General features: G+C 45.5%; 1 long non-coding RNA gene across 2 annotated transcripts; it reads right to left on the minus strand.

The window, feature by feature from the left end:
- Positions 1-23,955: 23,955 nt before the first annotated feature.
- On the minus strand, positions 23,956-56,659 carry LOC139077061 (uncharacterized). Of its 2 annotated transcripts, none has more exons than XR_011529262.1 (3): positions 56,578-56,659; positions 25,160-25,231; positions 23,956-24,068 (listed from the first exon to the last, which is right to left on the minus strand). It is a non-coding gene; the product is annotated as an uncharacterized lncRNA (long non-coding RNA). The 2 variants fall into 2 exon arrangements; XR_011529261.1 differs by having other exon boundaries at positions 23,971-24,099.
- Positions 56,660-72,089: the final 15,430 nt, after the last annotated feature.

Genomic DNA, 72,089 nt, shown 5'->3' on the forward strand with positions numbered 1-72,089 from the left:
AAGTTCCATCTGTAGGGTCTGCTATGCCAGGTATTAATGTGGGTACATCCCTGTTTCAGTTAGTCCTCACAGTAATCCGCTTGAGGACACAGAGGCTCAGAAAAGTTAAGCAATTTTCCCAAGGTCACACTGTTTCAGAGCCAGAATTGCAATTCAGGTCTGTGTCACTTCAAAGCCCTGTTTCCACTGTGACATCCACATGGCCTGGCCTGGCATCCAAGAGGCACAAAGTCCCCCGAGGAAGCCCAGCAGCGAGCAGCGAGCTGAGCAGGCCGAGTGCCCTCTGGTCTGTTTCACTACTGGTTGAGCAGGGACTCTGGACCCACCGTGGTGATTGCAATCAGACAGCTCCTAGAAGCTGCAGTGAACAAATCCGCCCTTCAGGGAACCTGGGACAGAAGAGATGGAATTTCCTCCCAAAGCTGAAGGGAAAAGACAAAATGAAGGGAAGCCAGCACTGCCCCTGCCTTGGAGAACAGTTCCTGTCAGTGACTTTATGTTGGCGGCTGCTGTAGACGTGGGGCCCTGCCATGTGGGGCGGCTGCCCTCCTCGCCGACAGGTCCCCTGAGGGCAGAGCCCCGTGAGAGACAGGACAAGTGTGTGTCACCATCAGAAGCCAGCTCATGCTGCTCTGTGATCAGACACAGCCCCATCTCCCCCGTGCCGTGCCTACTCCTACCGCGCACTGCTTTCCCGCTCTCCACCTCCTCTTCATCTGTCCCCTTCTGTGCCTTCCCCTGCTTCTTCTGTTTTCAGTTTAGTGATGTGAAGTGTTTTAAGTGTGAAATAATATGCATCATATCGAGGATCTTCAGGAGAATAGAAATATCCATACCATCGCTCTGTGTGCATGTGTGTGTGCGTGTGTGTGCGAGATGGTGCAGGAGCTGTAGTAATAACATTTGCACTAAGACAGATGAGACCTGTAGTCAGTGTGCACCGGGTGAGTCAAGGTGTTAGTGAAAACATCCAGCATGTCTCCAGGCACTCAGGCTGCTCTTCTTTGGACCTTGATACCCACTGCCATTCACATATCACTGCAAAGGCAACTGCAAGCAGCCCTGGCCATTCTCCTGGCTTAGAAACGCGAGGGTTTCGGGGAAGGTCTAGAGAGGAGATTCCATTGGGCAGATGGTGACGCAGAAGCTGGAGTCTGGGCAGAACGACAAGGTGTCGAGGTCTGCCTGGCTCTGGAGTGTCTTAATTACAGTAGCACGGCCACAGAGCACCCACCTAGGTACCAGCAGGGGTCGGAAAGAACAGGGACAAGTTAGAGCATTACACATTTCAACGCGAGAGAGCCTCTGAGCACAGGGCAGAGGACAGCACACTCCCAATAGAGGTCCCAAGCTCAGCAATGGTTCCTCTGCAAGAGCAACCCTTAGAAACTGGCGACCTCTGAGACACGCTCGTGGGACAGTGGTGTCTGGGCTAACACAAATCCCCTGACTCAAAGTTTCAAGTATGGACACAGTCAGGACAACAGGTGCTGTCCTTGGTACAAGGTCAGCGGAAGTAGTAGCTGAGGAAAATGAGACAGTGGCGATTTTTTCAAGCAGATCACTTCCAGGCCTGGGTGACCAAGGCGCATTCTGGGCACTGCAGAAGGGCTGGTCGTCTGGGGCTGGAGAGCAGGGGGTGCTGCTGGGTTTGATCTTGTTTTCTTCCAAGGGAAATTGGAACATCCACTCAAGGGCTGGGAATGCACACACAGAAAAGGGAAAAAAATCCCTTCCCGAGACAATTACAGGAAGAAATCTACCCCCTGAAAGATTTCCCCAGTCTGTGTCTTACTAGGAACAGGACTTGGAGTGGAGACAGACTCGGCAGGAGACGACTACAAGTCAGTGCAGCCAGGGCTGTCACATGGGCACACAGACATCGCTACGGCCGCTGCAGAGAGCACCCCTGCTCCGACTTAGAAACGCGAGGGTTTCGGGGAAGGTGTAGAGAGGAGACTCCATTGGGCAGATGGTGACGCAGAAGCTGGAGTCTGGGCAGAACGACAAGGCAGAAAATACAGCCCACTAGTCAGTTGTTTCCACAGCCTTCCATCTAATAGCAGCAGAGCCTCAGCTTCCCTCTCCAAGCTTTAATTTTTTTCAACTTTTTTTCCTGTTTTTGTTTTGTTTTGTCTTGGTCAGGAAGGTTGTCACTGAGCTAACATATGTGCCAATCTTCCTGTATTTTATGTGGGATGCCACCACAGCATGGCTTGGTGAGTGGTGTGCAGGTCCATGCCCAGGATCTGAACCTGCAAACCCTCAGCCACTTAAGCAGAGCATGCAAACTTAACCACTGCACCCCAAAACCGGCCCCCATGCTTTAATTTTTTATGTGACCACAAACCAGTGAATTAGCTGAAGTCATGAGGTCGCACTTCCCATGCTGTTTCTCTCCTGCTTGGGCTGTCACTCACCCACATCTGCTGCTTGCAAAGAACTTGGAACAACTTCCCATCTGCCGCGAGAACATCAACAACCATGTCAAGGACACTATTATGAGTGGCCCGGAGGCCTCCATTTCACAGCCTCCAGGATGGCACTGAGCTCCACACCAAGGCAGAACATGGGCAAAAATGGGCTCCCCCACTAGAGTGTCTCCTCCAGTAGAATGTACACCCTGTGAGTGCAGAGACTTCTATGTTTCACTTACTGTAACATCTTCTGCATCCATAATAGTGCCTGGCACATTGCAGGCTCTCAATACGTGTTTTCTAACTAAACTTTTTATTTGAAGATAATTTTAGCCTCACATGCAGTTGTGAGAATTAACGCAGAGAGATCCAGGGTACCCTCTACAATCTCCGCCAGTGGCAGCATCTTGAAAGACGACAATACAGTATCACAACCAAGACACTGACACCAAGGCAGGCAAAGCACAGAAGGTCCCCTCACCACAAAGTCCCTTCGTGCAGCTCCTCTGCAGCTGCACCCACGTCCCTCCCCAGGAAGGCTGATCCTGAGACCAGGGTCAGACGAGACCCACGGGAGGGAACGACAGAAGACTGGAGACAACCGGAGAATTCTACGCTCAGACCACTTCACAACTCATTTAACTTCTACATCAGTCTGAAGAAACTTAAATGTGACAAACTGAGGCTGTAGTTCAAAGAAAAAAACACAAAAAGGAATTCTAATCTGTGCCGCTAATTAGATATTGACCCTAAATCAAAAGTTGGGCAAATCTTTTTTTCTTATACTGTATTTATTTACATCAAATAGAATTAAAGCTGTACACACTTCTTTTAAGATCATTATCCCATTTTTTTTATAAGACTTTTTGATTGAGCAACTACTGGCCAACCACCTTGGATAAGGGTCTTCGACCTTCGGTCCACACTGCGGTATGTCCTTCACCCTCAAGAGGGGCTCAAACTCAGCCCAGAGCCCCATCCTGCTTTACTTTTCTTCTTTGCAGCCTTTCCTTTCATCCCAGGTTTTGTTCTCCTCTTCCAATTACAAAAATTCCATGAATATGATTTAAAGGTTGATGTGAGATGTTGGGGGCACAGAATAAAGGTCGTCATCTGTAGCAGCAGCAAGGCACAACACTCTCTTACTTGAAAAGAAAAAGGTGAAGCGGTGGGATGTTTGGCAGAGCCGGCAGTCAGAAAATGGGCTCGAGACTGAAGATGCTGTGTCTCAAGATTTGTCTTCTTCGTATCTGACCTCCACAGCTACACACTTAGTGACTCTCCTGCTTGGCTCCCTGTGTCCTACAGACGATGTCCGTGTCACTCCAGGCCCTGAGTCTCTGGCCATTCCTCCAGTCTTTTCAGCGGCTCTTCCTGTACCTGCCTCTCCAGAAACACCAGCTGACACTTTCCTGCACACACGCAGAGTGTGTTTCCCTTCAGTGCCTCTGCTGGTGCTGACCAGCCTGCCTCCACCCTCACCGCCTCCTCATACCCACCTGTGTCCCCTCACTTCCTCTGGCTACAGCCTGGTTCTCACTCACTTAATTCTTACTCACTTCACACCTTACCTCTTCCACAAGGCTTTCCTGGAGGCCTCCCTGCCACCTTCTGAGTCAGACAACTTGAGTCTATTAACCAAGATTCCTTTCCTCCAAGCCACAGAAACCCAATTCAAACCAGCTTAGAAGAACAAAGGAACTCCATGTCACTCAGAAACTAATCGTAGGAAGAGCAACCAGTGGGAAGAGATGTCCATTTTACTGTGAAAATCTGCATTGTTACACTTAATACATGGTTTTATAGTCTGTTTATGTTTCTATCTTCCTCAGTATATGCCTGAAGCTCTTCATCTTAGGATTGCCCAAAGTCAAACACCAGGCCCAGTGCAGCAGAAGCTGCATATGTGCTGTTGTATAAAGGAAATCATTACATTTTGGTTGGAAATTCAGGAAAGTAAGACCTAGAGGGAATAATCTATATATAGGAGATCTCGTTTGTAAGTATGGATACAAAACTTGTAAATACAGTCTTAGAATGAAGGAAAAATTGATAAAGAAGGTCTTTAAGGACAGACGACAAATCCAGGCTCACATTTTAAACTTGGGGACAACAGGGACTTTTCCATCAAGAAGGCAGGGAAGGAGGTACAGTGAGCAACAGCAGAGTGAGGCCACAAGGCAGACAGCTGCAAGAGCTCGTGGCCGCTGGTCCCTCTTCTCTGGGAGACAGCAGTCGACGTCGTCTGCTTCAGCCGCACAAGACAACGACATTTGGGACTGAGAGAGGAGGACTGAAGAAAGTGGTAACTTGGAAAAGCTGCTGAGGAAAACAGGAACAGTTTCCTTCAAGGGACAAGGGAAAGAGAAGTGGCGGGATAAGGTAAGGCCACAGCCATGCCTCTCAGTGCAGCCATCCCCTGGCTCAGGAAACCCGCGGACGCTGGCGCATCGCCGTCCCTGCTAAGCCAGCTTCCCTGGAAAGCAGCCCTCCCCGTACCTCTACACTCGTCCCTACACTCTTACCTGTCCTTGCCGTCTCCCCGTACCTCTACACTCGTCCCTACACTCTTACCTGTCCTTGCCGTCTCCCCGTACCTCTACACTCGTCCCTACACTCTTACCTGTCCTTGCCGTCTCCCCGTACCTCTACACTCGTCCCTACACTCTTACCTGTCCTTGCCGTCTCCCCGTACCTCTACACTCGTCCCTACACTCTTACCTGTCCTTACCGTCTCTCCGTACCTCTACACTCGTCCCTACACTCTTACCTGTCCCTGCCGTCTCTGCCTCTTCCCATGCACGCGCTCAAGTCCTACTCACCCTGAACAAGAACTTCTCCTCTCCGTGAAACTCGTCTTCCCCATCTTCTCACCCCCAGAATTTCCGAGGAGGAGTAATTATCGGCTCTCTCCTTCCTTCTACCTACTTTCCTTTCACTCCCTCATCCTCTGCTCTCCGGCTCTTGCTCCAACGCTACTGAAACAGCTTTTGCGAAGGCCGCCGTCTCCTCGTTACAAAGAACCGCAGGCCTTCCTCCCCAGTCTTCCTTCTTGCTGGCATTTCTGAAGGCTGGTGAGCCCTGCGACAGTCTCGTCCTGCGGCATCGGACGCGATCAGAGCCCCCGCTAAACGGACGCTGGGGCGGGGCAAGGCAGGGCTGGTGGCCTGACCGCAGGCCGCGCAGTTCCTCACCGGCGGCGCGGGAGAAGTCGCCGGGCCTGTCCACACCTCAGTTACTAGCTGCAAGCAGGTGTAATGCGCGCTCGGCGGCGCTGCCCTCAGCTCCGGCCCCAGCACCGAGGGACGGAGCTCACCCACTGCGTACTAGGCGCCCTCGGGGGCTTGGCACACACTAGCGGGAAACCAACAGACGAAAACCCGTGTCTCTGAGCTGTGACCACGCACACCACTGCGCACACGGCAGAGCACGGGAGGTGCAGAGAGTACCTGAGGTGCAGAGAGTACCTGAGGTGCGGGGACCACGGGAGGTGCAGGGACCACCGGAGTTGCGGGGACCACCTGAGGTGCAGAGAGTACCTGAGATGCAGAGAGTACCTGAGGTGCGGGGACCACCTGAGGTGCGGGGACCACGGGAGGTGCAGAGAGTACCTGAGGTGCGGGGACGACCGGAGGTGCGGGGACCACGGGAGGTGCAGAGAGTAGGTGAGGTGCGGAGACCACCGGAGGTGCGGGGACCAGTGGGGAAAGGACGAAAGCCGGAGAGCAGGACGCCTCCGCAGCAGCCCTGCTGAGAGACGACCGCGGTCGGTCAGACGCACGGGGGCCGGTGGTGGTGGTGACAACAGTCGAGGGCAAACAGTTTGGAGGTGCAGAGGCCGCAGGCAGGCGGACGAGGGCGGCGGCGGGAGCGCCCTCCGCGCGGCGGGGCGGGGCAGGGAGCGAAGCGGGGGTGCGGGGGGAGGGGCTGCAGCTCAGGAGAGAGGGCGGGCGGAAGGCTGCAGCGCGCGAACCAGGCGCCGCCGCCACCGTCGCGGCGCCCTCAGAGCGGCGCCGGGAGCGCCGGCCGCCCCGCGCGTCCACAGGGGGCGGGCTCCCCGCGCGCGTCTCCCGTGACGGGGGCTTCGGAGAACAGAGTTACCTACGTGACGGTTGCTCCACGTGTGTTTTTAGGCAGGAGTTTGAGAACTTAATGTCCGAGTACTTGGCACTTCCATGATCCTTCACATTTGCAAGTCGCTCGTCGTGTGCTTCTCCGCACGCCGACGCGCCCGGGGATGAGGTCGAGTCACGCGAGGAGGCGCGCTTCGTCGGCACTCGGCGGCGGCGAACAGAGGAGTCACCCGGCCTGGGTCCCGCGGCTCCCAGCAGGGTTTCCTCACGGGGTGTCGTGCGGGCCGCTCGTCCCACAGACGCCCTGAGTCCAGCCCGACGTCGGACAAGCGCGGGAGCTGCACCGAGAACACGCTGCTCCGTGCTGGCCACACGCGCACCAGCACCTTTGAGAGGCCTGGCGCTGAAGAGCCCCTCGGCTTCGTGTAGCCGCGCATTTCTAGGCTTGTTTGACCACAGAATGGTTTTGTCAACGGGGCCCACGTTTACGGTGTGGGGCGGCGATCGAGAGCGTCCACGCACGCTTGCTTCCTTCGTCTGGATCTGGTTTTAGCCGGCCCTCAGCCGGGCACGCTGCGGCCCCGCGAGACCGACCTGCTCGCTCCCGGCGCTGCCCGTTCTGGCGGGGGTCTCCGTTCGTGAGACGCCCCTGGAAAGAACTGCGGGACCACTACAAACCGCCTGGAAGGGGAGGCGCGCGCCTCTTCCGCGCACCCCCCCCTTCCTCCTTCCCCCCTTCCTCCCTTCCTCCCTCCTCTCCCTTCCCTCCTTCCCCCTTCCCCCTTCCTCTCTTCCTCCCTTCCTCCCTTCCTCCCTCCTCTCCCTTCTTCCTTCCTTCCTCCTCTAACTTCTTCCCTTCCCCCTTCCCCCTTCCTCCCTTCCTCCCTTCCTATCCCTTCCTCCCTCCTCTCCCTTCCCCCCTTCTTCCCTTCCTCTCTTCTTCCTTCCTCCCTCCTCTCCCTTCTTCCCTTCCTCCCTTCTTCCTTCCTTCCCTCCTCCTCTAACTTCTTCCCTTCCCCTTCCCCCTTCCCCCCTTCCTCCATTCCCCCCTTCCTCCTTCCTCTCCCTTTCTCCCTTCCCCCTTCCTCCCTTTCCCCTTCTCCCCTTCTTCCCTTCCTCCCTTCCTCCCTTCCTCCCTTCCACCCTTCCTCCCTTCCCCCTTCTCCCTTCCCCCCTTCCTCCCTTCTTCCCTTCCTCCCTTCTTCCTTCCTCCCTCCTCTCCCTTCTTCCCTTCCTCCCTTCTTCCTTCCTTCCTTCCTCCTCTCCCTTCTTCCCTTCCCCCTTCCTCCCTTCCCCCTTCCCCCCTTCCTCCCTTCCCCCTTCCCCCCTTCCTCCCTTCCTTCCTTCCTTCCTCCTCTCCCTTCTTCCCTTCCCCCTTCCTCCCTTCTTCCTTCCTCCCTCCTCTCCCTTTTTCCCTTCCTCCCTTCCCCCTTCCACCCTTCCTCCCATCCTCCCTTCCCCCCTTCCCCCCTTCTTTCCTTCTTCCCTTCCTCCCTTCTTCCATCCTCCCTCCTCTCCCTTCTTCCCTTCCCCCCTTCCTCCCTTCCCCCTTCCCCCCTTCTTCCCTTCCTCCCTTCCCCTCTTCCTCCCTTCCTCCCTTTCCCTCTTCCAGGGCCCCGAGATGCAGAGCGACTCACAGCCCAGCCAGCAGGAGGCTGGCTGAAAGGAAGAACCTGCCTGACCAGGAGCCCGGCTTCTGGATCCCTCTGGAACCCGCGCCCCAGCCGCACATGCGGCCTCCAGGCTCCTTGGAGGGAGACAGGAGTACTCTTCAGTCCTGTATGTAGCGCTGCGACTTTGTTTTTTCTGATACTCAAGGCTGAATCCCGCCGTAACTGATACAGCGTGAGGCCCACTGTCGCCCTGGGAGCAGTGTTCAGAGGACGCTGAAACGAGCTGGTCTAATTCAGTCCCTGAACCTGTGTGCCTCTTGCCCCCCAGCAAGTGAGGGCATCTTTGTCTGAGTCCAAACACATGGAATCTTCATTTATGTCTGATATTTACATGGCATTCCAAATATTCTCACACAAACGGCAGCAGATATTGGAAAGAGCAAAGGGCTATGTCAAAAAACAGACATTCGGGTCCCACCTCTGCTTCCTGACCTTAGACAAGTATTTTAAATCCTCTGCCCCTCAGTTCCCCTGAAGGCTTGGTGGAAATACTGTCTTCTCTGCTTCACAGAGTTGCTATGATGGCTAATGAAGGATTTACGGAGCACACTACAGAAGAGACCTCGCTGCCGCCCTCCAGAGGAGCTCTGGCCGCAGACCCCTGATGGGCGTGCGCACCTGACCTCGCTCCCGTCCTTTCTGCGGGTGTCACTTCTCTGTGGACAGGCAGAACCAGACCAGCTCCTTGGTCCCGTTCCAACCAAACTTCTGAGTGCAAATGGCATTCTTAGAGTCTTCAGGCGAGGACGGGGCCTTTGGGGGACTTGTCAAGTCCACACCTCTATATTAAGGTGAGATCACACCTAGACTATCCTGGAATTACAAATTTATTAGTTTATAAAGACCCTGAGAGAATAAATTCTAAACCCTCACCTTCAAGAGCATATCTGCGGATTTAACAGCCTCAGTATAAGAAAATTGCTCCTCAGAATTAAATTTAAATTCCTTACCCCAAGTTAAATCTCAGGCTGTCTTGTGCATACTTTAATAGTCACCAAAAAGCTAGTACAATTTGTTCAACATTCACCCTTTATGGTTTGAAGACCGTTCCTGAAACAATCTTCACATGAATATTGAGTCTAAAACTCACACTTGCCATGACAACTGTTGTTTCTGTATTTTAAAAAATCATGCAAATATCCAGCTCACTGATGAGGACTTTCATAAGAACATGAAGAAGTACTTTATTTCTAAAGTTATAGATATTTAGAATCCTGTTTATAAAGAAAAGAGATTGGGTAACAAATTTGCAAATCAGAACATGCTTTAAAGCTAAAATTATCATTTCTAAACTAAGTAGCTGAAAAAATAAGACTGTTAGTTAAAATAGGTGTATACGTTATCAAATGATATAGCTAACATTTTATGCTTAAAATAAATGAAAAACAAATGTATAATTGATATTCATTTATTCTTGTCACTATATAACCAGAACAGTGCAAACTAGTTTTGTGTGGCATCCTTCACAGAAAGAGTGCTCCAACATCCTTTACAAAATTAAAATAATGTATGATATTAATTTTGTTTGTTTTCAGCTTCTAGGACATGTCTGACATAGATTACTGGGTACATTCAGTCTCAATATGCTGTTTTTATTGTAAATCCTGATAAAGGGTGTTAGCATTGCACTCAACAAAACCCATCCAATGACTGATTTTCTTAAGCCAATATGAAATTAGCCTCATGAGATGGAGTTACTTGAAAACATTAATTCAACATCTATGTTTGCTTATCGGTGCTGATGCCCTGTGCACTCTTGAACTGCATAAATCTAAGGAACTGGCAGTTTCCATCCATCTCTCTTGACAGCCTTACCTTTACAAGAGCTGAAATGCAAGGAGAGCCATCCAAGTCAGAAGCAGGTAAAAGACCAGAGGAGGATAGCTCCTCTTTGGGAACCATCAACAGTCAAGGTTCATGTGTAAGCTTATCATGGAAATGAGAGTGAGTTTTCTCATGGTTCAAGAAGTGAGTTACAAATAAAGAAAAAAAAAGGCTAGAAGGAAGCTGTGGTGGTAGATTGGAATCAGAGGTATCCATATCAGCGTTTAATATAAATATCGTTACCACACAAAATTGGGGTTCTCCTACCCAATACACACACACAAAAAGTCCAATTATTACAGCATCAGCTTTTGGGAAAAGAAAACAGATTTATTGCTATATCAATCTCCAAGCAGACAAGAGACATAAGCTCTCAGATCTGTCTTCCAGATCCCGGATTTGGCGGAGAACTTACAGGATGAAGGGCAGGGTGGTCTCAAGTGTGGGGAGAGATGAGTGAAGGTGAGGAGAGGTGAGGTAATTGATGGTCTTCGCAAGCATGGTCAAGCTTCATGGCTCTTCATAGGACGCATGTTCACAAAATGGTGTGTTAGCATGATCTGAGGGTGGAGTTTTCAGCCCTTTGATGTCAAAAGGGTCACTTATTAGGCATTTGTGCAGGCCCAGTTGATGGGCTGGTGGTCTCAACCAGCCTGAACTGGACAAGGGGTCTCAGCTCCTGAAAAACCACTCTTAATTACTCTGCTGATAAAATGGGCTCAGTTGAACTGGTCCTGGAGGGCTCCTGGTTACAACATGAGTAGATAGATGTAGAAATCAACACAGATATGTCTGTGCAGAGGTTTTTTACGCAGATACATTTCTCAGTTCTGTCCACCGCAATCCTCGTGGCAACGCTGTCCCAGCAGTGAGAATGCCTAGCCTCCAGGTATTAGTCTCTAAACACTTTCCTCCAATAAAAGGAATGAGGGCTCCAGGGGAAATGGTTGGTTCCAGAGCTGAGGCAGGAAACACCACACAATCCTAGAATGTCTAGTGTGCCATAAAGACAGGAGATACTTGAAAATGATGGGAGCACCTGAGGCACAATCTGAAGAATCTCAATGGCCAAATGTGAGTCCATGTGAAAAATAAAGTAAATGATAGGCTGGATTAAAATCCATAGTCTATAGTGATATGAATAAATAACTGAATAAATAAATTAATGCATGAGAAGGGACAGCTTTTGTTACAGTCAAATTCTAATTAATAAATTTAGAAGAAATGATGACAATAGAAAATCACAATTAGCAAAAACCACAGTAATGATTATTGCAGGCAAGAGTTACAGATGGATGCAGAAACTAGTAAATAAAAACATGATGAGAAATGACATATTTGCGTAGTTTCAAAATGTCTCCTCACAAGATACTTATTGATTACAAATGAAACAATAACCTTACGGTGGAGAAACCTGGAAGACACCACCTTAACCAAGTGATGACAGTTAAAACTGCATGATGAGACATCATGAATGGAGATGTGTCTTCGTGCTGCACCCCCTGAAATGATACACTGAGAAGGTTACATCCTCACTTCTGTGATATTCTTGCCAAAAAATGCATAACTTGAATTTAATCATGAGGAAATATCAGATAAATCCAAATTGAGTGACATTCTACAAACTGTCTGGTCCACACTCTTCAAAATGTCAAGGTCATAAAAGACAAACAAAGAGGAACTGTCATAGATTTGAGAAGGCTGAAGTCTATTAAAAATATAACAAAATATAACAACTAAAGGCAAAGTGAGATTCTGGATTGAATCTTAGGTTAAAAAGTGGCATTAGTGGTACGACTGGCAAAATTCAGTCTCTAGGTTAGTTAATGATGCTATTGAATAAACGTTCATTTCTTGATGTCATTAATTTTACTGTGATTATGCAAGATGTTGACATTAGGAGAAGTTTGGTTAATGGCATATAAGAGCTTTCTGTGTTATTTATGCAACCCTCAGTAAGTATAAGATGATTACAAATTAAAAGCTAGTTTAAACTAAGTCCATCTTCATCCTCGTCCCCACGAGCTTCAGTTAACAATACTTTACCTCTGTGTTGTGGTTGTCTATTGCTGTGATACAAACCACTCCAATCTTAATGACATAAAACAACACATTATTATGTCTCATGGTTCTGGGGGGTTAATTTGAAAGGACCTAAATGAATGAAAAAGACCTCTCTCTATATATATATTTTTTCTATTATTTCACAACATCCTTCTATCAGAAATGGACAGATCCAGCAGGCAGAAAATCAGTAAAGGCATAGTTGAACACAAGAACACCATCAGTTAAGTGGGTATAATTAACATCTACAGATTAGTTATCCAATAGCAGATTGCACATTCTTCTCAAGTTCACATGGAACTTTTGCCAAGATAGACCACACTCTGGGCCATAAAACACATCTTAATAAATTTAAAAGAACAGAAATCATATAGTGCTGTTCTCAGACCATAATGGAATTAAACTAGAAGTCAGTAGCAGAAAGATAGCTGGAAAATCCCAAAATAGATGGAGGTTAGAAAACACAAGTCAAAGAAGAAATCTCAAGAGAAATTTTAAAATATTTTAACTAAATTAAAATGAAAATACAACTTACAAAAATGTGTGGGGCGCAGCAAAAGTAGTGTTTAGAGGGAAATTTATAGCAGTGAATGTGTATTTTAGAAAAGATGAAAGATCTAAAATCAATAGTCTAATCTTGTACCTTAGGAAACTTGAAACAAAAGAGCAAATTAAATCCAAAGCAAAGAGAAGAAAAAAATAAGATTAGAGCAGAAATAAACAAAATTGAAAATAGAAAATAAATAGAGAAAATCAACAAAGCTAAAAGCTCATTCTTTGAAAAAATCAATAAAATTGATAAGCCTCTAGTCATCCTAACTAAGAAAAAGAAGAAGAAATATATTTCTAATATCAGAAATGAAAGAGAGTATGTCACTACAGATCCCACGGACATTGAAAGGATAATAAATGAATATTATGAACAACTCTATGTCCACAAATTTGTAACCTAGATGAAATGAACCAATTCCTTGAAAGACACAATCTGCCAAAATTCACACAAGAAGAAAGGGATAGGCCTATATCTATTAAAGAAATTTGAATCAATAAATAATAACCTTCCAAGTCAGACACTGTTCCGGCCAGATGGGTTCACTAGGGAACTCTACCAAATATTTAAGTAAAAAATTATACCAGTTCTCTACAATCTCTTCTAGAATATAAAAGTAGAGAAACTATTACTTAACTCATTCTATGAAGCCAGCATTATCCTAATACCAAAGCCTTTACGAGAAAAGAAAACACAGACCACTATCTTTCATGAACATAGATGCTGAAATCCTCAACAAAATATTAGCAAATCAAATCTAACAATGCATAAAAAGAATTATAACTACAACCAAGTGGAATTTATCCCAGGTACATGAAGCTGGTTCAACATTCAGAAGTCTATTAATGTAATCCATCACATCAACAGGCCAAAGGAGAAAATGATATGATCATATCAATAGATGCAGAAAAAGTATTTAACAAAATCCAACACCCACTCATGATAAAAACGCTCAGCAAACTAGGAATAGAAGGGAATTTCCTCAACTTGACGAAGAACATCTACCAAAAACCTACAGTTGACACCATACTTATTGGTGAGGAACTCAAAGCTTTCTCACTAAGATCAGGAACAAGGCAAGGATGTCCCCATTGCCACTGCTTTTCAGCATCATACTGGAACTCCTAGCTAATGTAACGGGACAAGGAAATAAAAGGTATACATGTTGGGAAGTAAGACATAAAGTTGGCCCTGTTTGCAGATGTCGTGATGGTCTATGTAGAAAATCCAAAAGAATCGACAAAAACTCCTGGAATTAATCAGCAATTATAATGAAATTGTAGGATACAAAGTGAATGTACAAAAGTCAATCACTTTCAAAAAAAAAAAAAGTCAACCACTTTCCTATATACCAGCAATGAACAAGCAGAATTTGAAATTAAAAACATGTTATCATTTACATTACCACTCAAAAAAATGAAATACTTAGGTATAAATCTAATAAAATATGTATAAGATCTTTGTGAGGAAAACTATAAAAATCTGATGAAAGCTATCAAAGAAGAACTAAATAAATGGAGAGATATCCCATGTTCATGGATAAGGAGACTCAATATTGTCAAGATGTCAGTTCTTCCCAACTTGACCTATAGATATTACACAATCCAAACGAAAATCTCAGCAAATTATCTTATGGATATCCACAAACTGATTCTATAGTTTATATGGAGTAGCAAAAGACCCAGTATAGACAACTAATTATTGAAGAAGAGCAAAGTTGGAAGACTCAGACCATCAGACTTTGACTTCTTATAAAGTTGCAGTAATCAAGACAGTGTGGTCTTATCGAAAGAACAAACAAATAGATCAATGGAACAGAAGAGAGAGCCCAGAAATAGACCCACATGCATATAGTCAAGTGATCTTTGACAAAAGAGCAAATGCAATACAATGGAGCAAAGATAGTCTTTTCAACAAATAGTACTGGGACAACTGGACATCCACATGGAAAAAAAATGAATCTAGCCACAGACCACACATCCTTCACAAAAATTAGCTCAAAATGGACCACAGACCTAAATGTAAAACACAAAACTATAAATATACTAGAAAATAATATAGGAGAAAACCTAGATGACCTTGGGTATGGTAATGACTTTTTTAGATATAACACCAAAGACATGATCCATGAGACAACGAATTGATAAGCTGGACTTCTTCAAAATTAGAAACTTACACTTTGTGAAAGACAAAGTAAAGAGAATGAGAAGACAAGCCACAGATTGGGATAAAATATTTGCAAAAGACATTTCTGATAAAAGAAAGTTATCCAAAATATATAAATAACTCTTAAAACTCAACAATAAGAAAACAAACAACCCAGTTAAAAAATGGGCAAAAAATCTGAACAGACACCTCCAGATGACTAGTAAGCATATGAAAAGATGTTCAACATCACATGTCATTAGGCAACTGCAAATTATAACAATGATATACCACTACTCACCTATTAGAATGGCCAGAAACCAAAACACTGACAACACGAAATGCTGGTGAGTGTGTGAAGCATCAGGAACTGTCATACATTGCTGGTGGAAATGCAAAGTGGTGTGGCCATTTAGAAGATGTCCTTGTATATTTGTCCAAACCCATAGACCACACAACACCAAAAGCGGACCCTAATATAAACTAACGACTTTGGTGATGACGATGTGTCAATGTAGGTTAATTGACTAATGTAGGTAATAAATGCACCACTGTAGGGCAGGATGTCGATAGTAGGGGAGGCTGTACATGTGTAGGGGCAGGGGATATGAGAACTCTTGGTACTTCTCACTCAATATTGCTGTGAACCTAAAACTGCTCTAAAAAATAAAGTTTATTAATTTAAAAAATAAAAATAAAAAATGATGAACATGACATTTTATGAAAATACTTCTTAAGCAAAACACAATAAGTGCCAACTACAACTGAAAAGACTAAGTCTGACTACTTTAAAATTAAAAACTTCTGTCAACAAAAGACACCATAAACAAAAATTTTCTTAAAAAAGCTACAGTCTGGGAAGAGATATTTGTAACTCATGCATGTCCAGAACAACTGTAAAGAAAAATGCAAGCAATTCAATAGCCAAGTACTAAAGGAAATGAACAGGCATTCACAGAGGAGGAGACCCAAATGATCACAGACGGAGAACGATGCACTGCCTCACCAGTCATCAGGAAACACGTTAAAACCTCAGTGACCCATCAATTCAGTAAAAATTTTTTAAAGTCTAAAATTACTATTTGGTGTAGCTGTGGAGAAATACAAATTCTGTCCAGCGCTGGGAGGATAAACTGACACAACCGCTTGAGGGAGCAATTTAGGAATATCTTGCAAAGTTAAGACAAATACTCAGCCATTCCTGGAGATATTTTTTCCCATGTGAACAAAAAAGTACCTACATAAAGTGTTTATTACAACACTGTTTAACCTAAATGTCCACCAGCAGGAAATGATAAGGCAAATTGTGATATATTCATTCTTTGGAGCACTATACAACTGTTGAAATGAGTAAACTAGAATTACACGTGGCATCATGGACCAATCTCAAAACCAGAGTTAAGTGAAAACAGTAATTGAATAGTATGTATAGTAAAATAGTACTTAAAGCTAGAAAACATGCAGAACAGTGCTATGTGTTGTTTATGGATCCATGCAGCTTTAGTCATTGCGTCAAGACTGGCAGAGGAACCATCACTACACTGGGCTGAGCTTAGGAGAGGAGGGAGGGGAATCGGATTGGGGAACGGTACCCAGGGTTGTTTTACTTCATCATTGTTTTTTACATTTAAAGCAAGTAAAACAAAAGGGCTATATGCATCTTTTGAAATGTTCTACGTGTCTGAAATTTTTTAATTATGGAGAAATGTAATAAAATCAAACCTTTAAGAAGCCCATATTCTCTCTGCTCACTACCGCCTATCCCTGGAGTCCGCAGTACGTTGTTCCTGGATCTCACAGCTGCAATAAGGGAAATTTTGTAATGATTTGATTTTGACTAAAGCATATGAAAATAGGAACTAAAATCAGGACATAAATTTGTAAGAAAAGTACACGGCCACGAATCCCCCAACCGTGAAAATGAAAGAGCACCTCAAGGCAGAATCTTTCCCTGTTCGGTAAGGATGAAGCTTGACAGAAACTGAGAATGCCAAACAATATTTATTTGGTTCTCTTACTCCAACTAGTCATCAGACAAACTTTCACTCAGCAGCGCGAGGCGAAAGGAGGCAGAGCTCGTCTGACAGTGTGAGTTGTGCCAGTCAGTGACAGGCTGGCCTTTCATCCTGGTTAAGTCAGAAATCCCCCCGGATGAGGGTGTACAGCCACATGCAGACCTGCTGCGCTTGTGTCGGGTGGTGGAAGTCCTCTCAGAAGTGCAAGGACACATCAGTTTTGCTGCAGGACCATCCACGGGTTGAATTGCCACTAGGAAGAGGAAGAGGCAGTTAGCTTCCGGAGGCAGATGTGTTCAGGAGAACTCGCAAACCCTCGACCACCCTCCCTCTCTCTTCTGTCCTTACGCGGTGTTCATCCCTTATTAGGGTGGCTTCTAGATCATCTTGTGCTGGGATGAAGAGGTTGACAGGCAGCAACGTCCTCAGATGCTGTCGCTGCCACCTGCACAGACACCCTACAGGGTGAGGCTGAAGAAGGAAGGACAAGGGTTCCTGAGATTTTGCATAATGTCATTCAAATCATATTGGTCTGTACATTTCATCAAGTACTAAAAACTATCTTTTTTTTCAGGTTAATGGTTTAACTTTTTTTTTATTGAGTTAATGATAGGTTACAATCTTGTGAAATTTCAGTTGTACATTATTGTCTGTCAGTCATGTTGTAGGTGCACCCCTTCACCCTTTATGCCCACCCCCCACCCCACCTTTCCCCTGGTATCCACTCATCTGTTCTCTTTGTCCACATGTTTAAATTCCTCATATGAGTGGAGTCATACAGAGATTGTCCTTCTCTAAGTGGCTTATTTCACTTAACATAATTCCCTCAAGCTCCATCCATGTTGTTGCAAATGGGACGATTTTGTTCTTTTTTATGGCTGAGTAGTATTCCATTGTATATGTATACCACATCTTCTTTATCCAGTCATCGGTTGATGGGCACTTGGATAGCTTCCATGTCTTGCCTATTGGGAATAGTGCTGTAATGAACATACGTGTACATATGTTAATTTGGATTGCTGATTTCAAGCAGTTTGGGTAGATACTCAGTAGTGGGACAGCTGGGTCATATGGTAGTTCTTTTTTAGTTTGCTGAGAAATCTCCATACTGTTTTCCATAGTGGCTGCACCAGTTTGCATTCCCACCAGCAGTGTATGAGGGTTCCTTTTTCTCCACAACCTCTCCAACATTTGTTTCTATTTGTTTTAGTTATTATTTTCATTCTAACGGGTGTAAGGTGATATCTTAGTGTAGTTTTGATTTGCATTTCCCTGATGATCAGCGATGATGAACATCTTTTCATGTGCCTATTGGCCATCTGTATGTCTTCTTTGGAGAAATGTCTGTTCATGTCTCCTGCCCATTTTCTGATCGGGTTGTTTGATTTTTTGTTGTTGAGTTGTGTAAGTTCTTTATATATTATGGATATTAAGCCTTTGTTGGATGTATGACTTGCAAATATATTTTCCCAATTAGTGGGGTTTTTTTTTGTTTCAATCCTGTTTTCCTTTGCCTTGAAGAAGCTCTTTAGTCTGATGAAGTCCCATTTGTTTATTCTTTCTATTGTTTCCCTTGTCTGAGAAGACATGGTGTCCGAAAAGATCCTTTTAATACGGATGTCAAAGAGTGTACTGCCTATATTTTCTTCTAGAAGCCTTATGGTTTCAGGTCTCAGCTTTAGGTCTTTGATACATTTTGAGTTTATTTTGGTAAGTGGTGAAAAAGAATGGTCAATTTTCATTCTTTTACATGTGGCTTTCCGGTTTTCCCAGCACCATTTGTTGAAAAGACTTTCTTTTCTCTATTGTATGCCCTCAGCTCCTTTGTCAAAGATGAGCTGTCCATAGATGTGTGGTTTTATCTCTGGGCTTTCAATTCTGTTCCATTGATCTGTGCACCTGTTTTTGTACCAGTACCACGCTGTTTTGATTACTGTAGCTTTGTAGTTTGTTTTGAAATCAGGGATTGTGATGCCTCTCGTTTTGTTCTTTTTTCTCAGGATTGCTTTAGCAATTCGGGGTCTTGTGTTGCCCCATATGAATTTTAGGATTCTTTGTTCTATTTCTGTAAAGAATGTCATTGGAATTCTGATTGGGATGGCATTGAATCTGTAGATTGCTTTAGGTAGAATGGACATTTTAACTGTTTATTCTTCCAATCCATGTATGTGGAATGTCTTTCCATCTCTTTATGTCGTCATCCATTTCTTTCAGAAAAGCCTTGTAATTTTCATTGTATAGGTCTTTCACTTCCTTAGTTAAATTCTCCCCAAGGTAATTTATTCTTTTTGTTGCAATTGTGAATGGTATTGTGTTCTTGAGTTCTTTTTCTGTTAGTTCGTTATTAGAGTATAGAAATACTACTGATTTATGTAAATTGATTTTATACCCTGCAACTTTGCTGTAGTTGTTGATTACTTCTAAAAGTTTTCCAATGGGTTCTTTGGGGTTTTCTATATATAAGATCATGTCATCTGCAAACAGCGAGAGTTTCACTTCTTCCTTCCCTATTTGGATTCCTTTTATTCCTTTTTCTTGCCTAATTGCTCTAGCCAGGACCTCCAGTACTATGTTAAATAAGAGTGGTGATAGAGGGCATCCTTGTCTCATTCCTGTTTTCAGGGGGTGGCACTCAGTTTTTGCCCATTGAGTATGATGTTGGCTGTGGGTTTGTCATATATGGCCTTTATTATGTTGAGGTAGTTCCCTTCTATCCCCATTTTGTTCAGAGTTTTTATCATAAATGGCTGTTAGATCTTGTCAAATGCTTTCTCTGCATCTATTGAGGTGATCATATGGTTTTTATTCCTCAGTTTGTTGATGTGGTGTATCACATTGATTGATTTGCAGATGTTGAACCATCCCTGTGTGCCTGGTATCAATCCCAGTTGATCATGATGTGTGATCCTTTTGATGAATTGCTGAATTCAGGTTGCCAAAATTTTGTTGAGAATTTTTGCATCTATGTTCATCAGCAATATTGGCCTGTAGTTCTCCTTTTTTGTGCTGTCCTTGTCAGGCTTTGGTATCAGCATGATGTTGGCCTCATAGAATGTGTTAGGAAGTGTTCCATCCTCCCTAATTTTTTCGAATAGCTTGAAAAGGAGAGGTATTAAATCCTCTCTGAAAGTTTGGTAGAATTCCCCAGGAAAGCCATCTGGTCCTGGGCTTTTATTCTTTGGGATGTTTTTGATTGCTGTTTCAATCTCTTTCCTTGTGATTGGTCTGTTCAAATTGTCTGCTTCTTATTGACTAAGCTTTGGGAGATTGAAGGAGTCCAAGAATTTGTCCATTTCCTCTAGGTTATCCATTTTGCTGGCATATAGTTTTTCATACTATTCTCTTATAATCTGTTGTATTTCTGCAGAGTCTGTTGTTATTTCTCCTCTTTCATTTCTGATTTTGTTTATTTGAGCTTTCTCTCTTTTTTTCTTTGTAAGTCTGGCTAGGGGTTTGTCACTTTTATTTATCTTCTCAAAGAACCAGCTCTGTTTCATTGATCCTTTCTACTGCCTTTTTTGTTTTAATAGCATTTATTTCTGCTCTGATTTTTATTATTTCTCTCCTTCGGCTGACTTTTGGCTTTGTTTGTTCTTCTTTCTCTAATTCAGTTAGGTATAGTTTAAGATTGCTTATTTTGGATTTTTCTTGTTTGTTAAGATGTGCCTGTATTGCGATGAATTTTCCTCTTAATACAGCTTTTGCTGTATCCCATGTGAATTGGTATGGCATGTTATCATTTTCATTTGTCTCCAGGTATTTTTGATTTCTTCTTTAATTTCTTCAATGATCCATTGCTTGTTCAATAGTGTATTGTTTAGTCTCCACATCTTTGTGCCTTTCTCAGCTTTTTTCTTGTAATTAATTTCTAGCTTTATAGCATTATGATTGGAGAAGATGCTTGTTATTATTTCATTTTTTAAAAATTTGTAGAGGCTTGCCTTGTTTCCCAACATATGGTCTATCCTTGAGAATGTTCCATGCATGCTTGAGAAGAACATGTATTCTGCTGTTTTTGGATGGAGTGTTCCATATACGTCTATTAAGTCCAACTGTTTTAGCTTTTTGTTTAGCTCCACTGTTTCTTTGTTGATTTTCTGTCTGGATGATCTGTCCATTGATGTGAGTGGGGTGTTGAGGTCCCCTACTATTATTGTGTTATTTTTAATATCTTCTTTTAGGTTTGTTAATAGTTGCGTTATGAACTTTGGTGCTCCTGTGTTGGGTGCATAGATATTTTTAAGTGTTATTTCTTCTTGATGAAGTGTCCCTTTGATCATTATATATTGGCCCTCTATGTCTGTCTTTACCTGCCTTATCTTGAAGAAAAACTGACTATCATTTTATCGGCTTTCAGTACTGGGCCTAGAGAAAAGAAAATCCTAAGCTACTGTACTATCTACTCCTTTAAAAGTTTGGCGGTCGCTTCTCTGGGGTCTTGTATTGCAATACAATGACTCCCAGGCAGGATCTAAAGCAATTACCAGACGTCCAGATAAACACGTAAAGACTCATGAAAAATCTGGTTATTATATGCTCTAATCAAGGAAAATGGTATTCTTTAGGGAGACTTTCTGGGTAAGTAACTGGATTTATTTTTAATTTCTATGTTTGATGTCATTTGATCTTAACCTATACAACACATAAACTTATTGTTTTTGCAATAAGACAATGGATAACAAGGCAGGGAGCAAGTTACTAACTACTTATGATTGTGGGCAGTTAATTTACCAATAACACATTCAGTGAGATTTCAGTTACAATCATGAAGCAAGCTGGGTGCATCACAAAACTATGAGAAGCTCTTCTATGTGAAACAGCAGAGGACATGTGGCAGGCTGTCTTGCCTTGTTGGTATTTTCCAGCTTCGCTCAGAAGAAGACAAACCCTAATGCTGATGCTTAAGCATGGAGTCTTTCCCCTTCCCAGGAAATCACAGGAGTGACAGGAGTCCTACAGAGGATACCATGGCCTCCACCCCGGGCATCCTTCCTACTCAGAGACCTTCCTCAGGGTGAACAGGAGTCCTCCTGAGGGTCCACAGCCTCTGCCCCGGGCACCCTTCCCACTCAGAGACCTTCCTCAGGGTCAACAGGAGTCCTCCTGAGGGTCCACAGCCTCCACCCTGGGCACCCTTCCCACTCAGAGACCTTCCTCAGTGGTCAAGACCATGTCATGGTATCTGTTTTCTTTTCTGCTTGGTGGAGTGCCTGGTTTCCCATCTGATGCCAATAATCGTTTCAGCAATGAACAAATTCTCCACATTTCACAGGTGTAGTAGCTGAGGTTCAGAGAGACGAAGAGGCTTGTGCAGGGTGGGCTGCAATCCCAGGCCTGGAGGCCTCCTCTGTCCCCTCGCCCTCATCATGTCATGGCCTTCAGGGCCCCTAACACCAGAGGCTCCTGCTCGGCAGCTTCCTAGGAAGATGACTGACTGCTTTTCCTCAAATGACAGGTGGCTCGCAGAGTGAAACCTAGTTAATAGGATAAAATGCGGTAAAATACCGTTTAGTGATAGCGATATATCCTGCTCTAGTAGACTTTTGATGGGATTTCTGACTGCTGCCTCAAACCTGCTAAAACGGGTAATTTTCTGATCCCACATGATTAAAATCCCTTGAGATCCATTTATGCTTAATCTAATCTAAGAGCAAAATGAACGTTGCTCCCTCCACGAGCATTTTGAAGCATCTGCTTCTCAGCAGAATTCACTCAACTCTCATTGTGATCACGCATGTTTCACCAGGCGCCATCTCCTGGCTGTGTTTAGACAAACCTCCCGCAGACGCCCCGCTCAGGGCACCTAGGTGCAACCCATCAGGGAGACAGCTTGTCTGGTCTGCTGGCAGGGCGAGCTCCTGTGGACCGGTCAGCCCAGTGTCACACCCTGGGTGGGCATGTGTGTTCTGCCTATGAGGACAGGCGTCTCGGCCAGTGCAACAGGTTTTTATTCTGAATTCATTTAAAGCCTCAAATGAGGTAGCGATGGTAAATATCACGGAGGAGAAAGTTAGCTATGACAGCCACAGGTCTCAGAATGTCTCCGCTTCGTCCCCCAAACCATTTGGGGATGAAACTGGCTACACTGTGCTGTTTCTGCTGCTTGCTCTCACAATAGCCACTTAGATTAGCAAAGTCCCGATTATTTTTATTAATGGGAAAAAAAACATTTTTTTTTTACTGCTTATAAATTAAATATGTAGGGGAGGTGGGATTAACTCTCATTTCTTTATACAGTTTATATTTAAATTTTCAAAAAGCATCTGCTACCTCAGTAATTTTATATATTAATAAATAATTTTTAAAATAATGGACATCTTTCAAAATATGCAAATGCAAGCAATGCTTGCTTGTGTTTTTACAATTCAGACAACAACAAAATATACAAAATAGAAGGCAATCTACAGATGTTAACTGAGAACATTAGCATGTATATATTTATTTAATGTGAAAATACTTTAATTTGGCTAATATAATTTTGTTATATATTTCTTTCTCTTAATAATACATAACAATTATTTTTCTATATAAATTTATGAATCTCTCATAAATTCCTTTTGAGAACAGCTTCAAAACATTCCATTATGGGCATGTCTTAAATACTTTTTGACCAATCCTCTAATAATATACATTTAGTTTGCTTCTAATTCCAAAATATTATGAGTAAGGCTACATAAACATTTATGCACGTCTCTGGTTAATTCCTAAGGATAAGGAGGTTGAAGAGGATGCAGGTTTTAAGTCTCTTACTGCATATTCCTGAGTGCCCTAAGAAAGGTCACGCCAATACATATTCCAACAAACAACAGAGGAAAGTCACCATCCATTTATAATGGTTCTGCTATTTTACCGCAAAGACAAAAGAAAAAGAAGACTTGTAAGATTTTAGTTACTGAAAACAGAAGCTGGAAAAGCAAGAGCACTAGCACCAGCAGCAGCCTTATTAAAACTCCTTTCCTCAGAGGAAGGAAGGAACTAAGTACAATTCGCTGAGTGCCTGCAGAGGACAAGTTGCTACACAAAGGGCCGAACGTGAACCCTTCCGTCCAGTCTCGAGTAACATCCTAGGAGACAGGTGCCACAGTCCCCACGTCACGGGTAAGGACTGAGGGCCGTGGAGGCTGACCGTCTAGACCAAGGTGAGCTGGACGGAAGTTTTGGCTCTGGGCTGTGCGGGCAGACTGTCTGACACCACTTTCCTTTGTCGTTCAGGCTGCACGCTCTCCACCAGATTCCCAGCCGTTTGCCATGTTAGAGCACATGAGCTTGCTGAGTTCCACATAGTGCAAGGTTCTCCGGTCTCAGGTCTGAAAGAAATACCTAGTTCAACATCTGCATCTTTGTAGGGAAACACATAAAACAATTAGGGAAAAAATTAGGGTGAGTATTATTTTGTAACATTTGCACATTATTTTCAACTCATTCATACTCTGTAAAACTTCTCAAAGTTTCAGACATAGAACTTTACAAATAGGTTGTGGGAAAATATATTTTCAGCCACACATTTTTGCTTTAAATTTTTTGAAAAAAACAGCTTTAGTAGTGTGCACCTTGAGAAACAAAAGGCAGAGGAAAATAAAAAGGCAAAATGAGAACTAAGAAAGCGGTGCTGTACGTCGGGCAACGTGCACTAAGAACAACAGTGATGACTTCTAATGCGTCCCCACATCCCACACACCCATATGGAAGGAAAATCTTAAGTAATAGACTCAGCTGACAGTCACATTTGCTCTCACACTTGGTGTTAATGAAACTGGAGAGCAGGACAGGAATGCACATGTTTTTTGTCAGAAATAAATGGGTGACTTCAGTTGTTCCAACTTTTTAGATTCCCTTTGTGGACTACACTTTCAGATTTTTTCATGTTACAGTTTAATCATAAAGTCATCATTTTTAAAAGAGAATTATCCCCTTATAATACTCAATGCAGTATCATGCAGAAGTGTGTAACTTTAGTTAAGTTTCCTACAAAAATGATTAATGTAGCAACACAAAGATTCTGCATGTTTTCCCTGCTTTTTTCCCCACAGGAAGGCAGCAGTGACAGATCCTAAATTTTTTTTCTTTTTTTTATTGAGATTTATAACAGTTTACATCATTGTGAAATTTCAGTTGTACATTATTTCTTGACTGTCACCACATAAGTGCTCCCCTCACCCCCTGTGCCCACCCCACACCCCGCTTCCCCTCGTAACCACTGAACTGTTTTCTTTGTCCATGTGTTTGTTCATATTCCACATATGAGTGAAATCATCTGATGTTTGTCTTTCTCAGACTGGCTTGTTTCACTTAGCATAATTCCCTCCAGGCCCTTCCATGTTATTGCAAATGGGATGAATTTGTCTTTTTTTTCCGGCTGAGTAGTACATATATTTAGTAGTACGTTGTACATATATACCCATCTTCTTTATCCAATCATCAGTCGATGGGTACTTGGGTTGCTTCCATGTCTTGGCTATTGTGAATAGTGCTGCAATGAACAGAGGGGTACATATGTTACTTTGGATTGTTGATTTCAAATTGTTTGGGTAGATACCCAGTCGTGGGATAGCTGGGTGATATGATAGTTCTATTTTTAGTTTTTTAAGGAATCTCCATACTGTTTTCCATAGTGGCTGCACCAGTTTGCATTCCCACCAGCAGTGACTGAGAGTTCCCTTTTCTCCACATCCTCTGCAACATTTGTTGTTTTTTGTCTTGGTCATTATAGCCATTCTGACCGGTGTAAAGTGATATCTCATTGTAGTTTTGATTTGCATTTCCCTAATGATTAGTGATGTTGAGCATCTTTTCATGTGTCTGTTGGCCATCTGTAGATCTTCCTTGGGAAACGTGTGTTCATATACTCTGCCCATCTTTTTATCCAAATCCCAAATTTTAAATCAGCGGATTATGATACTTCCTATTTCTTTTCATTTTAATAATATATTTCCTACTTTTCCTCCAACATCACAACCTGCTTTTATAAAATATATGCAGTGCCCTAATTCTCATAGGAAATCCTGGAGACTCATAGGATGCTGATCTTGCTTTTTATTTTACAACTTCAATTTACCAAATGGCAAAATTAAAGTCAGAAAAGAAGGAAACTGGGAAAATCCTAGCTGATTCACACTTGAGAGAGAGAAACACTTTTTCTTTTTCTGTTTGTACATAGAAGCCTAAAGAGAGAAGTTTAGGAGCAGACGCAATGCCGGCATTTTCATCTACTTGACGTACAGTTGAAAAGCAGACCTTCATTCTGAATTGCCTGTGCTGCAGGAAATCGGTTTAACCCAGCTTCCACCAAAGGCATCCTTCAGACCCCTGACATGGAGGCACACAGGGTGGTTCCCTCCAACCTGAGGCCAAGTTAAGAGGCCCTGTACCTCCACCAGCCCCCAGCACACACAAAGGGTACAGCTCTGGAAGGCCCGGCAGCAGTCATGCTGTGCTGCCACCCCATTCAGCCCAACTGAAGCACTTCCCACAGAAGGTCAGGGATCTCAATCCCCTGAAAGAAATCTCCACAAATAAACAAATACTTGAATATTTCGGCGGTTTTTGAACTGAAGAATCAGGAGTTAGATTCAGCAAAATGCAGTATGGTGACTAAAACGAATGCCCTCCTACAGACACAGGACGTCGTCATTCGTCGTGCGCACTATTAAAGGAAAAGAAAGTGAGGATTATACGGTAGCTGGTGAATCTCAGTTTAAAATCCACAGATCAGCTCTGTTCAAGGTAACTGTGTTGGTCAGAAGGCATCCTTCAGTTCTCTCAGATGCACTGGAAACAGCGCGGCCCTGCTCCCGGCCCTGCCTCTGCGGAGGATGGCTGTCTGCACTGGGAGCCCAGGTCTCTCACCAATTCACTTTAAGTGATTTTTATTCACGTGATACTTAGAAAACCAACAACGGAGGAATTGGTGCCTTCGGGCTGTTCCTGAATTACCGGGGAGCACAAGTCTCCTTTTCTGCAGGGCGGGGAATGCACTTACTTTTGCACAGAGTCCTAATTTCCCTTCCCCTCTGTTGATGGCAGCAGGTCCATAAATCCCGAGAGTCAGGCCTGAGGCATCCCACTTAGAGCAGAGTGAAGCTCTAATGCCCCAATGCCCCAGGGGGCTGGGGAGGGGGGACAGCACAAGACGGGGAGCTGGGGTTCACACACAATCTATACGTGCATCCTCGCTGGAGGCCTGCAACGCTGAAAACCGTGGAGCGGGTCCACTTAAAATCGCTGGGTCGCTTTCCAGACCACGAACGCTCTACCTGTGAGGCAGACCTGACATTCACCTTTAAGGTGTGCGCTAAGGTTTGGATGGCGGAGGAGCGCAGGGGCGCTCAGGGCCTGGCACCTTCCAGAAGGTAAGGAGACCCAAAGTTTACTCCACCGTGAATAGTGTCACCTCTTGTAAGTAAGAAGCGTTTGAAATATCTTAAAGTTTACATTGAATATTTTATATATGTCAGGAAGGATCATTTCAAGGTGTCTATACTATATATATCAATGAGCAAATGCGCAGAGAAAACACACAGTGCTTACTAGGCACTGCTCTAAGTGCTTTATGTATACTAACCTAATCCTCACAACCTAGGAGGTGGGTAACATTGTTACCACACTATTCACAGATCAGGGAACTGAGAGGCTAGGTAACTCACCCGAGGTCACACAGCTAGTGCACAGCAGAGCTGGGCTCACACCCAGGCATTCTAGCTGCAGAGTTATGCTCTTAACCACCACATTGTACAACCTCTTTCAGTTTTCAGAAAATGATTAAATTTTATTCTTCTTTTAAATCATCATACAGAGAGATTAACTTGATTTATTCAGTTCCCCAGTCCCTCCTTCCACCTCCAGTTTCCCTGACTAGGTCTTTCCTCAAGGCATGCACAGTTAAGTTTTTTTTTTTTTCTCAGAGACAATTTTGTAAATAGCATAAAGTTCTTTGAAATCCCAGATAAATGCAAATAAAGTCTGAACCAATATTTATGCGCCAAAGCAATTTTTATCACTACATAAGGCAAGTCTTATAGCCCAATAATTCTTTTGTTGATGTATTTATTCAATTATTTATGACATCTAGAGCTTATGATCTTTTTTTTTTAAAGACTTTTATTTTTTTCCTTTTTCTCCCCAAAGCCCCCTGGTACATAGTTGTATATTCTTCGTTGTGGGTCCTTCTAGTTGTGGCATGTGGGATGCTGCCTCAGCGTGGTTTGATGAGCAGTGCCATGTCCATGCCCAGGATTCGAACCAACGAAACACTGGGCCGCCTGCAGCGGGGCGGACTTACCACTCGGCCACGGGGCCAGCCCCTAGAGCTTATGATCTTTTGAGTTAATCTTACAGATGAAAAATCTCAGAGAGTGGAGAAACAAATAGATGGCATAAATCCAGGAAAGTCCGGGAAACAGCAGTTCTCTGCATAGGAATTTAAAATTCACATCAAAACCGAAGCGCACGACTAGTGGAAGCAGGTAATCGTTGTCTGGGTCAGAGTTTAAGGAAAAGCATCAGTACCCCCGATAAGCAGACCCTCTCTGACCAGGGATGCCCACGCCCTCTAACTGTGCCACTCTCCACTGGTCGATATGCTCACACACCTGACAGGCACCCCACAGATCCTGGGGAACAGCTCACACCACAGAGAGCACCGAGCAAATATTCATGCCACGTGCAGGCGACAGCTCACGTGGCGCTTGCGTTGTCTGCTCTATCTACTGATGGGTCCATTGAAGGCTGCTGTCAGTCCTACAGATCAGGGTCAGCAAACGGAAACTGTATTGTGCACCTTTTCAGCTAATTACAAAATTCTGCCTGACATGCTTTGAGACTGGTCAGAAATAGTACACACGGGCCAGCATATAGCTCCCCAACATACACGGCGTCCCCTCTTATCAGTCAGGAAAACACAGGCAGGACGACAAGGAGAGAAGCCCAGCCCGGGCAACCAGGTGTCCTTCCACCACATCTCTGTGTTCTCATAAGGAACATGGCGTGCCACAAATAACCAGATTTTTAAAAACCTCAACCTGCATATAATTGGTTTTTCATTGCATAGTTTGAGACAATAACAAATAACTTCTAAACACTTAGAGATATTCTTCAATGGCTATGTTTGGTATTCCTATACATTTAGCTAAAAAGAAATTCTGTTTGTAGATTCCTTTTCTCCTTTGTCTCTAATATTAAACTGAACACCAATAGGAGAGTAGGATTTTTTCCTTACTGCCTCCCCCACTTTCTCTGGGTCTCAAGATTCCACCAGCTTATTCCACACTCAGATAATGCTGAATAGATCTTATAAGGAGGATAGAAGAAGCAATATGCAATATAGCATCTTGATAATATTCCAAAATATTTTGTGGGGTGGGGCTAACCTGCTGTCAAAATAAGATGTGCTTTTCCTCTACCTGAAAATGTTTACTATCGCCCAGTCCAGTCAGATTTCCACACCTTCTGACACACCCACACCAGCCATATCTATATTTACAACAGATAGAAAAGCTCAAGTTCAAAACAATAACCCTGAACCATCAAATAGGCTGATTTAGCATCAGCACCCTATTACAGAAGCCATGCAGCATTTAAGGGGATTTTACAAATGTTACTCTAATGATGGTTAAAGGATTAATGATTACATTCTTCAGAAAACTCACTATATGATGATTCATATCCTATTCCTCTTTCTCTCACATCACATGTCTTAAAATGTCAGCACATCTTATTGGCTTTACCTTAAAAATCTACCCAGCGTCTGTCTTCTTGTCAGCACCTCTACTGCCACAGCCGTGGTCCAGGCACCACATCTCTGCCCAGAGCAAGGCAGCAGCCTCAGAGCTCACCTCTGCTTCCACCTTTGCCCCTCTTGATCTACACCCTTCACAGAAGCCGTAACAGAAGATAACATGATATTAAGTCAGAAATACAAAAACCATATCAAAGTGAAATGAGCCAGGCACAAAATGACAAGCACTGGATGATTCCTCTCATATGCGGTACTTAGAGTCATGGAACACGTAGAAACAAAGTGGATGGTGGTTGCCTGGGGCTGGGGAGGGAGCATGGGTAGCTGTTCTTCAGTGCGTGCAGAGTTTCAGTTTTGCAAAACAAAAAAGTGCCGGAGATCTGCTGCACAACAACATGAATAGAGTTGACATTATTGAACTCCACACTTAAAAGCGGTGAAAAAAATTCAAATTAAAACAAATCTTGTCAAGCTTATCTTCCCTCCACTCAGAATCCTCCCACCACTTCACATGTTACTCAGCAACAGCCTGAACCTTTTCTGAGGCCCAGAGGGCTGTCGACGAAAATAATCCATAACCAATCTATAAATGAAAATTTGGGTGAGTTTATTCTGAGCTGAAATCTGAGGACCATGGCCTGGGGCCTTTCTTCCCAAAGGAAGAAAGGGCACCAAAGAAGTGAGGTATACAGAGTGGTTATATACCCCCATACAGGACGTTTCACATATGATTGAAATGTCCCTCCCACAATAGTCACAAGATTGCCCTGTCGGCACAGCGCTTGACTGACACAGTCTGCTGTCTCAGAGGGCGTAGCAGGAGGCAAGTCTATTGTCTTGAGCTGGGTGGTCACAGGTGAGAGCAGCAATCAGTTTCTAGCCTAAGGAAAGATGCTTAATCCTTAAAGAAATGCCAATGTTGGGAGGGAGAGGGAAGTTGCACCTTTATCTCAAGGGCCTTTGTTCTTGCCATAGGGAATCTCTAAAGCAGATATACAATGCATGCTCAACGCCTTGGTCAGGCCCTTTTGGAAAGACAAGTTCAGGCCGAATCAGGTTTATACCAAATGGCTTCCTCATATTCCTCATATTCTCCAATATATCCTATTGCTTGCAATTTTTATTTGTCAGGGCTAAGCATGACCAGCACTCACTGCCTTTACTGGGTCCACCCCAGCCCCACATCCACGTGCCGAGCAGACCTCCACTCTGCTCTCATTCGTGCTGCAGCCAAGCTGCCCTCAGCCTGCACCGTCCACACACCACGCTCCCGGCCCTGTGAAGCACACGTCCCTCGTGTCCGCAGCTCACGCCCTGCTGGCGCAGGCCTCTGATCAGACAAGTGTCAGGGGTGAGGGCCCAGCTATCTGAAATCACTCCTACCAGGGGCACCTTTTCTAGATTTGCTTTAGTTCTAGCGTCTATCAGCGTCGAAGCAATTCTCCATCTATTTCTTTTCTGTCTCTCCCAACTAAAAACATGAACTCAGAGAGATCAAAACCTGTGCTGTGTTCATGGCTCTGTCTCCAGGGCTCAGAACAGATCCTGCAACACTGGAGCTGACCAGTAAACGTTTACTGAGCAAGCGAATGAATGGGTAAGTGGGGGAACGTGTTTGCGGACAGCTGAACTGTACAGGGAAATAAATTTCACTTCACTTTTGTTAGAGCTTCACTCCAGTTCCTGACCCGATTTCTGAAGGATGCTCAGCTTAATTCAATATTATTTTACTAAAGGGCAAAAATTATAGGGACTGGGAAATATGTTAATATTTGAAGTACAAAAGTAGTTTCGTCTAGTTTTGGTGTTGTACACTTTTTCATTCTTCTGCGGTCACAACAGATGCAAAGACCTCAGCTGCCGTGAGCAGGAGAGCTAGCCAAGCTGTCCTGCAGCACGAGGTGCCATGGCCTCCTTTCTGCCAGGGCATGAGACACTGTGAAGCAGCCATAAATAACAGGCTGATTAAAACACACACGCACACACATCTGTGTGTCGCCTAAAGCTAAACTTAATAATTCAGCCTGCAGTCCTGCCTGCTGATGTGAGTTGGTGCCAAGAGGCGTGTAAGGATGGAGGGAAAAGTAGGAAGGTAAGTAAAGGGGAGAAACATAGATGAGAGCACTGGAGCAGAAGGCAGGAACAAAAGCACGCAGAATCTGCAAGAGGCAGACAGTCAGCTGCTTCAAATTGTCATGAAAATGCATAAATGCACCATCGAAATTGAGTAAGGTTGGTAGTACGAGAGTACATATTTCCAAACGACTGCGGGAGTAAAACCCATGAACAATATTAAAGGCATTTACATGAGCTACTGTTCTTCTGAATGGCATTTGCCTAATGCAATAAGATCTGGATAGCTTGAGCAAAATACAAATTTGGGGTTGTAAGACATAACCCTGATGCCCATGCTATTGAAAAAAGACGAAATTTTCTGAAGACAATAGTTTACATCAATATTATCAGTTTGTTGCATTTGTGTGGTAGATTTTGCGATTAAATTAATACTGTGTAGTAATTATTCTATACTACCCAGGCTAGAGAGTCTAGTCTCCTTTTTGAGTTTACCTTGGTGCTGGTTTCAATTAAAACAAAGGCTTGAAATTCAAACTTAATTTAAACAATTCCAGTCTTCCTCTGTAAAGTAAATAGGATATGAGAGAATAAAGTATATCCTAAAGAAAATAGAATACACTTTAATCAAGTAAATTCTAACTAAAAATTACTCCTGTCTCCAATTTTTCTAAAGTCCTTTTTTTCACATATGTCTATCTCACTTCCTTCCAGCTCTTCAAAGTTGACAGAATTACATTTACAAATGCAAAAAGCAAACACTTATAGCTAAGAAGCTTTTCTCTTTTTTTTTTTTTCATCTTCTCTGGCTGCATATATTATATAAAACATCCTTGGGAAAAGTGAGAAAAAATTCCTTTATTAATAGCAGAATTTTCTAGCAGTAACGTGTCTCACAAATTCCAGGTGAAGATGGCTTGTCTTTATAATTTGCCTGTATTTTGTCTTTTTACCTGGACCTCATCTCCAGATAATTCAGGTGCTTTTCCTGAAAGGCTTGTTCCTCCCTCGTTAACACCGGTAGCTGCTCCACTCAGGTGGGAGATCCGGGGGCCCTTCACCAGCCCCTCCCCCACGGAGACCTTCACCAGCCCCTCCCCCATGGGCCCTTCACCAGCCCCTCCCCCACGGAGACCTTCACCAGCCCCTCCCCCACGTGCCCTTCACCAGCCCCTCCCCCACGTGCCCTTCACCAACCCCTCCCCCACGGAGACCTTCACCAGCCCCTCCCCCACGTGCCCTTCACCAGCCCCTCCCCCACGTGCCCTTCACCAGCCCCTCCCCCACGGAGACCTTCACCAGCCCCTCCCCCACCAGGCCCTTCACCAGCCCCTCCCCCACGGGACCTTCACCAGCCCCTCCCCCACCAGGCCCTTAACCAGCCCCTCCCCCATGGGCCCTTCACCAGCCCCTCCCCCATGGGCCCTTAACCAGCCCCCCCCATGGGCCTTTCACCAGCCCCTCCCCCACGTGCCCTTCACCAGCCCCTCCCCCACGGAGACCTTCACCAGCCCCTCCCCCATGGGCCCTTCACCAGCCCCTCCCCCACCAGGCCCTTCACCAACCCCTCCCCCATGGGCCTTTCACCAGCCCCTCCCCCACGTGCCCTTCACCAGCCCCTCCCCCACCAGGCCCTTCACCAGCCCCTCCCCCACGGAGACCTTCACTGCCCCTCCCCCATGGGCCCTTCACCAGCCCCTCCCCCACCAGGCCCTTCACCAGCCCCTCCCCCACGGAGACCTTCACCAGCCCCTCCCCCATGGGCCTTTCACCAGCCCCCCACTGCCCCCAGACACAGGCTCTTTGGCTTTAGCTCCGCCCATCTCTAGCTCCTGGCCCAGGGCCGGACCTCTGGTCCTTTTGTCTTGTTGTTGTTGTTCCTTAGCCGGCATTAACTGTCTGAAGAAATTAACCTTCACGTCTTCTCAGAAGCACCAGACGACTGTTAGGGATCAGTTTAAGGTGTTTCAACTCTTTCCGCGTCACACAGTGAAACGCATCAGCTGTCCAAATACTGGGAAAGAACATGGCATGACAGTGTTGCTGCACCCTCTTTAAGCCGGAAGATGGGAGGGGACATCTCAGCACGACCCCCTGTGCTCTTCATTGCTGGTTCATATCGCTGATTCAGCAGATAATGGATTGTGCAAACATTCTGAGTCTGTTCTGTGCACCATGCTGTGCTATGCGCCATGGAGGAGGATGAGATGAACTCCGTATGTTCCTTGTCCTCAAGGGGCTCACAACCATCTAGGGGTTTACATTTTAGTTTTATCATCACAGTAAGTTATGAAACACTTACAGAAGGAAGATAATTGTGTAGAATGACTGGCAGGCAATAACCTCTGTATAAGCCTTCTATCAGATACTGCACCTGCAGACGAGGAATTTGTGATAGACGGATTGCCAAAATATCCACATCCTCATCCTCTGTCCACGCCCTTTGCTGTGACAGCCGAAGGTAGAATCCATTTTCCTACCCCTTGAATCGTGACTAGCCTGTAACTTGCTTTGGCCACAGAACATGCTGGAAGAGTCCTTGTGCCAGTTCTGAGCTGGGGTTTCAAGAGGCTTGGATCTCTTCTGTTTTCTCCCCTGGAACCCTGACGCCAGTATGTGAATAAGCCAAACTCCATGGCAGGATGGTGAGACATACCTGGCCCAGTTACCTCCACCAGCTCAACCAGCAGCCAGCACACAAGCAGGCATGAGCAAGACTGTTCTAGACCATGCAGCTGCCATCTGACCTGCCAGGTTTCCACAGATGTGTGAGTCAGCCCAACTGAGACCTGCCAAGCCTGGTCCAGACCCGCAGAACTGTCCAGCTGACTCATAGACTTATGAGCAACAAGACAAGCTTATTCTCTTGAGCCACTGAGTTTGAGATGGCTTATGGAACAGTGACAATGCACTGCTGTGGTGATATATCACTGATAGAGGATAGTGGACACAGCATTTACAAATGCATGGGGAGCTGTGGCTTTCTCTACTAGTAGGATGTGACTACATCTGTATAATTTGAGCTGTAAATATATTTCAATGTTAAAAATGGGATCGAGGATCCAAGATGGCGCCGTGAGTAGTCCTCTTTGTCTCTCCCCCTTTGAGTCTACAATTATTTGGACACTCATCGCTTAACAAAGGATATCCAGATAGCATCTCAGGACGTCTGAGAGACCCACACGACTATACATCGGAAGGCGGATGGACTTCCCTCCAGGATGTGGAGATAGGTGAAAACTCTCCGACCCCGACCGAACAGCCTAGTACCTGCAAGCGGCTTTCTTCCAATGGACGCCCCCAGAAGATCAACACACACCTAGGGCAGGAGCGAGCACACAACAGAGGAGTGACGGTGGAAACAGGTGACCAGAACCCTACCTAAACCCCCCACAATTACTCCTAAACACAGAGGGAAACTCTAGAGTTACACACCTGAGCCCGCGGGGAGAGTCTCTCCCCGCCATTGGTGGGGAGATCCCACCTAGTGTTCATGGCACCCGGAGGGTCCCAGAGAGAATCACTGAGGGTACGGAGGCCCCCCAGCTGCCATTGCCTGCACAGTGGGGAAAGGGATTGCCGGAGATCTCAGAGAGGACTGGGGCTGGGTGAAGCTCCAGAGGCCAGCTCCACGCCCCGGAGGGGAAGCTCCAGAGTTCTGCCCGGGCAGCAGACAAAACTCTCTGTCTGCCATTAGCAGAGGGGCCACGCCCAGCATTCACAACTCCAGGAAAGTCCCGGAGAGAATCCCAGAGAGCGAGGTGACCCCCAGCTGCCGTTGCCCGCCCCATGGGGCTAGGGATTGCTGGAGATCTCGGAGAGGACGGGCTGGGTGAAGCTCCAGAGGCCAGCTCCGCGCCCCGGAGGGGAAGCTCCAGAGCTCCGCCCGGGCAGCAGACAAAACTCTCTGTCTGCCATTAGTGGAGGGGCCACGCCCAGCATTCACAGCTCTGGGAAAGTCCCGGAGAGAATCCCAGAGGGTGAAGCGACCCCCAGCTGCCATTGCCCGCCCTGTGGGGTAAGGGATTGCCGGAGATCTCAGAGAGGACTGGGGCTGGGGGGAGCTCCAGAGACCAGCTCCACGCCCTGGAGGGGAAGCTCCAGAGTTCTGCCTGGGCAGCAGACAAAACTCTCTGTCTGCTATTAGCGGAGGGGCCATACCCAGCATCCACAACACTGGGAGGGTCCCGGAGAGGAGAATATCAGGCAGGGCAGCAGCTGACCAGCTACCACTGAAATCAGGATCTCCAGCTATCCCCCAGACAGGGCAAAGGGCTCCCCAAGTTCCTGGGGAACAGGACTGAGGCTGGGTGGAGTTCCAGTGACCCAGCTCCGTAGCCTAGGGGGAAACCCTACAGGCTCACAGCAGCCTCAGGGAAAGCCTCTGCACAGCACTAGTAGAGAGCACCCATCCAGCAGCCACAAGGCTGGAAGACCCCGGGACAAAAGTAGCATAGCTAGGTGAGCTAACCACAGACTGTAGAAGATGCCAATAGCTCTGCTGTGACCCATAGTGGACAAGTGAGATTTTGTGGGTGCCGACAGTGACAGAGTGGCAAATATAAGTGATCCTACCCCTGGCCACTGGAAAAGCCCATAACACCGTTGCAGACCCCAAGGAGGGAGCACGTCTAGGTGGGCTGCAACAGTAGGCACCAGCAGCCTGAAGCCCCCTCGTGATGGCCCCTATGGCAGAAAAGGGAATCCAAAGGACCACTGTGACTATGAGGAGGGGCCCAGGCCCAGTTAGCAACTGTGGATAGGGTTCCTGGTTGGTGCAGTATAAACAGCTGCTCCCCCACCACAGCAGCAGAAACAAGTGGAAGGAGCAACTAAACTCTATCTCTATGCAGAGGCACAAATCAACAACATCAAGCAATATGAAAAAATACATTAAATCTCCAGAACAGAAGGAAAATAACAAATACACAGAAAACAATCCCAAAGAAAATGAGATATATAACCTAAATGACGATGACTTCAAAACAGCCATCATTAAAATACTCAATGAGTTAAGAGAGAATTCAGATAGACAACTCAACAAGTTCAGGAGCTATGTCACAAAAGAGTTTGATATGATAAAGAAGAACCAAACAGAAATACTGGAAATGAAGAACACAATAGAGGAGATTAAGAAAAATCTAGATGCACTGAACAGTAGGGCTGATAATATGGAGGAAAGAATTAGCAATTTGGAAGATGGGAATATAGAAATGCTGCAGGCAGAGGAGGAGAGAGAAGTAAGACTAAAAAGAAATGAAGAAACTCTCCGAAAATTATCAGACACAATTAGGAGATGCAACATAAGGATTATAGGTATACCAGAGGGAGAAGAGAAGGAGAAAGGGGCAGAAAGCCTATTCAAAGAAATAATGGCTGAGAACTTCCCAAATCTGGTGAGAGAGATGGATCTTCAGGTGACAGAAGCCAATAGATCCCCAAACTTTATCAATGCAAGAAGACCAACCCCACGGCATATAGTAGTGAAGCTAGCAAAAGTCAACGACAAGGAGAAAATACTAAGAACAGCCAGGCAAAAGAAACTAACCTACAAAGGAACCCTCATCAGGCTATCAGCAGATTTCTCATCAGAAACTTTACAGGCTAGAAGAGAGTGGAATGATATATTCAAAAATCTGAAGGACAAAAACCTACAGCCAAGAATTCTCTACCCAGCGAAAATATCCTTCAAATACGATGGAGAAATAAAAACTTTCCCAGATAAACAAAAATTAAGGGAGTTCATTGCCACAAAACCTCCTCTTCAGGAAATCCTCAGGAAAACCCTCATTCCTGAAAAATCCAAAAAAGGAAAGGGGCTACAAAACCAAAAGCAGGGGAGATAAGTAGAAGGACAACAACAGAGAGTAGCAGCTCTTCATCAGAACAGATTAAACCATGGGACGAGAAACAAAGGAAATTGAAGAAAACTGGAGAACAAGACACAAAATGGTAGTGGGAGGCCCCCACATCTCAATAATCACTCTAAATGTAAATGGATTGAACTCCCCAATCAAAAGACACAGAGTGGCAGGATGGATCAAAGAACAAGACCCAACAATATGCTGCCTCCAGGAAACACACCTCAGCCCCAAAGACAAACACAGACTCAGAGTGAAGGGATGGAGAACAATACTCCAAGCTAATAATGAACAAAAGAAAGCAGGTGTCGCTATACTAATATCAGACAAGGTAGACTTCAAAGCAAAACAGATAAAGAAAGACAAAGAGGGACAGTATATAATGATAAAAGGGACTCTCCACCAAGAAGACATAACACTTATAAATATATACGCACCCAACACAGGAGCACCAAAATTTGTAAAGCAACTCTTAATAGAACTAAAAGAAGACATCAACAACAATACAATAATAGTAGGGGACCTCAACACACCATTAATACCAATGGACAGAACATCCAGACAGAAAATCAACAAGGAAATAATAGAATTAAATGAAAAATTAGACCAGATGGACTTAATAGATATATATAGAACACTTCATCCAAAAACAGCAGGTTACGCATTCTTCTCAAGTGCACATGGAACATTCTCAAGGATTGACCATATTTTGGGAAACAAAGCAAACATCAATAAATACAAGAGAGTTGAAATAATATCAAGCATCTTTTCTGATCATAATGCTATGAAACTAGAAATCAACTACAAGAAGAAAGCAGAGAAAGGAGCAAAAATGTGGAGACTAAACAACACGCTTCTGAACAAACAATGGATCATTGAAGAAATTAAAGAAGAAATCAAATATTATCTGGAGACAAATGAAAATGAGAACACGACATACCAAATCATTTGGGATGCAGCAAAAGCAGTCCTAAGAGGGAAATTCATCGCAATATATGCTCACCTCACTAAACAAGAAAAAGCTCACATAAGCAACCTCAAACGACACCTAACAGAACTAGAAAAAGAACAACAAACAAAGCCCAGAGTCAGTAGAAGGAGGGAAATAATAAAAATAAGAGCAGAAATAAACGATATTGAAACAAAAAAGACAATAGAAAGGATCAATGAAACAAAGAGTTGGTTCTTCGAAAAAATTAACAAAATCGACAAACCTTTAGCCAGACTCACCAAGAAAAGAAGACAGAAATCTCAAATAAATAAAATTAGGAATGAGAGAGGAGAAATCACAACAGATACCAATGAAATACAAGGGATCATAAGAGAATACTATGAAAAACTACATGCCAACAAATTGAACAACCTGGAAGAAATGGACAAATTCCTAGACTGCTACAATCTCCCAAAACTGAATCAGGAAGAAATGGAGAATCTGAATAGGCCAATCACAAGTAAAGAAATAGAAATGGTAATCAAAAACCTCCCCAAAAATAAGAGTCCAGGACCAGACAGCTTCTCTGGAGAATTCTACCAAACATTCAAAGAAGACTTAATACCTATTCTTCTCAAACTGTTCCAGAAAATTGAGAAAGATGGAGTACTCCCTAACACATTCTATGAAGCCAACATCACCCTGATCCCCAAACCTGACAAGGACAACACAAAGAAGGAGAACTACAGGCCGATATCACTGATGAACATAGATGCAAAAATCCTCAACAAAATTCTGGCAAACCAAATACAGCAATACATCAAAAAGATTATACACCATGATCAAGTGGGATTTATACCAGGGACACAGGGATGGTTCAACGTCCTCAAGTCAATCAACATGATACACTACATCAACAAAATGAAAAACAAAAACCACATGATCATCTCAATAGATGCAGAGAAAGCATTCAACAAGATCCAACACCCATTTATGATAAAAACCCTCAATAAAATGGGTATAGAAGGAAAGTACCTCAACATAATAAAGGCCATATATTACAGACCCACAGCCAACATCATACTCAATGGACAAAAACTGAAAGCCATCCCTCTGAGGACAGGAACAAGACAAGGGTGCCCACTTTCATCACTCCTATTCAACATAGTACTGGAGGTGTTGGCCAGAGCAATTCGGCAGGAAAAAGAAATAAAAGGAATCCAAATAGGTAATGAAGAAGTAAAACTCTCGCTGTTTGCAGACGACATGATCTTATATATAGAAAACCCCAAAGAATCCATAGAAAAACTATTAGAAATAATCAACAACTACAGCAAAGTAGCAGGGTATAAAATCAACATACATAAATCAGTAGCATTTCTATACACTAACAATGAACTAACAGAAAAAGAACTCAAGAACTCAATCCCATTCACAATCGCAACGAAAAGAATAAAATACCTTGGGATAAACTTAACCAAGGAAGTGAAGGATCTATACAATGAAAACTACAAGACTTTCTTGAAAGAAATTAACAACGACATAAAGAGATGGAAAGACATTCCATGCACATGGATTGGAAGAATAAACATAGTTAAAATGTCCATACTACCTAAAGCAATCTACAGATTCAATGCTATCCCAATCAGAATCCCAAGAACATTCTTCACAGAAATTGAACAAAGAATCCTAAAATTCATATGGGGCAACAAAAGACCGCGAATTGCTAAAGCAATCCTGAGGAAGAAAAACAAAGCCGGCGGAATCACAATCCCCTATTTCAAAACATACTACAAAGCTACAGTGATCAAAACAGCATGGTACTGGTACAAAAACAGGTCCACAGATCAATGGAACAGAATTGAAAGCCCAGAGATAAAACCACACATCTATGGACAGCTAATCTTCGACAAAGGAGCAGAGGGCCTACGATGGAGAAAAGAAAGTCTCTTCAACAAATGGTGCTGGGAAAACTGGACAGCCACATGCAAAAGATTGAAAATTGACCGTTATTTTTCACCACACACCAAAATAAACTCAAAATGGATCAAAGACCTAAAGATTAGGCCTGAAACAATAAGTCTTCTGGAAGAGAATATAGGCAGTACACTCTTTGACATCAGTTTCAAAAGAATCTTTTCGGACACTATAACTCCTCAGTTGAGAGAAACAATAGAAAGAATAAACAAATGGGACTTCATCAGACTAAAGAGCTTCTTTAAGGCAAGGGAAAACAGGATTGAAACAAAAAAACAGCTCACTAATTGGGAAAAAATATTTACAAGCCACTTATCCGACAAAGGGTTCATCTCCATAATATACAAAGAACTCACACAGCTTAACAACAAAAAAACAAACAACTGGATCAAAAAATGGGCAGAGGACATGAACAGACATTTCTCAAAAGAAGATATGAATATGGCCAATAGACACATGAAAAGATGTTCATCATCGCTAATCATCAGGGAAATGCAAATCAAAACTACACTAAGATATCACCTTACCCCCGTTAGATTGGCAAAAACATCCAAAACCAAGAGCGACAAATGTTGGAGAGGTTGTGGAGAAAAAGGAACCCTCATACACTGTTGGTGGGAATGCAAACTGGTACAGCCACTATGGAAAACAGTATGGAGGTTTCTCAAAAAGTTAAAAATAGAAATACCCTATGACCCAGCCATCCCATTACTGGGTATCTATCCTAAGAACCTGAAATCAGAAATCCCAAGAGTCCCTTGCACCCCTATGTTCATCGCAGCATTATTTACAATAGCCAAGACGTGGAACCAACCTACATGACCAGAAACTGATGATTGGATAAAGAAGATATGGTATATACACACAATGGAATACTACTCAGCCATAAAAAAAGACAAAATTGGCCCATTCACAGCAACGTGGATGGACCTCGAGGGTATTATGTTAAGCGAAATAAGCCAGTCAGAGAAAGACAAACTCTATATGACTCCACTCATAGGTGGAAGTTAGTATATTGACAAGGAGATCTGATCGGTGGTTACCAGGGAAAAGGGGGGGTGGGGGGAGGGCACAAAGGGGGAAGTGGTGTACCCACAACATGACTAACAAAAATGTACAACTGAAATCTCACAAGGTTGTAATTTATCATAACATTAAAAAAAAAATGGAATAAATGAGAGGCCAGCCCAGTGGCACAGAGGTTAAGTTCCCAGGTTCTGCTTGGTGGCCCAGGGTTTGCCGGTTTGGACCCTGGGTGTGGACCTATGCACTGCTTGTCAAGCCATCCTGTGGCAGTCATCCCACGTATAAAGTAGAGGAAGATGGGCACAGATGTTAGCTCAGGGTCATGCTTCCTCAGCAAAAGAGGAGGATTGGCAGCAGATGTTAGCTCAGGGCTAATCTTCCTCAAAAAAAAAAGTAGGATAAATGAAATTTCCTTAATAGACATGTAATAAAAGAAATGCAAGTTCCACAAGAGCGTGGATTTTTGTTTTCTATTTTGTTCACTGATGTGGTCCAACCATCAAGAAGAGTGCCTGGCAGAGAGTAGGTGCTCAATAAAATTTTGTTGAAAAAGTAAATTCATTTAACTAAATATTTATTTGACTATCTCTGAATGTAGAGTTAAGGCCTCCAAAAAGCCCTGTAAATGGATTCCAAGGAACTAAGTGCAGTCCAGGAGGAAACCAGAAGGCCTGGCAACACTTCAGAGGCGTTAGGATGAGTGCTCAAACTGGGTGGCAACAGCAAGAGCAGTACAGGTCAGGCAGGCCCCATTCAATGGGCTGCACTTGCCCCTAAATGAGTGTGACAACCCCTTCTCTAGAATCCCTCTACCCATCCCTTTCAAAACATCAGTGAAAATGTGATGGTTTCTAACTTCAGGCATTCACAGTCTAATGATGGAATTGCACCCGCCAGCTCCTCTCTGAGTACCAGCCCACTTGGCAGTGCTGCAGTAAAGCTGCACGCAGGCTGGGAGTGGGGATGCAGATGGGAGGTTTTTCTGGGTTTTCTGGAAAAAGGTGTAAATATCTTATGATTAAAAGAAGAGACATGAATTTGTTGTCAAATATTTGAGCAAATCATTATGAAATGAAATATATAAAGAAGAACATAGAGAAACTGGACAGAAGGGCCACAGAAAAGACAGAGTCATCATGAAATAGTCTTGGAAATGAGAAAAAAGTTCATGAAAAAGAGAATTGAAAACCAAGTCAAGTGCTTAAGAGATGTCAAGAAGAGGAATTATCAAAGGTCATTATATTCATAGGAAAATGGAAAATGGTCACTAAGGCCTTTTGAGAGAGTAGCTTTACTAGACTATGGAGCTTCAAAATCAGTATTGTAGGGAACTAGAGAGGGGACAGAAGGTTTAAATCTGGAGATATTGAATATAGAGAAATAGAACAAATTCTGAAAGTTAAACAAAGAAGAGATGTATGAGAGAAGTTGGGTGATGCAGAGCGCAGTTAAGGAATGTATAATTCAACATGGCGGAAGTAAGGATGAAGTAGAGAGAGAAAGACTAATGATGCTGGAGGGCAAGATAATCAAGGCATGACGCCTGGGACTCCAGTGGAAGCATTAACCCTAAAAAGAGACACTCATTACTCTCAGACTGGAAAAAAAAAAAAGGACAAAAGGACATGTAAAGAGGAGCAATTTAAAAAGCTCACATAGGATGCTCTCTTAATAAAGAAGGGAAGTTGTCCACTTCAAAATGAGAGGGAAGGATGGCACCCTAAATTGGAAGTGAGCGAAGGTTTGGAAGAGCTCTTGTGCAGACGGTGTTAGAGGGTCAACAAGAGATTACTGAAAGGATTGAGAAGCAGTTAAAGTCAGGCCGCATCAGTTGGTAGTGGGCCAAGTCTGCAGAGTCTTGAGATCTGCCATGATGCTGGGTGACAGCCAGTGGAGGAGCTGGATGGAGGGCGGACCCGTGGCTCAGAGAGGGCACCGCACGCATCACTAGGAGCAAGACCTGCATAACTGCTCGACTCGAAAAGGACGTCAGGAGACGGAGACATTCCCAGCAGATAGCAGGTGCACTTTCAGCTCTGACAGTGGCACATTTTAAATTCACCCACTAGAAAACAGAAAACACCCTGCAGTGTTTGAATCACAGCCAGTTTCAGTATTGTCCTTAACAGTCCAGTTAACTTCCTCCAACCAGTTCTTTTGATTGCCTAGTCCTATTTTATTTTAAAACATGTATAAGGAATTGTCATTCTCTTAAAATGTTTTAAACGGAAGCACTGTGGTATACTAGGAATTTGTGGGTTGAGCTGATGCTGATTCTGTAGCCCAACCAGTTGCGTTGGGGAATGTTATCCCGTCTCTCTGTGCCTTAGCTTCCCTGTCGTAAGTGGGAACAACAACCTCTCTTGGTGTAGATATGAGAATTAAATGGGATAATTTATGTGTTGGTACATGGCAGAGAAGCAATGTAATTTTGTATATTATTTTTGTTTTCTAAAATGAGCCAGTAAAAAATATAGATAAAAATTGGAAAACAAAAAAGTAGAAAAGAAGCTAAAAGTGATCAAAAATCCATCATCCCAGCATTAAAACTTTTAGTATTTTAGTACTGGATACAAAATTTTATAACTAGAGAGCCAGCTTTGAGGCCATGCAGGCTTTGATTTTACAGGTGAGAAAACCACTCCCAGTAAGTTCCGCTGCTCTCTCGGCTCCAGGGCCAACGAGAAGGCCTCCCTCCCTGCCCTCCCCCCACCACGGGAGGCAAAAACAGGCACAGTCAGCGCACGTTTACAGGGCCACATACACTCAAGGCAGCACTGCTCGGTGTACAATCATTTGTTATAATTTCACACCCATTAAGAAACCAGTCGACAGGGTACACGTAGACCAGCAAAAGGCCATCCTTCCAGATGAAAGGGAAAGACACCTTACACCTGTGCCTGTAGCACGGACTGGACAGAATCCCTCTGCCCCAGGATCATAGTTTGCAAAAAGTCTATTTTTGCAAGAGAAAAACATCAGTTTTTCAACTCTCCTTGATATCAAGGAAAGCATGATGGCTGCAAGTCACCCGCTTTGTGAGCTCTTGAAACTCAGTGCCAAGGGCTCTTGTGGCGAAGGATGTTCATCAGTCCACGAAGTTCAGAGAGAATACTTCCCCAAGTGGTCAGACCTCAAGCCCAGCCTGGGGCCTCCACTCTCAGCCTGCAGGGGCAAGGCTCAGACGAACTTTTCAAGGTGAACAAGGAAAAAGAAACAGGAGCCATCCAGTGACCTCACAGTGATGTCCCCAGAGGCCCACGGTCGGCTGGCGTTTGCAGGTGACAAGTGAGCAAGACGGCAGCAGCACATCCTCTCGTATGATGCCAGCAGTGGTCCCCAAACTCGTCTGCACAGTTTTAAAAGGGTATTTGTAAAAAAAACACTCCTGTCTGCTTGTTTTAAAACAACAAGAAGTTGAGGGTTATTAATTGGACAGTGTGACGAGTGTCACCCAGGCTGCCAGCCTGGGGTGTCCCTCCAGCACACAGGTGATGATAAAGAGTCAGCAAGGAAGTGGAGGATGAGAAAGCATCCAGGCATGAACGAAGACTCGGGCATCAACCGTGCAGTGTCTGGAGAACTGCCAGATGCTAGGTGTTGCTGAACAATAATGTTCACAGCAAAGAGCAGGGAGCAGGGAGGGTTGGAAGTACTAAGGCTAGTTACGGGAGAGACTCCTGTACTACGCTGGGCAGCTGAGAGCTGGGCTTGAGTCCAGGTCGTGAGGAGCTGATCACAGCGGGGTGTGGTGGGGCGCACGCTCTGGGCAGTTGGGGGGGCGAACTGAGAAGAGCCTGACAAGAAGGACAAGACCAGCCAGAAGGGTCTGAACGAAAGATGGTGAGGATCTGATGCAGGGCAATGACACGGAAGGAGCTGATGGAGGAGACAATGACAGGAGAGAGCCATTTGGAGGGACCCGGTATGCCTCAGAGACGGGGAGGGAAGGTCCAGGATGGAATGGCAGCTTCTGACAGGTCTGCCTTGATGTTGTCACCTACAGTTAGGAAGACAGGAAAGAGCAGGGCAAAGGGAAAGAAAATGAGTCCAGTTTGGAACATGCTGAAAGTAAGGTGTCTGTGAAACACGCAAGGTAGACGGTCTGACAGAGAGAGAGCTTCTATGAGCTGATGTTCTGGGTTTCTCTGGAAGGCCGCCTTCCTCCTGCTCCGGTGGCTTGTGGCAACTCTTCCTGGCTACCTGCCCCAGGCAGAACTAACGCAGAGAGTCCAGGCAGAAGCATATCCCTTTGCACTTGGCATGCGTCCCTCTTAGGAAGGCTTTCCATCTTGGAAAGAAAGCTGGGCTCCAGGTAAGGACCAAGAGAGGACAGTAGGATTGTGTTGCAAATGAAAATTGTGGTGCCTCACAGGACCACTGCCACACCCAGCTGGTTACTTCTCCATCCCTGTTTCTACTGAGCATGTGGGGCAGCTTCAGGTACAGGGTCAATGGGGTGGCCCACTGCACCCCCGTGCCCTCAACCCAGCACATCTTGTGGCCTCTTCCGTTTTTCTGTCTCCCCACCTCACAGCAGAATCCCTTCCGATGGAACTGAATTACACAAGGCCACATTCGTGCCTCGTCTGCACCTTCCGGAAGCCCGTCTTCCCCTCTCTCCTCGCTTCCTGCCCGACACGTCCGGTCTGCCTCCACCTCACCCGCTGCCCAGACCAGCCAGCTGTCAGGTCTTGCATTTCACTCACAACGTGAAGGACTCCAGATACAAGTTTCATTTAGTAACAGATTTCATTTTTGTCCTCTTCTCTTACAGACTTTGCAGTCCACTTTCTAAACTCAAAGACTTTTTATTTGTGGCAACATGACACAGTGGACCTGGATTTGAATCCCAACCCCATCACCCAGATGGGCAAGTCACATAAGCTTACTGAGCCTCAGTTCTTACCTATAAAATGAGGGGTAAAAATCTGTTCTTTTCATGATTGTTGTGAAATTAAATGAGTAAGCATGTTAAAGCTCCTGGCAGATGGTAGGTGGACAACAACTGTTGTTTCCCCTCCTGCCTCTCTTTTTTTTTTTTTGAGGAAGATTGTTGCTGAGCCAATCTCCTCTATTTTGTACGTGGGACGCTGCCACAGCATGGCTGATGAGTGGCGCATAGCTCCACACTGGGATCTGAACCCGTGAACCCCAGGCCACAGAAGCAGAGCACACGAACTTAACCACTAGGCCAGCGGCCAGCCCCCCACCTCTCTTTTTAATCCTCTCTCATCTCCTCTTCAGAGTGTATTTTATTTTCGTTTCTCTGCTTCCATAGTTTCCAGGGCTGTTTCCCTCACCCCAGGGTGGAGGTGGAGCCGCGAGAGAAACTCAGAATGTAACACGTGCAGTCACGACATCACTGTTTTCTTCTCGTATCTCTAATTTCTCTTAAAAATCAAGTCTCCAGGAGCAGGACATGCCTTTTCCGGACTTATTTCTACAGCTCCGTGGCCGTCAGTCGGTGCTCAGGAAGCTTTCCCGGGCGTTGCTGGTGTGAGGCCCTTTCCCCATCAGTCTGCTGTGCTGCTCCCGCGTCACCCTGTCACACAGAGCACTCTGTCTGGGCCTGCTTTCTCACCCCGTCCTCAGATGCCTCTGCCACAACAGAAGCTGCAGGTTCCTCTCTGACCCCATCCGGCCTGTGGCTACGTGGTAGCTCAGCCCACACAGATGGATTACACCGATTCCTAAGACCTCGCTCTCATAAGTGACTTTCTGTTGCTTTAACCATGCTCAACACGGAAGGAGATACTATGTATGCTGTTCAAGTAAAGTTCTGAAGAATTAGCAGTCTCCCCAAGAGGCAGAACTCTCTTCCTGCAAATTCAGAGTCTTTGGCTGCAACAAATACATTTTTAGCTTCAATTAACAGAAAATTGACTAAAAGTGGCTTAAAAGTTTATCTCATTAAAAAAAGGCAAGAGGGAGTGCTTATTTGTGGTTAATTCGGCGGGTTAGCCTTGTCATTGAGGACCAGGGTCTGACGTTGCTGTCTCTGCCGTCTCCAGCACCTCAGCAGTCCAACCCTCGTCCGTGCAAATGTCTGTAGCAGGGCGAGGCATCATTTGCCAACAAGACTGTGTCCAGCGAAGAAGAGGTTTCCCTCCCGTGTGTTCCTTCTGACGAGAGGCTGCCTTTCGCAGGAGCACCCAGCGGAATTCCTGCAGGTCCCACCCCTGGACTGGATCCCAAGCTCACGCGAACCATCCGCCAGAGGCGTGGGCGCCGCGCAGCCGAAGTCTCATCCCGACCCAGGAGGAGCCCGACCGGCCGAGGGCGCGGAAGAGCCTGCAGGTGAAGCAGGGGGCAGAGGAGGCCGGAGCAAGCCGCGGTCAGGACAGACAGGAGAAGGGTGGCCTCGGGGCTGCAGGCCGGCTGGTTCCAGTCTCGGCAAACAGTGCCAGCACGATGCCCTGCAGGAGGCCGCGGACCAGGGCCAGGCACAGCACCGGGGGCCGCCGGCACAGGGCACAGCACGAAGAGGCACTGGCACAGAACCGCGGGGCGCCGGGCACAGCACCGTGGGGCGCTGGCACAGGACACAGCACGAAGAGGCACTGGCACAGCACCGCGGGGCTCCTGGCACAGCACCGTGGGGCGCTGGCACAGGACACAGCACGAAGAGGCACTGGCACAGGGCACAGAACCGTGGGGCGCCGGGCACAGGGCACAGCACGAAGAGGCACTGGCACAGGGCACAGAACCGCGGGGCGCCGGCACAGCATTAGCAGGCATCCCTCTGCACCTGCGCCAGCCGAGATGAACGCCTGCTTAAATCCTGCGTCCTGGGAACCAGCGTTGCCGACTCCGCCCTAGTGCTGGCCATGGCTTTGAACGTGGAATAAGCTCCACAAATGCATTTACTGAATCTTGAGGTCTGGTAGGAAACCCAGTTTGCCCATAAATATCTCTACTGATTCCTGAAAGTCTGTCACTAGCGGCTTGTTCCTCTGTCGGAGCCTTGCCTTCTCTCTGTGACAGTTTTCTACATGTAAACGCCCTAAGCAGGGAGCTCACTATCTATCATATTCTCTCCTGTAACCGAAGGAGAAGTCGTGGATCACACCAGGGCCTTACTCGCCCACAGCGCCCAGTAGACGTGGGGTCCTGGGCGAGTCCCCTGGGCTCCCCTCTGGAAGCGGCTCCCGCAGGGCGTGAGCGCTCCATCCTCGAGGGGCAGTGTCCCCGGGGGCAGCAGGAGGGCGAGGGGGCGGCCGTGAGCAGGCGGCTTCTGCCGCGGAACAAACCGTCGGAAACTGAGGCTCAGATGCACAAGCACTCAGTACGGCTCGGGGTCCGACGCGCCGGGGGCGCTGCGGGCGGGGCGGGCGCGCCGGGGCCTTGGCTCAGCGCGCGGGGCTCGTCCGTGGCTGCGGGCCCAGGACGGTGTCACCGTGAAGGCGTGTGACTTCCACCGTCTGGCAGACGAGCCCTGCTTCCTCCGGGGCTTTCCAGGATTCAGGGAGAACAGAGGAGCCGACCCCAAAGCGCAGGTGCCCGCAAGGCCCCGCTTGTCATTTCGCTCGCGTCCCCACCGGCCGAAGCAGGTGCCCGGAGGGGCGCGCGGGGCGCGGGGAAGGGCCGGGAGCGGTCCTGTTTGGGGGCATCTGTGAAGCGCCTACGGAAGGTTTCCAGAAATTGTTGGGAGGCCCGCTGTGAACGAAGATGAGCCAGAGGAAGAACCGTCGCAGAGAGAAAGGTGTGTCATTGAGAGAAGTGGTTCCAAAAAGAAACAGAAACAGCTGTCAGAGCAGCGAATACACACGCATCCCAGCGCTGACTCCGAGCAGCCCGCTTGTCAGTGGGGTCTCCACCCGCGAAATGCAGACCGCAGGTTTTCTGAGTCATGACCACCTCTGCCAAACGCCTGTGCTTTACCTTCCTCTGTGTTAGGCCGAGAGGGAACAATAGGGAAGACTGCAGGGGGGTATTACAGTGCTTGTGGAAAGTTACTGCACTGCGTGCTGCCTTATGTACGTCCGTATTGTATGAGAGTTTAACAGGACCTAAGGCTTTGTTTCCAAAACAAAGGACAGATTTTTCTATCACATTATGACATGAAGTATTATTTGCAAAATACCATGTATGTTCCTCATACTTCACTACATCTCGTAATTTACCGAGGTAATGAAGCTCATGTCACCATAGCACAAATCATTTATAACTGTATTTTAACATAATTTTTTCATTATAAATAATCACTGGCAAGTATATTTTCTTTTATGCCTTTAAAAAATTATTCTGAGAAGAGATTCTTGGGTTTCTTAAGATTGCAAATGGGAAAAGAGCTTCAAAAGCGTTATTACCCTGAGTTACCATGTACCAGCCTCACCTGGTCCAATAAAACCTGAAGCACTTATCAGTGTTACTGGACTTGCAAAGCCAAGAAGCAGATCCTGAGGCAAATGAAATCACCAGGACCTTCCACTGTCCATCCTGTCCTGTTCTGTACGTCCCACCACACTTCACAAGGAACCGGAATGCTGGAGGTCATCCTGAGAGAGGGCGTGTGGGACTGGACAGCCTCTACCGGCCATTTCAGCGGGACATTCTACAACTTTACCATGCTCTGTCTGACCGCAGGCCCCGGACACAGTCACTCCACAGCTGAGTGGAGAAACACACTGAGCATTCCACAGTGGGACTGAAACCACCACGCACGGGTCCACCAACTGTCCTGCCTCTAAGCTAAGAACGTTTTCTGCATTTTTAGTGGTTGAAAAAGCCAAAAGAAGAATAATATTTTGTGACGCTTTATAATTACATAAAATTCAAATTTTAATACCAATACATTGTGCTTTATTGTAGCATAACCACGTCCATTCGTTTACATACTATAATGGCTGCTTTCATGCAGAGCTGAGAAGATGCAACGGAGACCACGTGGCTTGCAGAGCCTAAAATATTCACTGTCTGGCCCTGTATAGAAAAGATCGCCAACCCTGTTCTGGAGGAAGAAGAAAGAGTATCTGACCCTCTGCTCCTCCACTCCCTTTAAGTTCTCATCCTTTTATTAAGTGCACCTTCCCAGATTAGCCAGACCTGGAACAGCTTGAGCTGTTCCCTGCTTCTGCTGCCTGGGGAGAGGTTTAGTGCGTGCTCCACTTCACAAGAGGCACGTCAGGCAAACCGTGCGTACAACTCACGCTGTAAATGAGTTAATTATTCAAGCACTCAATCTCCTGGTCCTCCATCCGACAGCATTACAATGAGGAAATGAACGAACCTGAGGGCATTTCATGCTCCTCCCCCATCCTTCACTGAAAACATTTCAGAGACTCGCTCGTCAGGAGCTTAAGCAGCCTTTATAGTCGATGATGCCATCCCAGACGTTTCTCTGCAAACTGCACCAGCACCACCCAGATGGAGGGAGGGAAACTCCTGCCGGCTCTGCAGGAATTCACCGTGACTCAGCCTCCACCGCCTCTCCAGCCCTTCAGGAAAACCTAATTCCGGCCCCGATTTATTTCAATTGCTGGAAAAATAGCGCATGAAGCCCTTGGAATGGGTAAAGTGACATGTCACTTGCATACCGTGGCGTGCTTTCTGTTCTATCGTCAGGAAATGCAAGAGAGTAAGAAAAAATGGGAAGTCTCTAAAGGGTTTTAAGTGAGCACACTGCATGCCCCAACCATCTTGCGACTCCCACAGCCTGCAGTGTACTTTCTCCCTTTTTTGGTGTTAAGATGGCAAAAGTATTCTCGTCCTTTAAATTCACTTTCCAAACACACTGTTCTGAACAGCCACACGGGTGGCCCCTTGAGGGACTTGCCCTGAAAGGCACACGGCTGTCTGTGCTCCCTTCTTAGCTGCCTGTTGGTTCTCCTCGGGTCTCACATGCATACACTGTAGCCGCATAGTGGCAGTGACCTTAAGAAAAGCCCCTTGGGTCCAGAAGCTTTGGGGGCATTTTATGATAATTAGCTTTTATGGCCTTTTGCAGTTTTTCTGGTCACACCTGGTTGTTGTGCTCATTTGGGGGCTTATTAAAAAGAGCATTGTAGGGCCGGGTGGTGTAGTGGTTAAGTCCACGTGCTTCGCTTCAGTGGCCTGGGGTACTTGGGTTTGGGATGGGTTTGGATCCCAGGCGCAGACCTATGCACCGCTCATCAAGCCAGGCCGTGGCAGGCATCCCACATATAAAATCGAGGAAGATCTGCCTGGGTGTTAGCTCAGGGCTAATCTTCCGCAAGCAAATCTGTTGCCAATCTTCCTCACAAAAAAGAAAAAGAAAAAAAAGACAGCATTGTATTTCAACAAATGAGAGGCCATTTGAGGGAGTAATGAGGGAGAGGCCTGCGCTCCCATGTTTTAACAAAATGCCACGGTGTGGTGAGTTACATAAAGTGAGTGCCTTTCTAATGCTTGTATTTCTCCCTCCGACTCTTAATGTCTCTAATCCCTCGGGGTCATGCCCAGGGCCCGTGTGGCATCTGTGAGTGAAGGAGAAACAGACTGACTTGTAGACCACTGATAGCTGCTTCGGTTCCAAGGCTGGAAGTGTGTGTCTGGTGGGAGGGATGTTTATCTTGGCGGGAGGGAGAGGACCGCGGATGGAGCCAGCGGGAACAGAAATCCTCCTGCAAATGGCAGCTCTAGGCAGTGAAGCACTTCCCACGGAAAATAATGAGCTCTCTCATTAACAAGTGATAGTTTGTGAAGTAAAGTTGCAAAGCATAAGTAATGAGCTCCGGGAAGTGCCAGGAAAACAGCAGCCGAAATGTCAGTGGTGCGCGTTACACAAGTTTACAGGTGGCAAGGGATGCTTGCTGGCAAGGTTGAAGGCTTACCCAAAACCTCCACTGGTTTTCTTTTATAAAAGTATTTTGCTACATTCTTTACCACCTACTGTTGATTATGTTCCCCTTAAATTCATACTCCAGCACATTTTAATTAAACCTTTTTAAAAAATACATACTCACGTAAAAATGATCAAACTGTTCTTTTGTGAGAGCCAATCGCTGCATGCCTTAGAGCACAAGCATGTAATTTTCCAGTCTAAAACTCTGAACACACGGTGACTCACTGGGACAGTATATTTGAAATCAGGATTGTTCCAGAAAATCTAGCATGTTTGGCTACCATAATGAGAAGCTGAATATTGCAAATGCCTTATTCATCAATGGTATGGTAAACATGGCAGCTGCTGCATTTGTCTGCTTACTCTGCAAGCATCCCTTCTTCCTTTTCTCCTGACACGCCTGGCCCAGTCCCCATCCCCTACCAAAAGAACGACCCAGGGCTGGTCACTGGGGCACACCACACATTCCCGGCCTCTGTGGTTCATTCACTGGTGGGCGAGTGACTCAGCAAGGCCCCACAGAGGCCCTTCCTGGGATTGCAATATGGACAGTGGGAAAAAAGGGTTGGCTCTCTCTTCTTTGAAGACACTAAGCTGGTATCCTCCAGGCCTGGGGGTACCAGCAGAAGAAAGCTGGGAAGCAACAGGCAGGACTGAGGTTGACGCACAGAGAGGGAAAGAGCTGAGCCACAGAGAGAGGAGACCTGAAGACACAGTCTGTGCCCCGGGTCTGGTCTACCTGGTGTCACTAGCTTTTCTTCTCTACCAGGTGGTGGATCAGTAAAGTCCAGTTTTGCTCAGGCTGCTTTGAGTTGGGTTTCTATCCCTTATAACTTAAAAAGATCTGACAGTCTGTCAATGGGCAAGACACTCTCATAACGAGGGCAAGGCGATGAGAAAGTGCTGAAGCTGTATTTAATCAATTCCACAGCAGCTGTACCCAGAGAATGATACAATTCGTCCTTTCCCAGTTAAAATAAAGAGGACAGTGAGCAGGAACTTAGGGGAAAACAGAACGGCTATCTTCAGAATACACGAGCCATGGAATAGTGTCTAGTACAGACCACCTTAGAGTCTACAGAATTCACGTGAGAGGAGGACTGAAACCACAAAACAGACAATAATAGATACAATAATTCTGTTGTATTTTCAGAGTCTGGGGGCTTTTGTAACTTTCTAGTGTTTACTATTTCAGTGCCCATAGATATTTTTTCCATTTTGATTAAAAGAAAAATCCTCTAAAAGTTCCCTGTCGACACAGGACATATGAAAACCGAGGATGTATACAAGAAAGCAGAGCAATCTCAAGGGCCAGGTAGCCAAAACAGAGAAAGGAAACTTTTAAAATAGTGATTTTGAATTTGTGCAGTCTTAAAATCTGTGAGATATGCGTGTTGACAGCACGTGCACTTCTTCGGCAGCACAGGCCGTAACTGAGCCTAGTTAGCAACACAAGTCAGTAGAGGAAGCTGCCGGACGGGCTCGCCGCCAGAGACGCCCGCGTGAATGAGGGCTGACCCATGGGCGCGGGCGACGCTTCTCCCCTTGACAGCACAGGGCCCCGCAGCTGCATGTGGAGGAGCTCTAGCGGCTTCACGGAAAACTGTCGTTTATTCTCAGCCTAGATTTTGAGGAAAAGTTGCTTCTTCGAGCCCAACCGGATCTTGTGCTGCACTGAAGGAGCAAATTGTGTCGTCAATACTTGAGGGTTATCGTGAATTACATCCTATTTTGAAAACCAGAAAACCAGTAAAAGGAAAAGGCCTTAGAGTCATAAAATGTAACCTGGAGGAGCATACAGACACGCAGAATCACTCAAGGAGCCAGCCCTCTGGAAAAGGAGTTTGGGGCCAGCCAGGAAGCCAAGGGAAAGGAAAGTGGGGGTTTCTTGGCAGAGCCTAACTTTGGCAATGTGCAAGAAAAGGGAGCCTTCTGCACTTAAGGGATTTCAAGGATCCTGGTCCCATTGGCAAGGCTGGGTGGGGTGGCATGTGGAGGTCATGGGCGAGAGATTTTGAATCTCCAGGCAGACACGTAGATGTCTCAGCCTTCCTCTTCTGACGGCATTGGACGGCTTGATTCTTCTGATCCATCTTTGACTGATTCCATCCTCACCGAGCAAACTCTGACTCCAAAGTGGGCCAGTCTATACTGCACAATTTTCTAATAATTTGAACCGCAAGTGTTTCTATGCATGTGATAGTAATTTTAAAATCAATTGATGAGTGGTTGTTGATTATTACTGTCTTTCCATGTACTAAGTTAAACCTTATGAATTTGCTAATGTTTGCAGGTGTCCCACTATCTAGCAGTAGAGCGTCTCTGTGAAACTCTTCATTAGCCGAGACAGGGAAAGGCTAGGAAGCAGCTACTATTAATCTATACGGGGAGGTTTTCAGTGGTCCCAGACCCGGAAATAACCTACCACGTAAATCAAGATACAGCACCGATGCTCACAGACACAGCTCAAAGCCATGGCAGGCGGATGCCAAGGTGCGGAGATGCTGTGTGGTCCCTGGAGAAGGAGATCAGCGGCGCCACTGTCACTGCTGGGGGCGCGGCTACCTCTAGCGCCCAGGAGCCACAGAACAAACACTGGACGCTATTTTCACTTTTTTTCCATAAAAGCAAAAACCCTCTTTGTACTTCTCTCAGTTAGCAAAAACAGGCACCAATGTAGGTCTTTCATGAAAGCAAAGGGACGTGAAGCAGACTTTCAGATGGGGACCAGCATTTATTTGGTCTACGAAACAACACTTCATAGCTCAGTTACACTAAGAAAACGAATTAACACAGACTTCAAGGGTTTTTGTCCACATGTCACCTAAGCTATTTGCAAGCTAATAATAAAGTTTAAAGCTGGTAAACTCATATCCCAGCGTCTGTTTCCAGTCACTTGCCTTGGAGTTAGGGTGAGACAGTAAAACTGCCGTGGACTCACAGAAAGTAGGAAATGGAAAGGCCAGATTCAAATAGTGCCGTTCTCTGATTTTACAAACGAGGAGGTTGAAGCCCAGACTGGCTAAGTGACTCCTTCGAAGCTGCAGAGCCTGCTGGTGTCAGAAGTGGGGCCCGAGCCTCACTGCCAGTGCAGTCACCTTTCCACCATGTTCTGCTGAACACACCATGCGCCAGAAACACATCTGATGAAAAAACCGACCTACAGCAAGGGAGACCAAAGGCTTGTTCCGGCTCTTCCTTCAAGCTTTAACTGTTTACGCTTTTATTATAAGCACTGTAGAAGGCACTGTACTATCAAAATATATCTAATATTCTAGTTATAATTTAAAATGCCTTTATTATAGAAAATTTGGAAAGTGCGCAAATGTATGCAAAATAATGACTATTATCTGTAATTCCAGCCACATGGAAAAATCAGCATTAACATTTGGCATATATCTTTCCAGAATTTTCTTCTAAGCATGCAATTATGAGTTTTGCTCCCTTCCCAGTGCCTGAACAGCACCCAGCAAAGAGGAGGCAGAAGCTACGCTGATCAAGAGCACAGTCTAAGAGCAGAACCACCTCCATCCTGCTGACCACGCGACCTTAGGTAATTGATTAGCATCTTTCCCATTCATGAGGTCAAAATAGTTCCTACTTTGTAACAAAGTTATGAAAATTCAATAACATTAATATTTGGAAATGCTTAGAACAATGCCTGGAATATAGTAAGTGCTATGTAAATATTTATACAATAAACAAGTAGGTGCTCAAGAAATATTTGTGGAATAAAGGAAGACATGTGTGTGCGCATAACTAAAAACTGCAGTACTGAATATAGTTTATACCCGGCTTGTTTCACGGAATATTGTATCGTTAGCATTTCCCAGGTTAGTAAAAGAAATTCTACTTCATCCATTTTTCTCTTCTGCTGAATCACTCCCATGGGTTACATTCTGCTCTTTCCCACTAGACATCTGCATGGCTGGCGCCCTCACGACTGGCTCGGGTCACATCGCCTGCTCGCCCTGGCCATGCCGCAGCCCACCCCACACGTTCCTTGGCGCTCCTGCATGTCCCCCAGAGCATCCTCCCCTCCTACCACGCTGTATTACGTAAGTACTTATTGCATCTCTATTACTTTCGTCTTCCCTGGACCACAGACGCCCTGAGAGCAGGAGACTATTTTGTTCACTGATACGGCCGAGCACCCAGAAGGATATCTGCTACAGAGCAGGTGCTCAGTAAATATTTGCAAAATTGAAAGGGTTCCCTCCATCTTTTTTGCTACTATAAATAATATTGAGATAAGCATTTCTGTATGCAAAATTTTCTCACAACATCTGTTTATATCTTTCATATTCTAGAAGTGAAACTGTGAGGTCAAATGACACGAACATCTTGAAAGTTCCTACTATTTATCACAAAATAGTTTCCAGCTGTCGTCTGTGGAAGATAAACTCACCAAGTACACAGCGTGTGTGGAGGGGGCCAGCAGCATCCACCCTGCTCTGCACTTCTGCTGCTCTGCCCACCACCGAGCGGCCCGCCCCACGCAGCGAGGATCAGCCAATCTAACTGATCCGAGTCATGGGCGTTGACTGAGCAAGACGTGGCCGTGAAGGAGGCGACGCTGCAGTAAAGGACGTGTGTCTCTGTGTATTCTCTCCGGGAGTTTCCCAATTCAGGCACCTGCCGTGATCGCACATACACACCTCCTGAAGCAGCTCATCAGCTCCTGAATCTGTTGATTCAGCCTATTTTCTTCTATGCATAGGTTCTAGGTCCAAATTTTGAAAACTAAAAATACAAACGTTGAATCTACAAAGCTCATTAAATATTTAAATATGCTTCTTATACGACAGATTTGAAATACTCCAACGTCTTGAATTTTCTTATCTGAACATAGCTTCACTTGTTTCTATTCTTTAACAATTTGCTATTCAAAATATAATCAACATCCCCACAGATGTCTGAGCAGAGCACGGCTTCACATTCCTCATTCCAAATAGCATCCTTCTGCCAATGCCCATTAGCTCCACTGGCTGCCACAAGGCCCTGCTGCCTCATTAGGTTTCCTGCAGAACAATCCCCCACCTGGCTACCGTGCAGGCACCCCACTCCTCTCTCTTTCCTTATGTCCTTTGTTCAGAGTCGGGTTCAAGGTCTTACATGGTGTCACTGCCCATAGAAAAGAATCTATTATACACCCCATAATAAACATTTGTTCATTTCTAGATAGTTTCACAACTCCATTGTAATTTCACGTTTACAAGAAACATTATTTAAGAAGAAAATGATGGGCTGGCCTGGTGGCGCAGTGGTTAAGTTTGCACATTCTGCTCTGTCGGCCCGGGGTTCACCGGTTCGGATCCCAGGTGCGGACATGGCACCACTTGGCAAGCCATGCTGTGGCAGGCGTCCCACATATAAAGTTGAGGAAGATAGGCACAGATGTTAGCTCAGGGCCAGTCTTCCTCAGCAAAAAGAGGAGGATTGGCAGATGTTAGCTCAGGGCTAATCTTCCTCAAAAATAAAATAAAATAAATTTAATAAAAAGAAAAAAAGAAAGAAAAAGAGCTATGGTATATTTTACGTGGCATGCACGCCGTACACAATCAGCAAGAGATTTTTCAGCATTTTCTGTAGCAAAATTCTAAGCCAATTTTAAAGGATGCAGACTGTGGAAAACTGACGCAGCAAATAAGTCAGCAAAAGAATTTAAAACACAGGAACAACAGGAGCACTGAGCACAGAAACAGCGACACGAGGCGGTTTATCTTGTGGAGGAAATCGGACGGTCATAAGCACTCACTAGTTAGATTTCACGCTTGCGCCTGTTTTGGAGACACGCTTTGTGTCTTAATCTCATGCAAAAATTTTAACAATCAGAATATATGTCTACATCACTTGCTGGGGTACTGCATGGAGAGTTACTCTAGTTACATTTAATCCTATTTCGGACTGATGGAGAGACGTGCCCATGCACCACCGGGTGGACATGGATGAAGCTCAGGCCTTCTGATGCTCTCCCTGCACAACTGGCTTCACCATCTTTACGGGAAACACTGGGGTAGCAGCCCCCGGAGGCAGGGTGGGCTCTTGGCACGCACATCTGCAGAAGCACGCGTCCTCTGGAGGCCAGGCCTGGTGGAGAATTTGTGAAACGACAGACTACTTTTCATACGTTTAAATCCTTACTTTTGTGTCCCTCTCTCCTCTCAATGTCATTCTCCCCGATCTCCTTCTACCACCCAAACTTCCACGTGTTCCACTCCACCAGGAACCAGCGGGTTAATTAAAAACTGAGAGTGAGGAGAGGACTGTGGTTACAGAACCTTCGCGTTTACCGTAGGGGATGCTGCGGAGCTTTAGACAATTCCTGAAACTCCAAGCACCTGCGTGCTCTCACCTTGAGCCTTCGAAGGAACGTTCCTGACGGTGGCTTGTGGCTGTCAAGATTCTCAGGTTCCATTCTCAGACACTGCCAGCAAGAGCTTACACCTAAAGATCACGTCCTCAGAACAGCAACGTGGTTACACCAAGTCTGTCTTCAGATTCGAACTCTTGTACTCACTGGACGTGTGACCTGGGTCCTGTGGGCATGGCAACCAGCTCAGAGGTTAGCACGAGAATGAAATCATACACTTGCTTGTACGTGGAAGGTGCTCAAGAAGTGCAGCGATGGTTATGTTATTAACTAAACTACTGCTGTGTAACATATTACTTCACAACTTAATACCTCAAAATAACAAAAAGCTTTTTTATCTCACAGTTCCTATGGGTCAGGAGTGTGGGAGCAGCCCAGTTGGATGGTCCCGGAGGAGGGTCTCTCACGAAAGTGTTGAGAAAATGTTGGCTAGCCCTGTGGTCATCTGAAGGCTTGACCAGGGCTGGAGGATCCACCCCCAAGATGGTTTTTTCACAGGGCTGGTGGCAGGGGGCCTCAGTTTGTGCTGCATGGGCCTCTCCAGAGGATTGCTCTAATGTCCTCATGACATGATACCTGGCCTCCCCCAAAATCAAACGATCCAAGAGAGAGAGGCTGAAGCTGCAGTGTCATCTATGACCTGGCCTTGGAAAGTGCAAGTCATCACCCCCACAACGCCCTGCTGGGTTCGGAGGCCAGCCCTGTCCAACAGTGAGGGGACTGCAAGAGAGTGTCGATTCCAGGAGGCAAGGGTTCATGAGCCTTCTTGGAGACGAGCTGTCATGACGGTGATGATGATGGCACAGACCCCGGCGACCAAAAGCTCACGCAGAACCCAGAGGGAGGCAGTGACATTCCCTGTGCCTCAGGGCACAGAAGAAGGAAGCTGGGTATTCAGTGTGAAACTTTTTCCTTTAAAGATCCCCAGAAAGTTCCTGAGTGAACTGTGCCCTGGAAGAGACATACAACTTACCAGTTTCAGATATGTACTAAGTGCCAGGAACTGTTCTATTTGTTTGAGATTCATTGTAAGCAAAACAAAGATCCCTTGTGGAGCTTCCATCATAGTGGAGAGAGAGGCAATAAAAATAGCAAATTCTACAGCATGCTAACGATAAGTGAAGGAAGAGAAAGGGCCCAGTATATGGGGGTCTGTGATGCTGGGGTGTGGCAGGGGGCTTGCTGCAGGGCTAAATATTTATTGAGTGAATCAAGACATGAATGAATAACTCCCAGGCCTGCCTCTGGATACTCTGGGAGAGAGAACTTCAACTTATGCACACACTGAGAAAAAGCAGCTTAAAACACTGAATGAAAGTAGCGTATAGGACCTGGATAGGTAGACTCCATGAGATGCTGGGCCTCCGAACACCAAAGAGAGGAGCTGTTAGACAGACACAGCAGGAATAGTGCACAAAGGCTGTCACGCTGGATGCGGCATCCGGGGAGCAGGGTCACTGTGCATGACGTGCACCCAAGAGAAAGCACGATGGGCTGGGAAGAGCCTACCTCCCCAGAGGCCTCCAACTTCGAGACCAGGCAGTATCCTCCAAGACAGTACTGCCGCCTCCATCTCACAGAAGAGGAAACCACAATTCAGAAACCAAATGGCTTATTAAGCATCTGACTCATTTCAAAGACAGTGTTCTTCCCAGAAGGCATATCTCTTCTTCCAAGATCTTACTGGACATGTGAAGTGAGAATTCTAGCACTGTTAAGGGACCTGAATGTACAAAGGCATCTTTTATGATTCTAGATGTGGGACTCAAGAAGGGACCACAAACTTGAAATTTAGAAGAACAATATGGCAATGGAGCGATGTGCGATCTCCACCAAAGATGTCAGATAATAGTTCACAAGCTTCATGAGGCACACTGCAACCATCTCTCAGAACCGTTGACCTCTCCTGAAGGGTCTGCACGTACGACAGGAATGACGGGTCATGGAACACAGCGACTGCTGCACACTATGGAGTTGTCCTCTCCTGAATGGTCCACACGTACGATGGGAATGATGCGTCACAGAACACAGCGATTGCTTTGCACCCACGGAACTTCAACTTCCCCTCATGTGTTAGTGGAAGGTGAGGAATATGATGCTCCCCAGAGCAGCCTGAACTCAACAGGGCAGATGGAGCTAGCCTAAGGGAGGAAAAGCTTTTCCTTAAAAGTCATAGGGCCCCTGGATGGGCCTCAAATTTAAACTGACAAAGACAAATTAACAGTAGAAAGGCATACTAATTTATTTAATATAAGTCTTAGACAACATGGGAGCCTTCATAAGGAAATGCAGAACCAAAGAAATGATTAAGCCTGAGCATTTTTACACTAGGGTTTGATGGAGAGCAGGAAGTCACATGAAAATATGAAAGGACCAAAGGGAATGGGCTCAGTAGGGTTAAGTCGGGAAAACAGCAGGGCCTGTTCCTCCAGATTCTTCTGTGAGATCCTTTGGTGATAAGGACCCTTTCCCCCAGGTACAGGAAGGGCACCTTCACATGACGGCCTCAGCACCTGCTTGAGCAGAGAAGGGAAGGTCAGAGCACCCTGCCTGTGCCTGCTGTTCCTCAGACTCCTTCAGCTCAAAATACTCAACATGCAAGGTACCAGATTTTGGGGTGTCATGTTCTGAACTCTATCCCCATCAATTGGATCAAAGGGTTCTCACTCAGCTCTGCTGACAAGTAAGCAAAAAAAAACTGATCAACTAATCCTTAATGCCCCATTGGAAAAGCTCACGTGTGATCGTACTCATCATTATTACTTAGTAAAGATAGACTAGGTGATCTATAATTCTCGGGTTTTTTTTTTAAAGATTGGCACCTGAGCTAACAACTGTTGCCAATCTTTTTTTTTTTTCTGCTTTTTCTCCCCAAATCCCCCCAGTACATAGTTGCACATTTTAGTTGTGAGTCCTTCTAGTTGTGGCATGCAGGATGCCGCCTCAACGTGGCCTGACGAGCAGTGCCATGTCTGTGCCCAGGATTCGAACTGGTGAAACTCTGGGCCGCCGAAGTGGAGCACGACCTTAACCACTCAGCCACGGGGCGGCCCCTGTAATTCCTGTTTTTGATACACAAATAGCTTGACTGTTAAAATAGCATGCCATGCTAGGGAGAGAGAAAGGGAGTGACAGATAGAAATGGCGAGCAATAGGGTATAGTGGAGCATATGAAGAAGCCATTTAGTGTAAACCCAATTTGACCTTTGTTTTTCCAAAAGGGCCTGACATGGCCATGAGTGTGCATTGTATATCTGCTTTAAACACTTACTGTGGCAAGAACAAAGGCCCTTAAGATAAAGATGCAACTTCCCCCTACATTGGCATTTCCTTAAGGATAAGCATCTTTCCTTAGCCTAGGAACTGATTGCTGTGCTCACCTTTGACCACCCAGCTCGAGACAACAGACCTGCCACCCTGCTGTGTCCACCGAGACAGCAGACCTACCTGCTGTGTCCTTCAATCGCCGTGCCGACAGAGCAGTCTCGCGACTATTGTAAAAGGGACATTTCAAGCATGTGAAACATTCTCTTTGGGGTATATGACCACTCTGTGCACCCCACTTCTTTGCTGCCCTTTCTTCCTCTGGGAAGAAAGGCCCTGGGCCATGGTCCTCACATTTTAGCTCAGAATAAACTCACCCAAATTTTCATTTATAAATTGGTTATGGATTGTTTTTGTCGACAGGAGAACCTGAATATCTATTTCCAGAGAGTTTTTAAAGTCTAGTGGTCCTTGCATCAATGTTTCCTCTTGCCAGAAGTTAAGACAACTCTTTGAGGTGTTCATAGACAAGCGGAGAAACAGATGACAGCTAAGGAAATCATGCTCTTAGGAACAAAACAAATGGTCTAGAACAGCCATCCAACAGAGACGGCTCTCGTCTCGTGGAGTTCTTCAGAGACGTCGGGCAGTGGTCCAGTGGCTGAGCGCCTGCCTGGTTTTGAACGTGAGCACCACGTCCTTGCTGCGTGGTATTAAATAGGGTGCGTGACACGCCAAGTGAATGCCAATGGCTTAAAAGTCAAAGAAGCCAACACTAGCTTGCCAACTAAATACAATTTCAACCTTATCTTGCTCTTTGTCAAAAAATTATGTATTCCTAGACATAAATCATAAGCACTAAAAACAGCCTCATAATTTGACACCAATCTTTTCTCTTAAGTCATTACTCAGGTTTTCATCTTTGAAAGAGAATGGTGACATTTTTGCTTAAAAAAGAACTCATCGTAATTTCTCCCCACCATGCATTTCAATCAGGCAAAGCGAGGTGTGGAATGCTTGCCTCTGTCTGTCTGTCCATCAGGCCCTGGGCAGCCAGGCGGTGGGGGGGAGGGGGGAACAGAGCCTCTGAGAGCTGAGGGTGCACAGGGTAGGCAGAGGCCCCACTGATCGACACAAGTTTTTGACAGATGTCTCCTCACTGCTGTCAGCTCCCCTTTGCCAATTTTTAGCTCTTATCCCATCAAGAATTAAATTCTCAACTTTGAGGGGAAAAAAGAACAGAGACAATGTCGTTCCTCATACTCTGAGCTCTGGTTTGCCAGGCCGACTTCTGACTCTGTAGACACTTAGCACACGGAGATGCAATGACTTCTGACTCTGTAGACATTTTGCACACGGAGATGCAATGCCCATCTTCCTAGTCCTATCAGAGACAGGAGTTAGGTTGACTGCTCTCAGGGCGGCTGGCAGAGAGGCCAGAAGGGGTATTTCCACAATTAAGCTGTTTAAACTAATTTCTCTCAAATCCTACAAAATAACTAACAACTTTGTGATTGCTGCTTTAGAATACAGGTTTACCCAGTTTGGGGAGCGAATACACGGCTTTCAGGAGAAAAAGTGTGTCCCACTGTGACGAGGCTCTTGCTCCACGGGAACTCGCAGGAGGCAGCTGCCAGCACAAGGCACGGCGCCCGACAAAGCACGGGCATTGCTCAGCAGCACCAGCTCCCGGGAGACAATTGGGAGGCACCAGGCCCCTGAGGCATTTTAATTTGCAGCGCTTGAACTTTGTGTCATTGGGTGCTGAGCTGAGAGCACGTCACCTCAGGAAAGAAGGAAAATGTGTGCTTAGTGCACATGAAACGTATGATGAGCGGCTGCACGTTTCTTCAAATGAGCGTATTTGTGCACTAAACTTGGGAAAGTGGTGAGTGCTGGTAAGCCATTTCAACAGAGACCTTCTAAATAAGGCCAGACTTCCCGGGACATCCTTCTGCCCTCCACTCTTCATTTCAGAAGAAACAAAAAGCCCAAAAGGAGATAAGTAGCAAAGAAAGATGTTTCCAGAATGTGCGAGGGCTGGGATCGACATATCCCACCGCCATCCCCCAGGCCTCTTTCCCAAGTCCCAAATCCTTGCTCAGGGTCACTGGCACCCAAAGAAGTGAAACCTGTTCATGGTAACTGAGGGAGAACTCAGACGTGCTCCCCCATTGAGGATGACGGCTGGATTTGCAAACACACTGGGGCCACTCCGGGGGCGCTGAGTCAGACACAGGCACAGGCTGGGCCTGCAGGCTGAGCCATGCATCTCCTCTCCCCACCGTGCTGTGTGAATGCATGGGGTGTTGCATGCACTCACTCCTTCATGTGTTCGTTCACCCGCTCGTTCACACATTCAACATGCTTTTCCTGAACATATCCCAGGTCCCAGACAGTGTTCTGGGGTGTCAGGGGTAAAGGATAACGTCCCTGCCTTCTGTCCTCTGTCCTGCGGAGGTCCTCTCACGCTATGGAGATCCCGCAAATTATAGAGAGTAAGCCCAAGAAATATGAAACTACTGAAGGAGTCGATGGATAGTGACTGGTCTTCTCTCATGGGCATTAACATGAAGAAACGAACAGTTATTGGGCTCACTGGAAGTTAAAATACATGAGTGTGCAAGATTTCCAATTCCCCATAAAATATCAATCGTGTGAGGGGCAAATTAGTATGAAGAAAAATGAGTTGTAATAAAAAACCAACAGATACATGTATATTCATGAACACACACCGGCAACATATGTGTAGGCTATCCGCGCCTTTTCATGCTCCAGCTGGTTGGAGGCGCACCCTTGTCCGTGCTACGGGGGCTGCAGGACCTTCCCAAGGCGTCGTTCAAACAGCGCCGGGAGATGAGTCTCTTGCTTGGACCTAGGCAGAGCGGAAACAGCACCAAGTTGGGAGTCAGTGCTCACACTCTGGTCTTGGCTCCGCCACGTACTCAGTTACAGAATCCCAACCACGTTGGGGCATCAGCACCCTTAACTGCAAAGCAAGAGGGACAGACAATACAACCAGATTTAGCGATGAAGTTCTATAATCCTTTGAAGCTTGTGTTCCTCGACCAGCAGGAATGGGTACAATCAGGAAGGAGTAAAATCCAGAGGCCCCTGCCATTCCCCACTCAACCCTGGGGCTGCTGTTCTCCCCTCTGCTGCATGCAGAGTCCCATCTTCAAACCCAAATCACCAAATCCCATCTGTCTGTGGCTCCGTTCCACTTTCCTCCGACCTCTCCGGAGCACTGGACTCGAGTGACATACTGCACCTTCTTAGAATCGGCTGCTTCCTTGGCAGCTCTGGAAGTGTCCTGCTTCTCTCCCGTCTCGGACAGGCCCGCGCTCCGTCTGACGCTGACAGGGAGTGTAGGCACCGAGCCAGCTTGCTGGGGCCCTCACTCTGCACACTGTGAGCATGCTCCCTGCTTCAACACCCACCCCACTCCTCTTCCCTCCCTCTGCGAAGTCTTTCTCGGAGCTCCCCTCCCGTCCGCCTCACAGCCTGAATCTCATGCCTTTGCCTGAATTCCAACCAGGCAGCTCCAACTGCCTGGAAACAGGTTCACTTGGACGTGAAAAACCCCCTCAAACCCGACACATCTGAAATCCACTCTTCGTCCTCTTCAAGCAGCTCTGGCCCCTCTTCTTCCATCAACAATAGGACAGCTTCACGATCCCACATCTGAAACCCTTGAGCTGGATGTAGTTTGAAGTTAGACATCTTCAAACATTACAAGAGTGATATGTTAACGTGCCATATATTTCTAACCCTCCCAGCAGGATCTCAGGCAGTACCGTACTTGTGCCTTTGAGCCGTGACAGCAGAAGGCGACGACACGTTTACAAACATTGGAGCAGCTGGGTCAGGGAGACGGGCAAAGCAAGGCCACAAGGCTGAACTGAACATCTTTCTCACCATAAACACATTAATATTTAGGGAGCAGAACACATGGTTATTTACACAGTAAACAAAGATATAAATAACTTCTCAGTCAGTTTATGTAAAGTTTTGCTACCAAAGACTTCAGGTCAGGTTACAGAACACATTTTCAAAAACAAAAAAATATTTTCAGGGCTTTTTGGATTTTGGGATTGTGAATTAAAAAATAATGATAATGACAATATTAACATAAAAACTACTTATTAGAGACCAACAATCACTGAAGCACTGTGTCAGAAATTTTATGGACATAATGATAATAGAAACATGTAGTAACTGTGAGGTTAATACTCTTATTTTCCTCATTTTACATGGAGGATAACTGCAAAGTGCTACCATCATTTTAAAATTACCTGGGCTGGAAATTGAGGCATTTTTAGTTCCTCCCTCTCTTTCTTCCCCCATATCAACTTAGTCTTCAGATCCTATTAATTCTTCCTTTCCATTTATCCCTCCCACTGCTAGGATACAACCTAACTCAGGTCCTGTGACTGCCGAGGCCGTGTCTCAGATCCTGAGCATTACACAGCCCAGACCGACATTCTTTTTCCTCCAATTCAACCTTCCCCAAACTATTACTCTTCTTAAAATAAATTTACTATGTACTTATTCATTCTTTCTACAAATATTTACTCTGTGTGGCATTCCTCTTCTAAAAAACATTCGATGGATTGCCATTAACTATTGAGTTAGGTCCAAACTCTTTAGGTTCATATTTCAGGTTCCAAATAACATCCACATTTTCAACTGTACCTCTTCAGATTCACTTAGCTGAACTCTGGGCTCCAGCCAGACGGCCACTTCATGACTGTTTCATTGTGTGCATCTGCGTTTCTGTGCATGCCACACCTCCTCCTGAAATGTCCTCTTCCACTCTCTCCATCTGGTGACACCATGCCCATCTCTGTAGGTTCATCTGTGGTCCCCCACTTCCCTTGGATGTCATCCTTGGATAATTAAGGATGACACTCTTAGATGTCATCTCTACCTTATGACTATCATTTAACACTCTTACCCACGTGGCTTATAATTATATGCTGCCTGCTCCTGTCACTTAACTCTTTACATTTATAATTGTCTTACCTTTGCAACTAGATTGAACATGTATTGATGATAAAGGTAAATTCACATTTCTTTGTATTCCCTACAACGATGAACATAACTCATACAACTGAAAGCTGGTTTTAAATTTTCTGCTTAAACCACTTGGTACAGGAAGGATAATAAAGAGAACCAATATCTTCCTAACTTTATATCCTTTCAATCATTTTTCTCTCATCAGTTATCTCAAGGTGTCCTAGATAATAATAATAGGAACAATATAGTAGAGTTGTTCTTTATGGAGTTTAGGTTCAAGAGACAGAGTATTAAGTGCAAATAACATAATCAAAATTACCTTTGAAAATCTCTTAGGAAAGTGCTATATTGGAGATCTACCAGCTGTCAATAAACTGAACACAGCCAATTTTTCATCCAGTCTTAGAGAAGAATTGCTGTTTCTTCAACTGAGCACCTGGTTAAACAGCTAAGGGCCACCCTGTATGATTAACAGGTACATCCAGGTAGCAGAGTCACACCGAGTGTAGGCAGAGAGGGAACATCAGCCACACACCTCTCATCCTACACTCGCCGCACCCGCACACTCCCTGAATGTGGAACAGTGGAATGAAACATGATTCTCTCCTTAGCCACTTGTTTCCCAAAACTTAAATGCTTGTTCAGAAGGGATCTGAAATTACTTCTTATGTTAGGCAGAACTCTAAGATGGCCCCTGAGATTCCCAAGCCTATGACCCACAGCCTTGAATAATCCCCTCCTCTTGAGTGTGAACCAGCCTGTGAAAACAACAGAATATCATTCCCATGATTAGGTTATTGACCAGCTGACTTCGAGTTCATCAAAAGGGAGATCACCCCAGGTGGGCCTGATCTAGTCAGGTGAGCACGTAAGACTGGGAGCCTTTCCTGAAGGAAGAGATGAAGAGATCCAGAGAGTCAGAGAGCCTTTGGAGAGGGCCGTGTGACAATGACCTGCTGGTGGCTTCCACTTGCTGAAAGTGGTTCCAGCCAACAGCTAGTATGAAAACTGGACCAGCAACCTGAGGGAGCTCGGAAACAGATGTCTCCCTGGTGAAATCTGTAGATGAGGGCGCACCTGGCTTACACCCTGATTTCAGCCTTTTGAAACCAGAAGCAGAGGGCCCAATTAAAATGTTCCAGGCTCTTGATCCACGAAAACTGTGAGATAACAAATCTGTGTTCCTTTAAACTGATAAGTTTGTGGTAATTTGTGATACAGCAAAAGAAGACCTAATACATCTGCTTTCTATATATTACACACTGTGCTGAGCACCTTAAATTCACCATCTTTCAATTATCCTCCTGTAGAGCTGACGGATCTGAAGTTTAAATTAAATTAAATTTGCATAAGTAGGAAGTGACAGAGGCAGGATTTTACATCCAGATTTACTAACAAATGTTCTTAACCACTGCTGTGGGAAAGTTGGGCGTTCTATTTTCGCTGCCTCAGCTAATGTTCTGCATACCAACCTGTCTCTGTGCTTTGGTCCAACTCTGGATTTTCACTCCTTTCTATGGAGAGCTTTCTTACTTTATTGACTTTGAAAAGAACCTGCTAAATTAATTTCCTTCATTAAATATTTATGAAACACCTACTGTAGGAAGCATTGAAGGAAGTGCTGGGGAAATTGAAGGGTTGATAAGGCAGCCCAGACCCTCATACTGGTTGGAAACGACTCATCCATGAGCACTGCAAAGCAGCAGGTAGGAGCCAGGCGACCCACCCGGCCCCGAGGCTCCAAGGAGGCATGGTTTGTTGATTCCTCCGACAAAGGGGTGTTCACAGAATAAGATGCAGACACATTTCTATGCTCACTTCAAATGAAACTATACTTACAGAGTCTCCAGGTTCCTAAGGTTGGGAAATGAGAATCCTTAACTAATTGTGTGTTTGCTTCTCAAACTTCAGCTGACACTAGTGAGAGCTTGATTTATTGTTCCCTTACTACAGCTATGTTATTAGCTACATTTTACGTATTTAGGTGTTTCTTAAGGTGAAATGGGAGATAACTTGATTTACACAGGCTTCCCAGTCTGAAAACATTGTCTGCAATCTAAGAGGAATTCGTAAATAGGGTCCTTACATGTGGAGGACTCGGAAGGACAAAATACACAACGTCTTATATAAGGTTTTTCAAATGTCCTGAAATTGACTCTTATTTAAACCAAGAACAAACAGCAACCTGCCGCCGTATGAAAGCGCGCAGCAGGGCGCCGACACCTGCAGCCGCGGGAAGGTGCGTGGAAAGGCACTAACGCGCACAGGTGTGCACCTTTCGCGGACCCGGACACGGAAAGGAGCGGCTGGTTAGCAGAGTTTCCAAACTCCAGATCACAAACCATTTGTGGGGCATGAAGTCAACGGTGAGCCAGTTGACTTTAAAAAATTATGAGACGTGTGTGTGTGTGAGTGCATCTCAAGTTTGAGGACAAACACTGCAACAGAAACTTGTGTCCGTCCGTGGGTTGACGTACGTGTCGTCTCATAAAGGTGATTCGCACTCTGTTACAACGTCTGAAAGCCACGCCTCAGCGTAGACGGTTCACCTCGGCAATGAGTTACCTCAGCCGGAATCTCGCAAAACTCCACAAACGAGGCCAGACTGAGGCCTGTGGGGAGTGCTTGCAGGGCGCATGTGAGCTGTTGACTGGGAGGAGCCCCTCACGCTCAGGCTCAGGCGGGGCGTGGGAAGGACGCCACTCTGCGGGGAGCTCGCCGGGGCTGAGACGGAGGAGCCTCCGCAGGGCCGAGCGCGGGCAAGGCCACCGCGTCTCTCACGAGGCCCGCCTGCGGGCTCAAACGCCTTGCGTCCAACTCGCCCTGCTCCCCGCACACCTGGGTGGCCACACGGCTGTCCTGGGCACGGGCGTCGCCCTGCGTAATCACTAATAGCTTGCCCTTCCACCCTCAAAAATGTCCTAGTTGGACAATAAATTGCATGACCACCCTTTCCATAAGCAAGGAAGAAACGTCCTGGCCCGGAAAGAAATATTTGCAGGGAAGGGCTGTGTACCAACGATGTGCTAACTTGTTATTCAAATTGTGATTTCCCTCCTGCTTCTGTCTTCTGGCGACGCTCTGAGACACGCTGGTCAGAGGAAACGCGTCTTCCTATCAAGAGGGTCAGCCAGGGCCTGGGAAGTGGCTCTCAGACCAATACTCAAGCGCTTGGAGCTCCAGAAGGTTCTCAGTGCGCTGAGCGCGCTCCGAGGATTTGCGTAATTTTAGACCTCATTTGAAGCCTCTGTAAAATTTTAAAATACGGCGTAAGCACATTCTGCACCATCTGCATAGCCACAATAAGATTCCAGTCCTTACAGTGTTTCTGTTATCAAGTTACAACTAAGCAATATTATTTTAATATTTGTGAAATAACTCAAAAACCCCAGAGTTGCTCTTAATATATAAACTCTGTATTCCTTGAAAGGTGGAGATAAAATGGCATCATAGGACACCACAAAAATAAAGGCTTTTCTATAGTCCAAGTACAGAAAACTCGTGGAAGAACTGAGAAATTACATGACGCTGGACTGCCCAGGCACCTAGCCTCCAAGGCCTCGCCTCCGGAGCCAGCACCAGGCTCGGACCGCAGGGCAACAGTTTCAGCAAGAAGCAGATGTTAAATTAATACTGTTTACTTCAACTTTTAAAATGTCTTATGGAATTTTGTGGATTTTAGAGCTGTATAAAACTCTATGTATACAGAATTTTATACACAGTTCTGCTTGTTAATTTTTAAGTAAATATTTAATAAAATACTGGAGCCCCAGAGAATGCTTTTGCTCTTTAAAAGGGGTACTTACATTATCAAAGTTTGAGACCTATAAGACTGAGAGACAGCATGCCTGGAAACAAAGACTGGCTTTGTGAAAAAAAGAAACAAAAACCACCAATTTTCCTGGCACGTTGGTTTAATAGAAATTCTAGTTTAGCAGAGGGAATGTAATTGCCAAGAACGTGAAGCAACGTGAAGTGGGGTTCTGCGCCCCCTCCCTTGTCAGTCCCACTGCCCTCTTGGACCCGACTCCTATTTACCAGCTGCTCTTAGACAATCTTGGTTCTTCACTCCTGACCTTCTATGTTGTAATAGTACAACCTCAGCTATGGATCAGACAACTTTTAGAGAGAAGAACCTGGATTAAGTGAAATAACAAGTATGAAAGTACTTAGAACAATGCTGCAATATAGTAATCGCTCAAAACCTACTCGCTTCCCTTAGAGAAAATCTATTTCCCTTTAAAAATCAGGCAACCAAGTTTGGAAAGTTTGAGACGTATTTAATGTCACAGATCAACTTAGAGGCAGTAGTAGCTCCAAAACATTAATGTTCACATTTCAATAAAAAGGAAAAACTCTGGAGTAACTCCTAAGTTTACGGAGAATAAGACTTTTCCATAGTTTCTGCAAGTGCTACTTTAATAATCTAGATTTTGACTGTCGTTGATGTGCTGAAGCACCATTTCCTTTTCTATTTTAAGACATTCTCATCCTCTGTTCTGCCCTTGGATATTCCTTATAGGTTTGAAGTATCTGCTAGGATTTATCCATTGGCATTCCAACCTTATTATCGAGGCTATTTCATTTTGGGATTTCCCCAAAATGTGTGCATGCCTAAGCGTGTCCATAATACAGTGGGTTCTCTATTTAATTTACATCTCTCAGTCCAGTGCACAAGTTTGCAAAAATAGTTTGACTATTCTTTCAATTCACTATGGAAAAACTAAGCATTGCAGCCTAAAATATACCTATATTGTTTTCAGACAGGAGTATAACAAAAAGACTATATTTTTAAATATTTAGATCACTTTGAAAAAAAATAACATCAGGTCCTCTAGAACTCCAGCTAATGAGAGAGAGGAAAATGTGGTGAGTTACTTAAAGGGTTCCCAACCAATAAGCTGGGACGCTTTATACATTGTGGTATTAGCTTTCCTCAGTAGGATTATTCAAATTTTGATGAAGTTAAAGAGGATCTAATTGTGTGTGTGTATGTGTGTGTGTGAAAAAGAGAGTGAGAGAGAGATACAGATCTCAAAGCAAGAGGACCTGAGAGGAAATGCGAAGGGCTCGGATTTCGTCCTGCAGGCAGCAGGAGAGTTCTAAGCAGGGTCATGACTTGATGGGATTCTGTTGTGGGAAGAGCACTTCAGTAGCAATAGGATGCGGGTGGAGAGGTGTGAGGCAGCAGGTAGGAAGATGAATTGGAAGAAAATTCAGCAGCTCAGGAGACCTTAACTACGGTAATGCCAATGGTGCTAAGT

Source organism: Equus przewalskii, chromosome 18 (genome assembly GCF_037783145.1).
Source record: "Equus przewalskii isolate Varuska chromosome 18, EquPr2, whole genome shotgun sequence".
Classification (NCBI taxonomy): domain Eukaryota; kingdom Metazoa; phylum Chordata; class Mammalia; order Perissodactyla; family Equidae; genus Equus; species Equus przewalskii.